The sequence below is a fragment of the Oncorhynchus kisutch genome, linkage group LG8 (assembly GCF_002021735.2).
Source record: "Oncorhynchus kisutch isolate 150728-3 linkage group LG8, Okis_V2, whole genome shotgun sequence".
Classification (NCBI taxonomy): domain Eukaryota; kingdom Metazoa; phylum Chordata; class Actinopteri; order Salmoniformes; family Salmonidae; genus Oncorhynchus; species Oncorhynchus kisutch.
Window position 1 is genome coordinate 63,905,704 of NC_034181.2, and position 72,089 is coordinate 63,977,792.

General features: G+C 41.3%; 2 protein-coding genes, 1 long non-coding RNA gene and 1 pseudogene across 3 annotated transcripts; 3 read left to right on the plus strand and 1 right to left on the minus strand.

Moving 5' to 3' along the window:
• Window positions 1-9,181: 9,181 nt before the first annotated feature.
• LOC109895068 (uncharacterized) lies at window positions 9,182-11,596 on the plus strand. Its single transcript, XR_002255936.2, has 3 exons — window positions 9,182-10,177; window positions 10,979-11,020; window positions 11,110-11,596. It is a non-coding gene; the product is annotated as an uncharacterized LOC109895068 (long non-coding RNA).
• Window positions 11,597-25,985: 14,389 nt separating this feature from the next.
• Window positions 25,986-31,129, plus strand: LOC109895431 (uncharacterized). The gene is made up of 13 exons (XM_020489099.2): window positions 25,986-26,072; window positions 26,179-26,229; window positions 26,443-26,754; window positions 26,972-27,091; window positions 27,598-27,622; window positions 27,720-27,769; window positions 27,900-27,915; window positions 28,213-28,256; window positions 28,373-28,397; window positions 28,541-28,578; window positions 28,671-28,692; window positions 28,817-28,869; window positions 29,305-31,129. The coding sequence occupies exons 1-13, from the start codon at window positions 26,039-26,041 to the stop codon at window positions 29,427-29,429; spliced, it is 915 nt and encodes a 304-aa protein (XP_020344688.1). The 5' UTR covers window positions 25,986-26,038; the 3' UTR covers window positions 29,430-31,129.
• A 56-nt stretch (window positions 31,130-31,185) lies between these two features.
• On the plus strand, window positions 31,186-43,848 carry LOC109895430 (neuronal acetylcholine receptor subunit alpha-5-like). Its single transcript, XM_020489097.2, has 7 exons — window positions 31,186-31,481; window positions 34,864-35,015; window positions 35,788-35,832; window positions 39,426-39,535; window positions 41,557-41,734; window positions 41,901-42,641; window positions 42,936-43,848. The coding sequence occupies exons 1-7, from the start codon at window positions 31,403-31,405 to the stop codon at window positions 43,092-43,094; spliced, it is 1,464 nt and encodes a 487-aa protein (XP_020344686.1). The 5' UTR covers window positions 31,186-31,402; the 3' UTR covers window positions 43,095-43,848.
• Window positions 43,849-59,287: 15,439 nt separating this feature from the next.
• On the minus strand, window positions 59,288-62,340 carry LOC109895429 (UDP-glucuronosyltransferase 2C1 pseudogene; annotated as a pseudogene).
• Window positions 62,341-72,089: the final 9,749 nt, after the last annotated feature.

Genomic DNA, 72,089 nt, shown 5'->3' on the forward strand with positions numbered 1-72,089 from the left:
CAGCAAAAGGTGGCGCTACAAAGTATTAATTTAAGGGGGCTGAATAATTTTGCACGCCCAATTTTAAAGTTTTTGATTTGTTAAAAAAGTTTATAATATCCAATAAATGTCGTTCCACTTCATGATTGTGTCCCACTTGTTGTTGATTCTTCACAAAAAAATACAGTTTTATATCTTTATGTTTGAAGCCTGAAATGTGGCAAAAGGTCGCAAAGTTCAAGGGGGCCGAATACTTTCGCAAGGCACTGTATCACTTCTTTAGTGAATAAGAGTTCAAAGTTCATACCAAGATGCCATACTATAAGCTCATGCTATATTCTGACTGGTATAGTTGAAATTCATCCTTCCAGCATGCCAATCGTCACCTCCATGTTGAAATTCGCCCTTCTAAACGTATCGATCAGTCCTCACGTCCCCGGGAACACAATGTTAATTTCGTTAGGTTGTAGTCATTCAACCATTCGCAACCAGAGCTCACGCTGAGGTTGGCTTAGTTCTGTAGTTGATATTAGCCCTTTTAAATGTATGGACAGCAGTCCTCACGTCATTCACAACCAATGTCTGTTCACATGGGCGGGGCCACTGAGTGAGCATAGATCACTTGTGAAAACAATTATTTTATTTAGAAGCTAAAGCTTTTCACAAATAGTTTCATATTTAAACATTTAAATTGCACAACAATTCCATGTGAATCTGTTAACTAGAATGTGTAGACTTTCCAAGATACAGTTTATGTCATCCTATCATTAGTAATAATGTCTCAGACGACAACTGATCCGACATATTCTTTAAATACCAACAGATATTTTCAACTGGTTGGATTACCAAAATATGGTTCCGTTCCCAACCCTTTTGATGTTGCCAGACTGTCAGTCACAAATCCCGCTGAAGATGGTGCCTCTTCCTGTTCGGGCAGCGCTCAGCGGTCGTCGTCGCCGGCCTACTAGCTGCCACTGATCCCCTTTTCTGTTTCATTTAGTGTTGTATGATTAGTTTCACCTGTTTGTTGTTTAGGTTTTGGTAGGCCCGCTGGCTTTTGTGCGGGCTTGTTTTCTGTTATTTGGTGTGTGTGACTTCTGTGGATGTTATTTTTCCCAAACCATTTCGTCCTGTTGTTTTGGACTGAGTCTTTTAGCGCCGTGTGTGTGGCGTTGACCGACACTGTTGCTTTGGGAATAAACTATCCACGTATCTACTACCCTGCTCTCTGCGCCTGACTCCTCCACCCAATACTTCTAGAAGTATTGTCACTCTCGCAATGTTAAGAAAGACCTTTCTAAGAGTCCAATCTGTAGAGTAGAGAGAGAAATGGGGGAAAGGTATTTATGGGTGTCATAAACCTCACCAACAGGGCAACGTCAAGACACAAGGTAGAAAGAGTCAACCAACAAGTGTTTCAACAAGGCTTGAACACAATGATCATTTTCATCCTCATCCTGTGTGAGTATATTTATGAAAATTAACCTGATATTGATTTAGTTTTAATTGAATTCAAATGTATTTCACATTTTGCTATTTAGATGGGTCTATGTTGTATCTTTTGAATGTATTTTCTCTTCTAAGGTGCCTTGTCAAGAGAGACCATGGTCCAAAACACAGGCAGGTTAAAATCCATTAATTATTGAAGATGATTGAATTCTCGTTTAGATAATTACAATATGATACTCTACACATAAATGATTTACATATTGCAGATATTTTATGCCTCAAATACTTTTTATTTTCTGAAATATTAGCCAAGAAGATTTTTCCAGCAAAGATCTATTGGACTTCTACAGGAACGATAGTGGAGGGAAGTGACCTAGTGGTAAAATGTAGTACACATGGGCGCAAGGAAGATATAGTGGCATATGTTTACTTGTGCATTAACGGAGTTGCAGTGGATGAGAAGAAAACTATACAAGAAGACACCCTTTTCACCATGAAAAGTGTTACTGGCCAACAGGCTGGCAATTACAGCTGTGTGGTCAGTCTTTCATGGAAAGAGCAGGTGTCCTTAATGTTTTGTACACTCAGTAAATATGGATATACTATCCTTTTCAATGTTTTTGATACAAGTATATTTCAAGGTGACTGCAAACATATTTTACACCTTACATGATTCCTTTCTCTTCCTGCTCATACAGACCGTATACTCCCTGCAGACATATCACTTGCAGGCTCAAGAACTGTGAGAAAGGGAGAAGGTGTGGAGTTTAAGTGTACTATTTCAGACCCCAGTTTTCAAACAAAAAAGACCAGTGACTTAGTTCACTCTTACCTCTGCAAGTATGGCTCTGTTGTTCAGATCCAGGTGTTTGACGTAAAGAGCATGGAGGCAAAGTTTACGATTAAAAGTTTTTTAAAGAATGACACAGGCAACTACAGTTGTGTGCTTGACCTGCAATCAAAACCCCTCACAGATAAAGACAAAAGATTATATGGAAATAATGCAGTATTTCTACAGGTTGATGGTAAGAATGTATGGTGTTTCTCTAAATACTTACATATTTAAATAATATAATCACTACATACATATCTAGTTTTGTAATTAGAAAATCATTGTTGATGGTTCATGGTTGCAGTACGTTGTTACTATAGAAATGAGATTTATAACAACAAGTTACATGCCTGTTTTGCTTTCCAGTGTCCTGGAGTCACTTAATCCCACTCGTGTACTGCGTCTGTTTTCTTCTGATCTTATAACTGATAGTGGGCATATGGTGGCTGTTCATTAAACAAGGTCAGGCCATTTAACATGGACATTACTCTGGATATACGGCTCTGATTCATATAGAATCATGTTTATCAAACTAATACATTTCATATCTGGATCGAATGAACTATCTGGAGCTTTTCTAATGTCATTGTTATGATAGTTAACTTGAGTTTAACCAATAATGTTACATTTCTTTTTTGCACCAATGACCGGGGAGGGTGATGGTGATGGTAAATGTGTTTTTTAAGCTCTTGCCGATAAAACTATTGTTCTATTAATGAACATTTTTTTCCCCATTCTGGGATATTTCTTTGTCTTAGACGGAACGTCAAATGTGGAGGAAGAATCCAGGTAGAAAAATCATGTATATTTGACATTTTATTTTATGAAATAAAATTTGTGTCTATTTGTATAATTTTCTTTGACTACATTCTGTAGTTATACTGTAATGAAGCAATGGAGAAACAACAAAAAACAACACACAAGCAATGATGCAGTGTGCTGCTTCTATATAAAGGTGTATATGAATAAGATTCATATTTAACAGACTATGACTATCTAATAACCACAACCAATGTATAATATACTGTATCTTGTTTATTTGTCAGTGATGAATTTGCCTTTGACAGTGTGGCCGGTAAGATAATATTTATTTCGTTTGGATAATGGTTAGCTGCATTAACTATGCTTTAAATTAAATGTAAGTGTGTTTTAAAATACTAACCATGCTGATAGTAAGTAAGTGGTCATGAAATTAGACTCAGTGCCTTGTGTTAAAACAGGAGTCTATATTTCTGATTTGAAAATATAATTGTGGTCTTCTTATCCCCATAAAACAGGTGAGGAGGAGTCCCAGGATGTTGGTGAGAAATGTTTAGATAATATGATGCTGCACAAACATTTATACAATGTTGCTGATACAACATACCAACATTTGGGTGAGAAATGCTAGATAATGAAGTTTTTAAAAATGATGATAATAATGATAATTTAAATTTTGAATAGGTATGTTTTTCTGATACTGGGTAAATGGTCATGACTGAAATAATATGCCACATCTTGAGTGAAAATAATTAACATCTTAACATCTTCTAATCAGGTGATGAGATTGATACAAACCATGACATGGGTGAGAAATGCTTAGATATTATGAAGCTCCATAGAAATGCAATGATTATATTGTGACATTTACAGTACTGGGTAAATGGTGATTTAACAGACTTCAGGGCCTTGGGCATTTTTTTTGCTAAATAACATGTTTTAATGATATATATTTAACTTCCATCTTTTTATCTCTGAAACAGTGGATGCCACGTACCAATAAATTCTGGTGAGTTGTGAGTTCCAAATGAGCTTTGACTAATGATAACTAATGATTATGTTGACTCTTAGTTATATAGGCTTACAGGTCTAGACCAGGTCTAGAACAGAGATGCTTGTTCTAGGTCCCAAGAAACAAAGAGATCTTCTGTTGAATCTGACAATTAATCTTAATGGTTGTACAGTCGTCTCAAATAAAACTGTGAAGGACCTCGGCATTACTCTGGACCCTGATCTCTCTTTTGAAGAACATATCAAGACCATTTCAAGGACAGCTTTTTTCCATCTACGTAACATTGCAAAAATCAGAAACTTTCTGTCCAAAAATTATGCAGAAAAATTAATCCATGCTTTTGTCACTTCTAGGTTAGACTACTGCAATGCTCTACTTTCCGGCTACCCGGATAAAGCACTAAATAAACTTCAGTTGGTGCTAAATATGGCTGCTAGAATCCTGACTAGAACCCAAAAATTTGATCATATTACTCCAGTGCTAGTCTCTCTACACTGGCTTCCTGTCAAAGCAAGGGCTGATTTCAAGGTTTTACTGCTAACCTACAAAGCATTACATGGGCTTGCTCCTACCTATCTCTCTGATTTGGTCCTGCCATACATACCTACACGTACGCTACGGTCACAAGACGCAGGCCTCCTAATTGTCCCTAGAATTTCTAAGCAAACAGCTGGAGGCAGGGCTTTCTCCTATAGAGCTAAATTTTTATGTAACAGGTGTGCCTACCCATGTCAGAGACGCAAACTCGGTCTCAACCTTTAAGTCTTTACTGAAGACTCATCTCTTCAGTGGGTCATATGATTGAGTGTAGTCTGGCCCAGGAGTGGGAAGGTGAACGGAAAGGCTCTGGAGCAACGAACCGCCCTTGCTGTCTCTGCCTGGCCGGTTCCCCTCTTTCCACTGGGATTCTCTGCCTCTAACCCTATTACAGGGGCTGAGTCACTGGCTTACTGGGGCTCTCTCATGCCGTCCCTGGAAGGGGTGTGCGTCACCTGAGTGGGTTGATTCACTGATGTGGTCATCCTGTGTGGGTTGGCGCCACCCCCCTTGGGTTGTGCCATGGCGGAGATCTTTGTGGGCTATACTCGGCCCTGTCTCAGGATGGTAAGTTTGTGGTTGAAGATATCCCTCTAGTGGTGTGGGGGCTGTGCTTTGGCAAAGTGGGTGGGGTTATATCCTTCCGGTTTGGCCCTGTCCGGGGGTGTCCTCGGATGGGTCCACAGTGTCTCCTGACCCCTCCTGTCTCAGCCTCCAGTATTTATGCTGCAGTAGTTTATGTGTCGGGGGGCTAGGGTCAGTTTGTTATATCTGGAGTACTTCTCCTGTCCTATTCGGTGTCCTGTGTGAATCTAAGTGTGCGTTCTCTAATTCTCTCCTTCTCTCTCTCGGAGGAGGACCTGAGCCCTAGGACCATGCCCCAGGATTACCTGACATGATGACTCCTTGCTGTCGCCAGTCCACCTGGCCGTGCTGCTGCTCCAGTTTCAACTGTTCTGCCTTATTATTATACGACCATGCTGGTCATTTATGAACATTTGAACATCTTGGCCATGTTCTGTTATAATCTCCACCCGGCACAGCCAGAAGAGGACTGGCCACCCCGCATAGCCTGGTTCCTCTCTAGGTTTCTTCCTAGGTTTTGGCCTTTCTAGGGAGTTTTTCCTAGCCACCGTGCTTCTACACCTGCATTGCTTGCTGTTTGGTGTTTTAGGCTGGGTTTCTGTACAGCACTTTGAGATATCAGCTGATGTACGAAGGGCTATATAAATAAATTTGATTTGATTTGATTTGATTTAGACTCAATTTCTTCCTCTTGTACTTTCCCGCGCCTATTGTAATTTTATATTTCACGTTGAAACACGGAAAATTAAAAACGTTATAGCACGTATTCGAGGTGAGTTCAATAGTTTGAAATAGTAATAATAGTAAGTTAGGTGTATTTATGGGGATTTCCATACGTCAGGCAGAACGAGTCAGGTATTGTTTCACGGTATCTAGCGGACCATGCAAAATATCTTGTCTCACTTTCTATGTCAATGGTGTAATTTCTGACACGTAAGTAGGTAGCATAGGAAACCACAGATGCATTCAGTCACATTCTTGCTATTCGTTGTACTTCACATAAAGCAACCCAAGATGATAATGGTTTACATCATGATCTGGGTATATATCCTCTGTGCAGAGAATACAGGCTTGAGACCTTCTCCTCAGAGCTGCAGTGTATCATGTGGTGTACACTCTTCAATTTAGCATTGCGTCTGTGATAAACCTATTTAGTCATTCTCTTAATGTCATTGTCCTACCTCATCTTGGATCCTACAATATCCTGAAAACTGAAACATTTCTGCTATAAGACTGAACACACAGCTGTCATCTAACGTGACGAAGGATTTGTTGGACCGGATATTATATGTTGGGGGACTTTTCATCCACAGATACAGCAAATCAAGGCCCATACACAGAAGTTGTGTATGCCAAGTCATGCAAGAAGAAAAGACGCCATCAATACATGCCTTAATCGTCATTAGATCATCATTAGTTCAAAGCAGTAGTGCATGTGTACTTCATGGTTTACAGTATCTATAATATATACAGTATACAGTATCTTCTGTATTTTATGTATTGTGTATTCAATGTGTTGGACTACTCCCTGCATGTTCAAGTTGACGATGATGCCAAATTGTTTTGTGACCTGACATTTGCGTTACATTGTATTACATCTTCAGTGGGAGTAATAAACATTTTTTGGAATCATTTTGAAGTACCACATGAAGTATTATTGCTGGATATACTATTGCATTCTCCCTCATGAAAAAAACATGTTTCAATGTTCTCAAACTGGGAATGTGGTATCACATTAGATGACAGCTGTGTGTTCGTCTTATAGGCAGAGTTTCAGTTGGCACAGCAGTTTAGAATATCACCCTTGATAACAAGGAAGACTGTGGGCTCACTTGGTCTAACCAATAATGTAAGGCTGTCCCATTCTACAGTCCCCCTCTAAAACATGCAAGGATACATTGTAGTTTAAAATAAGCCATTCTTAAATATGTGAATCTTACAGACAGTTTTTTGTTTTTTACTTTTATGCAACTAGAAAGCCCAGTGATAAATAATACATATATTAACATATGGATTTATATTTGCATATCCACTGATGTACCACATAGACATAGTCCAACCGCAACCTACGGACAATTATATAAGGAAATTAGACTGGCACTGCAAGGGTAATCATTAATTACACTGTATCAGACACATTTCAATGTTGCTGATGTGAACACCATAAACAATGAAGATGAGGTCAGAGGACTGATGTGTTTCTTCAAAATGAGCTGCCGAGGACCAAGCCAAAGCTCTGTGAAGAAACTTTGCATGAAGGTTAGACGCTTCTAATTTGGTCCTATACAGGTTACCATAATTCACATAGCTACATGGTTATAGACACAGTATGTTATGTGTGAAAACATCACAACAGGCTGAAGATCACACCATGAGTCCTATCTTATTCATAATATGTGAGTATTTTCACAGTATTGATCAAGGTAAAGCATACATTTGGTCTAATTTTAATTTTCAATATTCAACCTGGTTATACCAACTGTTATCTCTATTTGTTTCCAAATTCAGCTTTACTGGTTAACTTGGCAGAGACAGGTACACTTTACATAATTTAATTATAAAAGACAAATAGTCAAATCTGTAATTTTATTAGCTAATGTCTGAGAAGATTCATTGTAAACATTGGAACTTGTGAGACTTACATTTTTGTTCATAAATTGTATTTTTCACTCTTTAATGATGAAGCTAATATCTACCCAGCAAAGCTCTTTGGAGCTAGTACCCACATGAGAGAAGGGAAGACTGTTGATGTGAAGTGCAGCACTACAGGCAGCAGAAAACCATTGAGCAAGGTCTATGTTTACCTTTGCAAGAATGGAATTGGAATGAGAGTAAGAGAGCTGGAGAAAGGTGAAGATGACACCATTTTCACCATCAAGGATGTTGAACGAGAGGACTCAGGCATCTACAGCTGTGTGTACACCATAGAAAAACTAAAACTCAGTCAAGTGAACGCAACAGGTGTCAATCTAGTCATCATTCAGGTCTACAGGGATGGAGAAGGTAGGACCTACTTTGTATTGTATGTGGATGGATATTCAATTGTTAATATTGACTATCTGGCAAGCTCTGTGTAAATATGTACATGTCTATCTGTTCTGCACTTCAGAAGAGGTTCATCAAGAGGTCCGTGAAGAGGCTGCACGTGATGTGAGAATGGTCAATGTAATCCGACTGATAAGTTCAGCTGTTGTGGTTATACTTCTTTTGACTGTAATGTATGCTAGTTACTATTGTCCAAACATATAATGATATGTTTCCTGGATGATGCACTGACAGAATAACAATCCTATTTTCTTGGTAATTCTTACATGTAATCTACAATAGGCCTAAATCTCCCTGTGCTCCTCCCTCATGACACAATTATAATAGAATTTTAAAGAATGTTCATTGAACCTACCAGACTAGGTTGTTGTCGATATCAATCAGGCCTTTGGTTTTGTGGTTGGGGTGGTGGGTAAAATGTTTAATAAATTGTACATCATTTAATTTATTTTGTTAAATGAATGTATGGTGGCAGGCAAGTAATAAACATTGTATATTTAATTATAAATCTTCCTGCTGTCTTGAGTTATGTTTTGAGTTATGCAGACCAGAAAGTCACACAATTTAAGATACTTTTAGGGTAGAGAGAGTTTAAACAAAATTTTAACACCATGATCATGTTCGTCTTTATCCTGTGTGAGTATTTATCAAATAAAGAACCTATTTTATCATATTTTTGTAACAATATTAACTTTACATTTGTTTCACGTTTTACAATGTATTCCTTGTCAAGAGGCCATAGCCCAAGCAAAAGGTATGTCAACGTTGTTTCATCAACGTTGTTATCGTTAACCAAAAACGTTCTAGTATGTTTTTGACATTTTTGAAGATTGAATTCTAATTTAAAGGTGCTACACAGGTTTTTTGTTGTTGTTGAATTTTGTATTTTAATTTCAGAAAATATTCATAATATATCTGTAGTAATAGTGGAATGATAGTGTTTCACAGTATTTCTTACCCACCAGTGTTGTGATTGACTGTGATATTCGCCAATTGATTTTGTTCTGCCATCGGCTTCAACGCCCCAGCCGGCTTGTCCAGCGCCCATGCCTCGGCCGGCCCGTCAGGGTCGCCCAGGTGGGACGCCGGGTGGTGCCCCTAGAAGGACTCACCTGGACTCCATTACCTTGTTGATTTCACCTCCTTTATCTGTCTGTTTCTTTGGTTAGATCCCTGTTTCAGCATTAATGTTGTTGTGTGTTCCTGTCCAGACGCTGTCCTGTCCTGTTCCATGTCTGTGGTTAATTAAATGTTCACTCCCCTGTACCTGCTTGTCATCTCCAGCATCGTTCCTGACAGTGACTCCCCATCACTTACAAAGCCCTAGCTAAAACAGACTCAAAGATCTAATGTTGCTGAAAAATATAAAATCCACATCAGTAGATACCAACCTACACCATTAGTCACTACATATGGATCCCACAGCCTCGAGTCTCTAACTGTAATGATACAGGTATCAAGGTGACGGAGGACTAGAAAGTCAAAGAAGATGATAAAGTAGTAACCCATAGTAACTGATTGAACAAATGCATTACATGTTTGGGTTGCATTGTAATCAGAACATCATATCATAGATATTGTCCAAGTCTCTGCTTCTTAAATGCTGCTGCATTAGCAAGCATTTACCATACATTTAGCTGTAGTTAAATTCATCACAATATACGCATGCACACAGGTTCTCTGGCCGATTATATACTTTATACTTCCATTGAAGTAAGATTTGTCCTTATTGATGTTATAGGGGAAGTTTTAGGGTGTGAAAGATTGAGGGGGGTTTATTCCATGTCATTGACCACATGGATACACTTAGATAGATCTTATTCTGTCTAAATGATGATGCATCTGTCTACATTTGGTCTCTATTTCAGAGGCTGCACATGGTGTGATACTGGTCAATGTAATCCGACTGATAAGTTCAACAGTTGTGGTCATTCTTCTATTGACTGTGGTGGCTGTTAGTTCCTGCTGTTCAAAAAGAGGTAATTATGATGATTAATATGTCTTTCTGGATGACATACAGTAGTGATCTACTGACAGATAACAACTGTTGGTAACCCTTCGTGTTAATACTATCTTCATAATGCATTACAAATAAGTACACTGAGTGTACAAAACATTAAGAACACCTTTCCATGACATCGACTGACCAGGTGAAAGCTATGATCCCTTATTGATGTCACTTGTTAAATCCACTTCAATCAGTGTAGATGGGGCTCCCGAGTGGAGCAGTGGTCTAAAACACTGCATCTCAATGCAAGAGGTGTTACTGCAGTACCTTGTTCTAATCCAGCTGTCATTGGGAGTCCCATAGGGAGGCACACAATTGGCCCAGCGTAGTATGGGTTTGGATGGGTTAGGCCATCATTGTAAATAAGAATATGTTCTTAACTGGCCTGCCTAGTTAAATGAAGGGAAGGAGACTGGTTAAAAAAGTGTTTTAAGCCTTGAGACATGGATTGTGTATGTATGCCATTCAGAGGGTGAATGGGCAAGACAAAATATTTAAGAGCCTTTGAATGCAGTATGGTAGTAGGTGCCAGGCGTAGTAGGTGTAACACATTATAATTGCAGCAGCTAATAACTGCTCTTAAATATAACTACATTCATGAAGCATTAAATACTAGTTTTACTGTACTCCTCACACATGCCATAATTGTAATTGAACCTACAACAAGGGATTATGCTGTTACATTTTAGTGGGATATAAATTAGCAATAGGCTTTTATTTGTCTTTTGGCAAAAGTTATTAACATGCTAAGATATGTGTTAATATATTGTAGAGAAAAGAGCCAAGCAGCGAGTGCCCAAGGAAGATACTTGAGGTAAGCCTAATAATAGTCTATTATCGTCTCCATACTAATGTTACACAACAAGAGATATTGAAACAATGGACTTTGTTTCATTTTCACAGGCACTGAAGCTAAAAAGGACTACGGCAGTATGTACTATAATCTGCCAACCTGGTCCAATGGTACAATATGACGGTGAACGCAGGGGGCAAGTTAGCTTTACAGGGCCAGCCTTTTGTCAAGAAAATGTGGGAAATGAATGAGCAACCTACAATCAATAACCAATGTTACTTTGCTGAATGGTTATTTATAGTACTGTTTTTAGCATTCTTTGCTATAAGTTTGTTGTAACATTACCTGATGCTATGGGGTAGTGATATTCACTATGAAGGAATTCATTCAGAATATATTGACAGAATGCTTAAGAATGTATAGATTGTTTATTGGTATAATTAAGAAATAAGGCATGAGGGGGTGTGGTTTATGTCCAATATACCACGGCTAACGGCTGTTCTTATGGATACCATATACATATACAAACCCCAGAGGTGACTTATTTCTATTATAAACTGGTTACCAATGTAATTAGAGCAGTAAAAATAAATGTTTTGTCATACCTGTGGTATAGGTCTGATGTATATCACTTCCTCTCAGCCAATGAGCATTCAGGGCTGGAACCACCCAGTTTATAATGCATCTTAAGAGTCAAGAGTATAATGCGGGGGGTTTTTTATATTGAAGGAAAACTCTACCCAAAAACTATATTTTGGTATTTGTTTAATTAGTCCATTGTTGATATTGTCCCAAAATGTTTTGCATGTCATCAATCAAGTTTTGAAGATAAGGGCCAGATATCTGTATTTAAAAGTTATTTCTGATACAAAATGCATCATACAGGCCAGATTTCTGTATTTTGAAAGTGACATATCTTTAAAACGTCATTGCTGACATACAAAACATTTTTGGACTCTATCAACAACGGACTAATGAATATATTTTTTGAGTGGAGTTTTTCTTTAATAGCCATTTATTTCACACAGTTTTTGTCTATGCAAAGATACATGCACAGTTCTTCTCTTATTTGTCTTTTTTCATTTTCAGTATAGCTACATGTGAAACTGTATAGTTAGCCATATAGCACAATGAATATTACAGAACCTCTTCATTTCTCTAATGACATGCCTACTCTTGAAACTGAACGTATAATAAGGGATTGAACACTTTGTTACAAAAGTATGGCTGAATCCATTCTCAGTATATGGAATGTTATCAGCTATAGTCCGTTTTTTTATTCATACAATGTGAGGTTACTGTTGTGAGTCTACATTGTGAGGCACATCAACATTGGATTTCTCTGAGACCAAACCTCTACCCAATGTTTCAGCCAATGTCACGATTGTCCTAATGAGGAGACCAAGTCGCAGCGTGATAAGATTACATAACTCTTTTAATGAGAAGAACGAACACTGAACAAAACAATAAAATGAACCATGAAGCTATATGACTAGTGCAAACAGGCAACTAAACGTAGAATAACAACCCACAAACTATCCAAGGAATATGGCCACCTAAATATGGTCCCCAATCAGAGACAACGATAAACAGCTGCCTCTGAGAACTAATCTAGGCAACCATAGACATAGAAACACCTAGATGAGAAAACCCATAAACACACAACACCCCCTAGACAATACAAAACTACACAAACCACCCTTGTCACACCCTGACCTAACCAAATAATAAAGAAAACAAAGATAACTAAGGTCAGGGCGTGACAGCCAATACATCATGGCAGCATTAGGACTCACATGGCTTGTGACCTGTGAATATGTTCTACTTTTCGAGTGATAGAAAGGATCAAGAGCAACATTTCTTTTAATTATCTATGTTTATAGTATCTTACAAAGCTCATCTGCATCATAGAGAAACAGGACTTGATCAAGTATTCTAGTTCCAAGTAGTCACTGCATCCAAACTTGCCAAATCTGAATACACAGGTAAAGTATATATGTTTAAAAAAAAAAAATATATATATATATATATATATATATATATATATATTATATACAGTACTCAGAAAACAAAAACATTTTATTCAAACAAAAAGTTGTTTATCATCCACTTATTCTTGGAAGTTATCCACTTATTGAGTATTCTGATCTATGCAGATACCTACCCTTTGAGGCTCTTTGTCTCAACATTCATGGTGAGAGAAGGGGGTAACATAGATTTTAAATGTAGCACTGTCGGCCTGGAACAACACTGGGTCAAGGTTCAGATTTACCTTTGTAAGAATGGAGATGGGATAAGAATGACTGTTCTTGTAAGAAGCTGAAGATGACACCAGTTTCACCATGAAGGATGTTACAAAAGACGCCTCCGGCATCTACAGCTGTGTGTTCACCAGAGATAACCTTCTACCAGATCAAATGAAATAAACAGGCGAGAATTTACTAGTCATCCAGGTCTATGGGGAAGAAAGCAAGCTTTTGTTAATGTGTGTGTATGTTTGTAATGATTAGAAACAATGGTGAGTGGATTGCTGGGCATATTCAGAATTGATCAATTGATCAAGTATTTTTTCTTCAGACACAAAAATACACCATATACTGTTAAACCACAAATTACATTCTTGATACTAAATCAACTTACACTTATGGGCAAATTTTTACTTACACTTGTCACTTTGGCATGAATGATTCGGGAGACTGAGTAATAGGGGTTTTATTCAGCCCAAATTACGGCGTGCAGTTTAAAGGCACGGGGACAAGACCAAACACGTAACAAAACACAGTGTTGAAACCCACACAAAAAAGCGAGTAGTACCTCGAATAAATGACACAAATGATTATAAATGATTATCACACGGGACGAGACCAGTAATCATCTGCGCAATCCACAAGGGCATGAAAGCCCAGAACTCACTGCACAGGTACTCACACGACTAACGGACATAGTAACAATAATCAACACCACTATGGTGAACAAAGGGCACATATATAAAAATACAATCAGTGGGAATAGGGGCCAGGTGTGCGCAATGAAGGTTCCAGGGGATCCGTGACACCACTTAAATGAAATATTCTGCTTTTTCTTTTTTAAGTAGAAGTTACGGTTAACCCCTTATTTTGTATTTTGTTTCATGCAGAGATCTACCCCACAAAGCTCTATGGACCATCTAATGTGAGTGAAGGGGGGACTGTAGATTTTAAATGTAGCACTACTGGCGTCAGAGGACCTGAGGACAAGGTTCATGTTGACCTTTGCAAGAATGGAGTTGGGATAAGAATTGCAGCGCTGGAGAAAGGAAGAATGATGCTATTTTCACCCATATTGATGTTACAAGAGAAGACTCAGGCAACCACAACTGTGTGTACACGAGAAATAAACTCATACCCAGTCAGGTGAACACAACTGGGGAAAATTATCTTGTCTTTCAGGTCTATGCAGATGTGGAAGGTAAGATTCTGACAATGTTTGCGTATATTGTATAATGTACACTACCGTTCAAAAGTTTGGGGTCACTTAGAAATGTCCTTGTTTTTGAAAGAAAAGCACATTTTTTGTCCTTTACAATAACATCAAACTGATCAGAAATACAGTGTAAAGGCAATTCCGTGATGCAGGCCTTCTAGGCAGTTCCTCTGTGTTCTTTTGCCCATCTTAATATTTGATTTTTATTGGCCAGTCTGAGATAAGGCTTTTTCTTTGCAACTGTTGACATTGAGACTGGTGTATTATTTAATGAAGCTGCCAGTTGAGGACTTGTGAGGCATCTGTTTCTCAAACTAGGCACTCTAATGTACTTGTCCTCTTTCTCAGGCCTCCCACTCCTCTTTCTATTCTGGTTAGAGCCAGTTTGCGTTTGTTCTGTGAAGGGAGTAGTACACAGTGTTGTATGAGATCTTCAGGTTCTTGGCAATTTCTCGCATGGAATAGCCTTAATTTCTCAGAACAAGAATAGACTGATGAGTTTCAGAAGAAAGTTCTTTGTTTCTAGCCATTTTAGGCTGTAATCGAACCCACAAATGCTGTTGCTCCAGATACTCAACTAGTCTAAAGAAGTCTAGTTTCATTGCTTCTTTAATCAAGACAACAGTTTTCAGCTTTGGTAACATAATTGCAAAAGAGTTTTCTCATGATCAATTAGCCTTTTAAAATGATAAACTTGGATTAGCTAACACAACGTGCCATTGGAACACAGGAGTGATGGTTGCTGATAATGGGCCTCTGTACACCTATGTAGATATTCCAATAAAAATTAGCCATTTCCAACTACAATAGTTGTTTACAACATTAACAATGTCTACACTGTATTTCTGATCAATTTGGTGTATTTTAATGGACAAAAATGTGCATTTCTTTCAAAAAGAAGGACATTTCTAAGTGACCCCAAACTTTTGAACGGTAGTGTATGTTTGTGTTGATTAAATGCATAGATTGCTATACTATTATATTTGTCAATTCAGATTTTATTTTTGACAAAATATTGCTTTGTAAAAAAAGGCTACATGTACTCTGATACCATTGTTTTACATTAGACAGAGCATCAATTCTGCCTGCACTGATCTGTCTTCTATGTCACTAAGAGTAATGGATTGATCAAAAGTACTGGCGTTCAGCTGCAATGTGCTGTCTAAAATTCAAAAATATTATCTAGGTGATATTATCGTCTGCTGAATCCCATTTCTGCCTCATGACAGTCTGATTTAAAGATAAAACAATAATTCCGTCATTTTGTAGTTTTTTGGGTGAGGAAGTCTTAGTCGCCCCATTTTCCATCTAGCTAAGGATGTGTGCTTCAAAAAACAGTATTTCTCAAGTTTGACAATAAAGCTAACATAAACAGGCCAGCAGCATACTACAACGCATCCCACTGCTGGTTTACTTCTGAAGCTAAGCAGAGTTGGTCCTGGTCAACCTCTGGATGTCATTCCAGACAGACACAAGCAAATACTTATGATATAAAGGTTGCAGCAGCTTAGGCTACACCTAAACATTAGAAATCTGACATGCGCAGTGGTCTAAGGCACTGCATCGTAGTACTAGATGTGCCACCAGAGAAAGTGTGTTCGAGTCCAGGCTCTGTCGCAGCCAACAGCAACTGGGAGACCCATGGGGCGGCGCACAATTGGCCCAGCTTCGTCCAGGTTAGGGGAGGGTTTGGCCGGCTGGGATGTCCTTGTTCCATCGTGCACTAGTGACTCCTGTGGCGGGCCGGGCACAGTGCATGCTGACACGGTCGCCAGGTGTACTGTGTTTCCTCTGACATATTGGTGCGGCTGGCTTCCGGGTTAAGTGGGCATCGTGTCAAGAAGCAGTGCGGTTTGGTTGGGTTGTGTTTTCGGGGGGGCGTTAAGCTCTCGACCTTCCCCTCTCCCGAGTCCGTACTGGAGTTGCAGCGATGAGACAACACTGTAACTACGAATTGGATACCACGAAAAAGGGGTGAAATATTTGTTTTAATAATTCAAATTCTGACATGCTGTATGGGATGAAAACGAAACAATTTTTCAGTCTGATCAACTGTAGGTTACTAATAAGAGCAGCTTTATACAGCCTATGTGCCCTGTCCATCTGGTCAGGGTAAACTAATTGGTAACTTTATGTATTTTTAGTCCATTTGTGTGTCAGGGGAAAATGTAAATGTGATCAAATTTAGTTTATTTTCAAAATTGGGCTGGCTAGGCTGCCTATACGTTTTTAATCCTACATTACTAACTGGAATTAATGAATCCACATAATAGTGATGGCAGTAAAAAAAATTGTAAGGCCTACAGTTGCATAGGCCTGCATAATGCAAACATGCATATCTTTCAGTTGTTGTCACGACTTCTGCCGAAGTCAATGCCTCTTCTTGTTTGGGCGGTGCTCGGCGGTCGACGTCACCGGTCTTCTAGCCATCATCGATCCATTTTTCATTTTCTATTGTTTTTTCTTGTCTTCCTATACACCTGCTTTCAATCCCATTCATTACCTGTAATGTATTTAACCCTCTGTTTCCCTTCATGTCTTTGTCAGAGATTGTTTGTTGTTCAGATTTAATGTTGTTTGTATTGGTGAGCGACAGGTCCTCGTACCCACTTTGTTCTATATTATTCATAGTTTTGGAGTTATGTTTTGTTTAAAGTCATTAAACAACTCCATTCCACTAAGTTTGATTCTCCTGCACCTGACTTCCCTGCCACCTATACACACGACTCTGACAGTTGTTGTCTATGTGTCTGAGTAGAGGATCTCACCCTCCTAATCTCGTCTAAATCTAATTTCTTTGAACAAATATACGGTAGCTGCAGTTTGACAGGGTTTTCTTACCCCCCAGGGCCAGGATTTTTTTTCAGGATTTTTTTTTAAAGCCATGTGACCTGTTTTGGATAAACTGGTCCCATCCTACCCTATATGAAACCTTTTTACAACTGATTAATCACTGTCATACCTTATAGGGTCCAGAGTTTTCCTAGTTAGGTTAACAAATAAGGAAAAGCCCCAGGGGAGTAAAAATTGCCCCACTGCTCTGGTACCTATGGTGCAAGTTGTCAGTTATCTTCAGATATGCAGATGATCAGGACTTTATTCAGTAACATTTTTTGGGATACTTTGATGTGTCAAGTTAGCGAGATGCACAGTCTGTGTTTGACTTCATGAAGTTTGAGGTGTCTGAGTTTAAGTTCATAGAGAAACTTGTTGTCCAAACCTACGAATGCGCAGCTGTAATGGAATGTATCTGCTATTTGTATTTACAGCTAAGTCCACTCCTGTTCCCTGATTAAGCGTTGATGACGACTCCACTACCATTGTCAACTTTCTCCTGACATGAACTGAAGCCACGTCTCATGTGCCAGCTCATCCACTGGCACATTGAATGTTTCCCCTCCACGCACTGTGTGTACCCCTATCAATTTTCTCTAATTATTGAAAGTAAGCTTTTGTTAATGTTTGTGTATGTTTAATAGTTAGAATGAATGGTGAGTGGACTGCTGTGCACATTCAGTATTTGTCCGTTTGTTGTGTGGTTGAGTATTTTTTCTTCAGACGCTAAAATCAACTTACACTTAAGTGGAAGTAAAATGTTTCCCTCAGTCAAATTTAGGGCCCCTTTTGTTTTATGCAGAGATCTACCCCACAAAGCTCTAGGGACCATCTAATGTATCTGAAAGGAGGAATGTAGAATTGAAATGTAGCACTACTGGCATCACAAGAAGATCGGACAAGGATGGAGTTGGATGTGCTGTAACTGACAATTAACCTGTAAGTCTATGTTGTTGTTTTTTTGTTTGAATTGTTTACGTGCTCGCTATGCGGGGGAAATGATAAGACAAGCGGAACTATGTGGCTAAGAACTGTTGTAACAGGGATTATTATCGTAGCAACACACCTTTGGTGTGAAGGCAATCCCGTGCTGTATTAGTTAAATTTTCACGCCTTCGGGTGTAGTTCGTAAAGGTTGAAGTGTGTATGTTAGGATGGGAACATTATAATAATTAAGGATGAAGCATGAATTCATGTCAGTAATAATAAGTGTGAAGATTTGATTTCCTCCCTTCTGTAATAAGCATTCAATGAGGTATTTTTCCTTCATTCATGTGTTTAATCTGATACTGTTATAGCTCCGGCTAAACTGTTTATGCATGTAAGCACTTCAGAGTTATATCAAGCTAATAAAGCACTCGTAAGACAAGAAGGTTGTACGAGTGTGCTTAACTGAATTTTAATTTGCTTTATAGTTCTCACGGAAGGTGATAATTCTGACTGAAACTACAGAATAAATCGGCCAGTTCAAATCAAGGAACAGTTGTGCTCGTGGTTACTGGAGGAAGCCAAGTGTGCAAATGGTCAATGTAATCCGATTATTTTTGCAAAACTACTGATAATTTACCAAGGTTACAGGAATCTTCAGTAATTAACAGAAAATATATGGCAATCTATCATAACTTTGACAATAAAATAATTTATAATATAAATGTATTATATCTGTGTTCATATTTTCCATGAGTTTGTAGTACATAGACCATACGTTTCAAGAGAAAATAGCTTAATTAAAGAAAAAAAACGATGGTATTCAGTAAATTGATGGTTTATATTTAAGATTGTGTTTTACAGCTTTGTCATGAATTTCTTTACATATTATTATTTATTTTTTTCAAATGATAAGGCAACACGGAGGTCCAGAGATTATTACAGACATTTGTAAGTACCCAAAAGGGCCACTTGATGTCTTGTGATAGATTACATAAAATCCTTAAAGGATACCAACATTCTGGTAGTTTAATGGTCAAATTTGAAACTTTTCAGCAATCTACCCTCCCTTTGCAACCCTAAATCTGATTGATGTTCAGTTATTGTGGTCATACTTCTACTGACTGTAGTGACTGTTAGTTACTGAAAAGTAGGCTAATCATAATGTCTCTTTCTCTTTCTGGAAGACAAACAGTAGTAATGCACTGACAGATAAAACTTAATTATTGAGAACTACCCTATATATACAAAAGTATGTGGACACACCTTCAAATCAGTGGATTCAGCTATTTCAGCCACACTTGTTGCTGAAATGTGTATAAAATCGAGTACACAGCCATGTAATCTCCATGGACATACATTGGCAGTAGAATGGCCTTACTGAAGAGCTCAGTGACTTTCAATGTGGCACTGTTATAGGATGCCACATTTCCAACAAGTCAGTTCATCAAATTCCTGCCCTGCTAGAGCTTCCCTGGTAAACTGTAAGTGCTTTAAGTGCAAGAAGTGGTAGGCCACACAAATTCACAAAACGGGACCACCGAGTGCTGAAGCGTGTAGTGCGTAAAACTCATCTGGTCGCAACACTCATTACGAGTTCCAAACTGCCTCTGGAGGCAATGTCAGCACAATAACTGTTAGTCGGGAGCTTCATGGAATGGGTTTCCATGGCCAACCAGCCGCACACAAGGCTAAGATCACCATGCGCAATGCCAAGGGTTGGCTGGAGTGGTGTAAAACTAGCCGCCATTGGACTCTGGAGCAGTGGAAACGTGTTCTCTGGAGTGATGAATCAAGCTCACCATCTGTCAGACTTACCCCCATCGCGACATCCCCCAAAGACTAACTTTCTAGCCTAGTGTTTAGAGCGTTGGACTAGTAACCGAAAGGTTGCAAGTTCAAATCCCTGAGCTGACAAGGTACAAATCTGTCGTTCTGCCCCTGAACAGGCAGTTAACCCACTGTTCCTAGGCCGTCATTGAAAATAAGAATTTGTTCTTAACTCAAATCAAATCAAATTTATTTATATAGCCCTTCGTACATCAGCTGATATCTCAAAGTGCTGTACAGAAACCCAGCCTAAAACCCCAAACAGCAAGCAATGCAGGTGTAGAAGCACGGTGGCTAGGAAAAACTCCCTAGAAAGGCCAATACCTAGGAAGAAACCTAGAGAGGAACCAGGCTATGTGGGGTGGCCAGTCCTCTTCTGGCTGTGCCGGGTGGAGATTATAACAGAACATGGCCAAGATGTTCAAATGTTCATAAATGACCAGCATGGTCGAATAATAATAAGGCAGAACAGTTGAAACTGGAGCAGCAGCACAGTCAGGTGGAAGTTGAAACTGGAGCAGCAGCATGGCCAGGTGGACTGGGGACAGCAAGGAGTCATCATGTCAGGTAGTCCTGGGGCATGGTCCTAGGGCTCAGGTCAGTTGAAACTGGAACAGCAGCATGGCCGGGTGGACTGGGGACAGCAAGGAGTCATCATGTCAGGTAGTCCTGGGGCATGGTCCTAGGGCTCAGGTCCTCCGAGAGAGAGAAAGAAAGAGAGAAGGAGAGAATTAGAGAACGCACACTTAGATTCACACAGGACACCGAATAGGACAGGAGAAGTACTCCAGATATTAACTGACTTGCCTAGTAAAATAAAGGTAAAAAAATAAATGTAAAACCCGGTCTGCTAACTGCTAGCTTGCCTGCCCGGTCTGCTAACTGCTAGCCCCTGCTAACTGCTTGCTAACCCGGCCTGCTAACTGCTAGCTTGCCCCGGTCTACTAGCTGCTAGCTTGTTTAGCCCCGGTCTACTAACTGTTAGCTTGTTAGCATCGGCCTGCTAACTGTCTGAATTGCTGTGTCCCCAGCCAGCCCAACTACTCACTGGACCCATATGTTCACTTGGCTACGCATGCCTCTCTCTAATATAATATGCCTTGTCCATTACTGTCATGGTTAGTGTTTACTGTCTTATTTCACTGTAGAGCCTCTAGCCCTGCACAATATGCCTTAACCAACCATGTTGTTCCACCTCCTACATATGCGATGACATCACCTGGTTTAAACATCTCTAGAGACTATATCTCTCTCTTCATTACTCAATGCCTAGGTTTACCTCCAATGTACTCACATCCTACCTTACCTTTGTCTGTACACTATGCCTTGAATCTATGCAATCGTGCCCAGAAACCTGCTCCTTTTACTCTCTGTTCTGAACGTGCTAGACGGCCAGTTCGTATAGTCTTTAGCCGTACCCTTATCCTACTTCTCCTCTGTTCCTCTGGTGATGTGGAGGTTAATCCAGGTCCTGCAGTGCCTAGCTCCACTCCCACCCCACAGGTGCTCTCATTTGTTGACTTCTGTAAACGTAAAAGCCTTGGTTTCATGCATGTTAACATTAGAAGCCTACTCCCTAAGTTTGTTTTACTCACTGCTTTAGCACACTCTGCCAACCCAGATGTCTTAGCCGTGTCTGAATCCTGGCTTAGGAAAACCAACAAAAACCTTGCAATTTCCATTCCTAACTATAACGTTTTCCACCAAGATAGAACTGCCAAAGGGGGCGGTGTTGCAATCTACTGCAGAGATAGCCTGCAGAGTTCTGTATTACTATCTAAGTCTGTACCCAAACAATTTGAGCTTCTACTTCAAAAAATTCACCTTTCCAGAAACAAGTCTCTTACTGTTGCCGCTTGCTATAGACTTCCCTCTGCCCCCAGCTGTGCCCTTGATGCCATATGTGAATTGATTGCCCCCCCATCTATCTTCTGAGCTCGTGCTACTAGGTGACCTAAACTGGGACATGCTCAACACCCCGGCCATCCTACAAACTAAGCTTGATGCCCTCAATCTCACACAAATTATCAATGAACCCACCAGGTTCAACCCCAAATCAGTAAACATGGGCACCCTCATAGATGTCATCCTAACTGACTCGCCCTCCAAATACACCTCTGCTGTTTACAATCAAGATCTCAGCGATCACTGCCTCATTGCCTGCATCCGTAATGGGTCTGCGGTCAAACGACCACCCCTCATCACTGTCAAACACTCCCTAAAATACTTCTGCGAGCAGGCCTTTCTAATCGACCTGGCCGGGGTATCCTGGAATGACATTGACCTCATCCCGTCAGTAGATGATGCCTGGCTATTCTTTAAAAGTGCCTTCCTCACAATCTTAAATAAGCATGCCCTCTCAAAAAAAATGGAACTAGGAATAGATATAGTCCTTGGTTCACTCCAGACCTGTCTGCCCTTGACCAGCACAAAAACATCCTGTGGCGTTCTGCATTATCATCGAATAGCCCCCGTGATATGCAACTTTTCAGGGAAGTTAGGAACAAATATGCACAGACAGTTAGAAAAGCTAAGGCATGCATTTTCAAACAGAAATTTGCATCCTGTAGCACAAATTCAAAAAAGTTCTGGGACACTGTAAAGTCCATGGAGAATAAGAGCACCTCATCCCAGCTGCCCACTGCTCTGAGGCTAGGAAACACTGTCACCATCGATAAATCCACTATAATTGAGAATTTCAATAAGCATTTCTCTACGGCTGGCCATTTTTTCCACTTGGCTACCCCTACCCCGGTCAACTGCCCGGCACCCTCCACGGCAACCCGCCAAAGCCCCCACCATTTCTCCTTTACCCAAATCCAGATAGCTGATGTTCTGAAAGAGCTGCAAAATCTGGACCCCTACAAATCAGCCGGGCTAGACAATCTGGACCCTCTCTTTCTAAAAATATCTGCCGAAATTGTTGCAACCCCTATTACTAGCCTGTTCAACCTCTCTTTCGTATCGTCTGAGATTCCCAGAGAATGGAAAGCTGCCGAGGTCATCCCCCTCTTCAAAGGGGGTGACACTCTAGACCCAAACTGCTACAGACCTATATCTATCCTACCCTGTCTTTCTAAGGTCTTCGAAAGCCAAGTTAACAAACAGATTACTGACCCTTTCGAATCCCACCATACCTTCTCCGCTATGCAATCTGGTTTCAGAGCTGGTCATGGGTGCACCTCAGCCACGCTCAAGGTTCTAAATGACATCATAACCGCCATCGATAAGAGACATTACTGTGCAGCCGTATTCATCGACCTGGCCAAGGCTTTCGACTATGTCAATCACAACATTCTTATTGGCAGACTCGACAGCCTTGGTTTCTCAAATGATTACCTCGCCTGGTTTCCCAACTGCTTCTCTGATAGAGTTCAGTGTGTCAAATCGGAGGGATTGTTGTCCGGTCCTCTGACAGTCTCTATGGGTGTGCCACAGTGTTCAATTCTCGGGCCGACTCTCTTTTCTGTATACATCAATGATGTTGCTCTTGCTGCTGGTGATTCTCTGATCCACCTCTACGCAGAAGACACCATTCTGTATACTTCTGGACCCTCCTTGGACACTGTGTTAACTAACCTCCAGACGAGCTTCAATGCCATACAACTCTCCTTCCGAGGCCTCCAACTGCTCTTAAACGCAAAAAAAAACTAAATGCATGCTATTCAATCGATCACTGCCCGCACCTGCCCACCCGTCCAGCATCACTACTCTGGACGGCTCTGACTTAGAATACGTGGACAACTACAAATACCTGGGTGTCTGGTTAGACTGTAAACTCTCCTTCCAGACTCACATTAAGCATCTCCAATCCAAAATTAAATCTAGAATCGGCTTCCTATATTGCAACAAAGCATCCTTCACTCATGCTGCCAAACATACCCTCGTAAAACTGACCATCCTACCGATCCTCGACTTCGGTGATGTCATCTATAAAATAGCCTCCAACAATCTACTCAACAAACTGGATGCAGTCTATCACAGTGCCATCCGTTTTGTCACCAAAGCCCCATACACTACCCACCATTGCGACCTGTACGCTCTCGTTGGTTGGCCCTCGCTTCATACTCGTCGCCAAATCCACTGGCTACAGGTTATCTACAAGTCTCTGCTAGGTAAAGCCCTGCCTTATCTCAGCTCACTGGTCACCATAGCAGCACCCACTCGTGGCACGCGCTCCAGCGGATATATCTCACTGGTCACCCCCAAAGCCAATTCCTCCTTTGGTCGTCTTTCCTTCCAGTTCTCTGCTGCCCATGACTGGAACGAATTGCAAAAATCTCTGAAGCTGGAGACTCACATCTCCCTCACTAGCTTTAAGCACCAGCTGTCAGAGCAGCTTACAGATCACTGCACCTGTACATAGCCCATCTATAAACAGTCCAAATATCTACCTACCTCATCCCCATACTGGTATTTATTTATTTATTTTGCTCCTTTGCACCCCAGTATCTCTACCTGCACATTCATCTTCTGCCAATCTACCATTCCAGTGTTGAATTGCTATATTGTAATTACTTCGCCACCATGGCCTATTTATTTCCTTAACTTACCTCATTTGCACTCACTGTATATAGACCTTTTGTTTTATTTTATTCTACTGTATTATTGACTGTATGTTTTGTTTATTCCATGTCTAACTCTGTGTTGTTGTATGTGTCGAATGTATGTGTCGAACTACGCTTTATCTTGGCCAGGTCGCAGTTGCAAATGAGAACTTGTTCTCAACTAGCCTACCTGGTTAAATAAAGGTGAAATAATTTATTTTTTTTACAAAAAGTCCGGCGGATGAATCTGGGTTTGGCGGATGCCCGAATGCATAGTGCCAATTGTAAAGTTTGGTGGATAAATAATAATAGTCTGGGGCTGTTTTTCATTGGATAGGCTAGGCCCCTTCGTTCCAGTGAAGGGAAATCCGAGCACTACAGCATACAATGACATTCTAGATGATTCTGTGCTTGCAACTTTGTGGCAACAGTTTGGGGAAGGTCCTTTCCTGTTTCAGCATGCCACTGCCCCCGTGCTCAAAGCGAGGTCCATACAGATTTTTTTTTTTTCGAAATCGGTGTGGAAGCATATGACTGGTTTGCACAGAGCCCTGACCTCAACCGCATCAAACACCTTTGGGATGAATTGGAACACCGACTGCGAGCCAGGCCTAATCGACCAAAATCAGTGCCCGACCTCACTAATGCTCTTCTGGCTGAATGGAAGCAAGTCCCCTCAGCAATGTTCAAAAATCTAGTGGATAGCCTTCCCAGAAGAATGGAGGCTGTTATAGCAGCAAAGAGGGGAACAACTCCATGTTAATGCCAATGATTTTGGAATGACATGTTCGACGAGCAGATGTTGTAGGTTCACATTTTAGTGTGAACCTATGAAGGATTGTATTTAAAACTGTTACTTCTACAGTGGGATACATAAAGTACAAAATGGTTGCAGTCACAATCAATTGGACCTCTGGTAGGATGGGTGATAGATAGAATGTTCAATAAAGTATATAAACTGAGAATTGAATCATATCAACTGTATTGAACCCCTTAATTTGTCAAATTGGTATACTGTTTGGAATGTAGAATTTGGAATGATTATAAACCAATCTGTAAACAGTCAAGTTTAGCAAGATATTTGTTTCTATATTGTAACTGTAGATTAGTCCACTAGCAGATCTATAAGGAAAGCCTGTAAATGATACTAAAAATGTGATATTTAATAAATAAACACATCTGATATAAAGTTGCTGATGATTTCAATGGTAGCTTATGTACCAGGCCACAACATAAGGGTGTGACACTGTAATAATGAAATGGCTTTGTTATGAAAGTATGCCTAAATATGTCTAAAGTATTTGAGAAAACGCACCGAACATACCTATGTTCCGGGTTTTGACTTGTACAATGTGTGGTTACCATCATTAGTCTGAATAGGTAAGGTACGTTAACAGTGCATTTCACTGAAACCACCACTGAAGTCTCAGCCAACATCATGGCAGCATTAGGACTCCTATGGCTTGTGAGCTGTGAGTATTTTCTACTTTTCAAGTAATACAAACATTTTCCAATAAATATTTATGTTTATTTCCTGAACAAAATACTTTCCCTGAGTGTATTCATTTGTCCATGCAGCCATAGCATCCATCCTTGTCAAATGTGAAGATGCAACATCTGAACACAAAAGTAAAGTATTTCTGTTTATTGTTTTGTAGTGATTAGTGTTTTGGAAATATTTAATACATCAGTGTATACAATACAGTATATATTTTTAAAACAGAAATTACATTCTTAATAATACACACACTTACACTTAAGGAAAATCCTAACTTCCACTTAAGTCACACTTTCAAAAAGAAAATGAAGGGTTCACCCCTTATTGGTATTTTTTTAATGCAGAGATCTACCCAGCAAAGATATTTGGACCATCTAGCGTGACTGAAGGGGTAAACATCCATTTTAAATGTAGCACTACTGGCATCAGAGGACCTGAGGACAAGTTAAATTTTTACCTTTGCAAGAATGGAGTTGGGATAAGAATTGTGCTGCTGGAGAAAGGTGAAGATGACGCTATTTTCGACATGAAGAATGTCACAAGAGAAGACTCAGGCAACTACAGCTGTGTGTACACCAGAGATAAACTTGTACCCAGTCACTTGAGGTCAACAGGGGATAATTTAGTAGTATTTCAGGTTGATGGAGAACAGAAAGGTAAGATTCTGTCAATATTATGTTTGTAATGATAAGATTGCTATCCATACAGTATATTTGTCAATTTGTTGCAGTGCAGTTTGAATATTTGTAATTCAGTCACATTTTCAGCCAATATATTGCTTTGCAATGAAAGGCTACATACTCTGACTCGGCAGCAAGTTTAACACCAGCGTTTACTGTACACCAGAATCTATCATATCAATGTTCTACACAGAGGGACTAGAGAATATGGGAGGACAAGGGAGAGCGGGACTGGCAGCAGCCTTGGTCCTCCTGTTTCTGACGCTGTCTGTACTGCTGTTAGTGTGGAGGTACTGGGGAATCCTGAAACAAAGTAAGTGAAGTTGACAGTCTGTTCAGTTTAGGCCAGGAATCAATTCTTAACACAGTGCGCTGGACAGCCGACAATTCAGCTTTAAAAGGCACTTTCACCGCCGTTTGCGGAGATCTCATTCACAAAACACTGCAGATGACGCCTCAATCGGAAATTCCCTTTAAATGTCAACCAAGCAATGTGGAATTTGGAATTTTGCTAAACTAATCTGTAAAGAGTCAAGTTTAGCAAGATATTTGTTTATGTACTTTAACTGTAGATTAGTCCACTAGCAGTTCGCATTCACAAAACACTGCAGATGACGGCTCAATCGGAAATCCCCTTTAAATATCAAGCAAGCTATAACGCAGATTAAACGCAGATATTTGAATCCCGGCCTTACAATCACCATGTCTAGCTATGTGACATGGTGGGGGAAAGTAAACAAACGCTTGATGTTAAACTAAGTATCTATGTATTTTAACACAATGCTTTAAGTCATTCCTTACTGTTTCTTTCTGTTACAGTGATAAGTATTGACCATCAACCAAGGTATAGAAAACCTACCAAATTAAAACAAAATACTACTTGATTTATCAATGTCTATATTGTTGAGACAGGGCAAAAAATATTTGTAATCTTCCCTTAGTGAGAATCAGGATACGGATCAAACATACAGTCTAATCTCAGTTGTACCAGGTATTGTATATCAGTTCATATTTTTACATTGCATATTTTGCATCACATATTGTTCCTTTCCTTAAGTTCTTTAAGAACTAAGTTATAATGTATGTTTTCTGTCTTTGATTTCCATATCCTGGATGTTTAGTCACAACTGGTGTAATGTAAGTTTCTCTTCAGCACCATTTTTTTTTTTATGGGCAATTTTGCTATTTCACCATACTATTGAGATGACACGATTTTCATAAAAGTGTCATAAGCCTGGGTTAGTTTTCCCTATTTTGGTAAAGAAAATATCTGATATGCAGTATCTTTGATGAAACAATGAAGTTACCATATAGGTTTAGTATGCATTTTTAAAGAGTACTTTTCATACAATAACCCTTTTCATAGTCTAAGATGATATCCTTTTCCATGGCTTCTGTAAGTTGTTTACAATGGTGTCAATGTCTTGTCTGTAGTGAGGTCCCCTTTGATGGTGATGAAGGACACTATTCTATGATAGGTGAGTGGAGAGGTACAGTTTGTCTAATCATGACATTATTAATAATAACCTAGCCGAGAAAACACTTTGTTTATGATATACTGTATCTGACTATTAAGAAAGACATTCTAATACAGGGCTGGAATCGTCAGGGAGACTACGGTAAGACATTTTAGTAACTACCACATTATTTCTAAAGATATGACACAAATAATAATAATAATAATATTTCATTTGTAAAGTGCATTTCCCATACTCAAGATGCACAAATGATCAATGATATATGTAATATTTCCCTTACACAGAAAGAATCCTGAGCCCTTGGGTTCACAAGGTGTGTCAGGTATGTATGCAATCTCATAGTTGTTCCTCTCTTTTCTGGAGTCCCTTAGACTTTACAGTACATTGAACTGATCTCAGTTTTATTCCCAGCAGGCATGGGATCGGTGGTTCATCAGTAAGTCTGAATCCTGCTCTTACATTTCCTTCAGTATCAGGGACATTAACGAGGTGTATTGTTGATATTTCTCGAATTACATATTTACATGTCTGAGTTTGAAGTTCATTTTCTATTTCTGTAGCTCTCCAACTGATCCTACAGGAGATGAGGCTCTGTGCAGCGTAATAACAAGAGGTAGGTACTAAAAAAGAAACCAGTAGAATAGTATACGTACATGTATAGTATACGTATATGTACTGTCTGATGGGTTACAAAGGTAGGTTCACATCATACCTATTTTTGTCTGTTGTCTGTTATACTGACGTAGAGGCAGCCCTGAGCATCCCACGTAACCAGATACTACACAGGTTGATGAATGTTTAGCCACATACACACAGAGACCAACAGGCCTGCAGACAGAGGAAGGCAATGTGAGCAAAGACTCATAACACAACTCAAGTCCCTCACCACTCAAAGCACAGTGCACTGACACAGCTATATTTACATAAAGATACACTAACTGTAGCGATTTGGTTTCCCACAGACACTTCATTCTCAGAACACTCAGTTAACTTTCTCTACATACAGTGTCCAGCATGTTTGACTAATTCTAGCAACCTCTCCCCTCAGTGAAAAGACCAGAACAGCAGGGTGAAACTGCCATCTATGCCAAAGTGAAAACAAAGAAGGAGAAAGAAAAACAGGACCCTGTTTACAGTCTGTGTCATTACAAATACAGTAGTTCTATACAGTAGTGCTATACAGTAGTTCTATACAGTAGTGCTATACAGTAGTGCTATACAGTAGTGCTATACAGTAGTGCTATACAGTAGTATATGACATGCGAAATGACACAACAGAACATGTGGTTTATCTGCCTTTTTGGTCATAGAAGTATGGGGATAGTAATACTGTACACCTAGGTGTATGCTAAGATGTGTTTTTTTAAATACTGCTTTGGTTTTGAACATATTACTCTTTGATGCCGTCTGCAGTCTGGGTGCTATCTTTGAGCCTAGCAAAGATGTAGATGACATTATTCCACCTTTTATTCAATAAAAACACACCAAGCTTGAAATGAAAGCAATATAAATTCAAACAAAGTGTTAGCCAATGTTTTCCACGTGTTTGTTATGCCAACATGGAAGTATGAATTAAGACACACAAATGATTGATAAGACAAGCCCGAGACATGCATAGAGAAAGAGATGTGGACAAAGGAGAATATGTGGCAGGCTAATGTGGGTACAGTGTTTCTATAGAAAGCTCAGTCTAATGGGAGAGGGAGACAGAGCTTAGTAATAGACAAGCCACTATCATCATGCCTCCCAGCAGAGGGGAAGAGGGGAGGAGAAGTGAAGAGGAGGGAAAGAGTGGGAGACTGTCTGCAACATATTACCATTTCTCCACACACACCATGACCCAGGGGCTAGGCAGAAGAGATTGATTTTTTTCCTCCCAGCATTTTCCATTTGCTGTCACTCTCACAAGGCATCGTCATCATAGACCCATGTCACACACCAGATGGTTTCACTCCTACGTGACGCTCATCCCTCAACTCAACAGTGCAGACGGCCGTCCCGCTATCTGACGTGAGACAATGCATAATAGACATGATGGAGTTATGTGGCTCACAGACATGCATACACACACAGACACACACACAAACACAAAAACACAAACAAACACACATACACACAAAATAACATCTCAAAATCAAAATCTTCTCATCCCACAGGTACTCCAGCTACTGTAGTATCAGGGGAATGGATGCTGTATATTAGACAATCTCTCAATACACACATACAGATGCACACTCCTCCACCCCTATTAACCCTGACATTAAACCTGAAGCAACAGTCTGAAGCTACCTTAGTTAGACGTATGGCTGAGGCAGCCTCGCTGCTAGCCACTGTCTGTGGGGAGAGAACGAGACAGAACAACAGCAGTGTGCTGGATCTATGTAGGTAGAGCTGCTGGGGCAGGGCTTGCAGTGTAGACACTTGGCTGTGGATGGGCTACAGGCTGCAGGGAGTGTGCTGCTGGGGAAGATAACTGGGAGTGATTAGTGATTAGACTCTTCTGGGGGAGAGGGGGGGGCTGGTTTTTCCTGGAGGAGGTTGAGGAGGAGGAAAAGGAGGAGAGAGAGGAGAGAGAGTGCACTACCGTTCATTTAGAGGCAGCAGCAAGGGACTGAAGCATCGTCTGTCTGAGCTGAGGCAGGGCTGCATTGAATGGGGGAATACTAGAGAGCAGCGCTGCCTGTCTGTCTGTCGATACTGCCTGGACTCTCACGTTGCATCCCGGATAGATTGTGTGTTGAGTGGATGATAGGAATAGAGGATGCAGGTCTGATATGCACAGTATGTCTGTTTGTGAGCATATGTGTATTGGTTTGTGTGTGTTCACTACATCCAAGCAGGTGAGTGTAATGTGTTCGCATGTACACTGTTGTGCATGTGTGTGTATGTGAAATGTGTAAGATGAAATGTGTGTGTATGCAAATGTAAAAATGTGTTATTGTGTGAATGCAGTATGTGTCTGTATTCATGTTTGTGTGTACATGTTCGGTATCTATACGGATGTATACATGTCCCATAACTTCTTCTGTTTGTGAACTGTGCCGTGATTTTAATGCTGTGTTTTCCTAGGCTCCAGCTGTGTTGTAGTCATGGCTGCCTGAGGGACTGCTCCCTGGCTGTGTGGATCTGGAGCCCCCTCTGATATCATGCTGAGAGTTGGGCCAGCGGCCACCACTCTACTCCTGCTGCTGTCATACTGCTGCTGCCACCTGTGTCACTCTCTGGGTAAGTTCTCCCTACAGTACCACCGTGGAGGACATGGAAGACACTCTCAGAGTGATGGGCCATCAGAGATGTTATCAGACTGAGAGATACCCACTCTGCACAACTAGGATCAACTACTGGGAACAGGATGATAAGGTGATGAGCGGTAGGGCAGATGGAAAGTCTGGGGATGGGAGATAGTGAAGAGGCAACGCCAGCTGAGACTAATACTAAATTAAAAGAGGAACTGATTAACAGATGGGCTGAGTAATGTCAATATGACCACTCAGTATATCCAGACCTAATGTCCCTTTTAAGTAGATTTCTAATCAAGGTGTATGGTCTCAGAGACTTTGCCAACATGTATTATGAAGGTCAGTGGTTTGGGATCCTGCTCTCAGTTAATTCAGTATATATGATACACAGCACTGTCTGGTTTAGTGCAGTAATTTCCGGTGGTTGGTGACCTTCTGTACAGCTGGGAGAGGTGATGAGCTGAATAAGGGAAGAAATATCTCTATTAACGACTTGGGGAAAGAACCTCAGAGTTCAAATAACTCTGTCCAGTCAATATCAGAAATATAAGCTGGCCAGCCCAGATAGCTCCACACGGTTGCCTCCTCCACGCCAGCCAGCCTGTGCAGAAACAAGATTGATTCTCGCACTGACTGTGAGACGCTGATTGTAATTTGTTTTGGATAAGAGCGTGAGCGTCCGCTGAATAACTAAAATGGAAAAATGTAATGGAGCTCCTCTTCTGGAATTCTGTCCTTCATTAGCGGGCTGGGTTTAATAACATGGGCTGTGTGGACAGCAGAAGAGGGTTAGGTGATGTGTAAGGTCACAGATTTTAATCTGCCATCTCTTAGGGCGTTTTTGTAAACCCCACATCTTCGAGGTGACTCATAAAATATGAACATCTTTCATCAGTACAGTACACAGCCAGGGATCCTCTGGAGAGATAGACTGGCCTAATGCCTCACTGGCCACACACTCAGGTCACGCTAATTGTAGATACAACCAGTGATTGAACATAATGAAGATACAACTGAGCATTTATAACACAATCTAGACACTGGATTAGAGATATTGTAAAGGGTTGGGAAGTGGTCTTAAGATTGTGTTTATCATTCAATCATGACAATTCATGCTGAATTGTTGCTCCATTACAAAAATCAGAGGAAGCACCTATAGTGTAGTCCATGTATGTAATGCCCTTGCTCTGTGAGGATTTTCCAGTTGTGCAGAATCTTCCCCTCTGCTTTGGAATAGATGTTTTTGCTCAGTTTAAATGAATAGTGTCCCGTGGTTCTTAGCGTACTTGCTGGTGTTAGTCTAATGAAAGACGTCGGAGCTAGCTGCAGAAGAGATTTGGCACGAGTTGTCTTTACTCACTTAAATGATTTTTATTTCATATATACCTTATTTAAAAAGTATTACTTAAAGGTATTTCATTGCTAAGTTACTACTTGTAATGACATACAATAAATGATGGTTGTACTATAGGTGTTATATGACACATTGTTGGATCATATTTATAGTGGTTTTCACAAAGGGTAGTGTTCAGAATCTCCCAGAGAAGCCAGACATGAAGCAGGATTTTCTGCAGGAAGCTGTGCTGAGAGTGACAGAGACAAAGTCTAAGGATGATGAATCTGCTAATCCCAGTGATATTGACTGAGGTCTAAGAATGTTGCTATTGATCCTGAGCCTGAGGATGACACAGGGGTGTTATTAACTGTCATCCTCAGGTAAATTTGCAGCCAAATTGAATGTACAGAAAATAAGCCCATAAGCATGTGGGGAATGATTTAAGAGCATTTCTGTCCGTTAAGAATTGAATCAATACTTCTTCATTTTTCTCCTTGCGCTGGAGAGTTGTTTCCAGCGATAATACAGCAACGTTACATCCTTCGTTTGAACTAAAGTGCTGAATATAATAATTGAATCCTGAGAATTGCTTGTGCTTAAAACTGCATTTACAGAGGCTAACTCTAGATTTTCCTCCCAGTCTGCAGTTGTATGTGGACTAGAGTGACGGCTGACATCATTAATATGAAAGGTGCACCTCCGTTCTCTCTCTGTCTAAAACCCAGCGAGCCCTTAGGGGGCACAAAGACCTCACTGTGTCCTTCACACGTAAAAAGTCTCCTCTGTCTATAGATCCATCCTCCAGCCCTTCTCTCCATGAACAACCCCCCTAGGGCCTACACCACCAGGCTGTCATGGATACCAGCACGTCACCGAGGCCAGCTGATGCACTAATACAATGAGGTATCCATCAACCACAGTCACACGATCAGACCCATCTGTAATGAAGTTATGGAGAGTAAAACTCATTGGAGCTTCCTTCCTCATGATCCAGATAGAAAAAACACTGAGACAAATGAAATTAGAAGAGCGAGGGATGACTGACTGAGGATTTACAGAGAGAGAGATGCCACATAAAACAGAGCTGATAGGAAGAAACACATTTGTTTTTGGATGATGGAGGGAGGCTGACTAGACTGGCAGCCCACACTATATTGAACCCTTCCCACTTGACACTGGTGGTGGCATCACACACATGGAACAATGGAGTCATATTTAATCTCTCCATGTCTATGCAGCCCGCTAACAGTCAGTCATCAATTACGGAGGAAATAGGTGCACAAATGCTACCCTGGCTGCTATCTTTAGTTTATACTGTGCCAAACCTTCATCAGCTTTTAAAGGTTTGGGCAGCCTTTTGTTGCCTGAACCCCAGCCAAGTGACTCTTACCTTTAATCACTGTTAGATTGTTTATAGGCCTACTTCCATGGCGAAGAGCTGGAGATGAAGCACCACTGTATTGGTAGCAGAGGAGTCTCGTCCATGGAAGAAGAGGATTCATTTGAGGGAAAATACAATCAAATATATTATTCAAACATGCTCCTTGTAAATAAAATTACACCTCTGTAAATATTCACCAACATATTTGATCAAATGTACTAGTTTGCAGAGAATTCTAACAGGAAGGACACATTTGACCTTTGTCTCCTTCCACGAGGAGTGGAAAACACCAAATCATGAATAAAAGGTATTGACTATGTTGCCATGACAAAGTGACAGTTAGATTTCTTCCTCTCTAGAAAGTGAATGTCTGGTCCTGATCTGGGGATAACAGAGACCAGAGATGTGATTACCGTGATGCTGAGAGTGCTGGGGTGATTTCCTGCATGTTAAACTGATTGAACTGATTAAACTGATTGATGGGGTTATTGACAACGTGTCAGGTGCCAGGGACTATGAAATATTGTCAATGTGCTTTAGCTGGGCTGAACATGGGCCATGAGCTGTTACCAGGATAATGCCCCCTGTTAACACGTCGCTGACATGATGCAGCTTAAGGAAGGCTAATGTGGTGTTTCCCTGCCTCTATAGGAATCCCTAAACTGTCCTCCTATGCCAAGACAGAGGACAAACTGTTCAAGAACCTCTTCAGAAACTACCAGAAATGGGTGAGGCCTGTGGAATACCTCAACGGCACAGTACGGGTCAGATTTGGACTGGCCATCTCCCAGCTAGTGGACGTGGTGAGAAAAATATGATTATTATGGGATATTGTGGTTTGTGTTTTCCTGATGATTATTTTGATGTTTGTCAATGCAAGCTGGACTTTCAAGGCAAAGAATCAGTGGTGGAAAAAGTACCCAATTGTCATATTTGAGTAAAAGTAAAGATACCTTAATAGAAAATGACTCAAGTAAAAGTGAAAGTAGCCCAGTAAAATATTACTTGAGTAAAAGTATAAAAGTATTTGGTTTAAAATATACCTAAGTATCAAAAGTGAAAGTATAAACTATTTCAAATTCCTTATATTAAGCAAACCAGACGGCACCATTTTCTTGTTATTTATTTATTTATTTATGGGTAGCCAGGGCCACACTCCAACACTCAGACATCCTATACAAATGAACAATGTGTGTTTAGTGAGGCCGCCAGAGGCAGGGGATGACCAGCGATGTTCTCTAAGAGTGTGAATTGGACCATTTGCCTGTCCTGCTAAGCATTCAAAATATAATGATTACTTTTGGGTGTCAGGGAAAATGTATGGAGTATGTAGTGAAGTAAAAGTTAAAGTAATCAAAAATAGAAACAGTAAAGTACAGATACCCCAAAAACTACTTGAGTAGTTGAAAGTATTTTTTACTTAAGTACATTACATCACTGGAAAGAATATATCACTATAAATATATTTAGGCTAATTTACATTGTTGATTTTTTTACCACATTTACACACATATGGACAGTATAACAACACAAAGGTACAGAAAAAACCTTTACAGTATGCTCTCTCCATTACAGGACGAGAAGAACCAGTTGATGACAACCAATGTGTGGATGAAACAGGCAAGATCTTAAACATATTTTGGGGGGGCATAGTATATTTAAGTGATCATTCCCGAGAAGCCAGTGTTAGGAGGATATATTGGCACCGGTGTTGTTAAGCAAACCATTCCAATATGTCCTCCAATCACTGGCTTTGAGGGCATTATCACTTTTATACAACGAGTTACCAACATATTTCTATAATGATTTGCATATTTTAATTAAAAAGTTATTTTGAGGAATGTATTCATACTATTTCATCGTTCCACAAGATATAGTCCCGACACAAATCTAGGTGTTGCTACAAGCCGGCTGGTCGTTCGTTCTATCGGTTCGGTTCCCAGAGACGTGACCCAGTTGTTAAGTATTTTTGTTCTGTATTTATGGACGAGACCCAGTCGTTCGTTCTAAATGTTCTATTGCCATACTGGCTGGCACCGTTCTTGCTTGCTAGTTAGCCAACTATGGCTAACTTATAGTCACGTCAAACAGTGCAGACAGAATAACAACAAAGGAACTGAATATGCATTTGTTTAAGCTGTTTTCTAGCGACATTTATTTGGATACATCCATAACAATGACAATGACGCGCAATTTCACCTGGCATAGAAAATGTGCTCTCTTGTCAGGACACTGTTGTTCAGAGGAGCTAGCCCACAACACAGCCAACACAAACACTTCAAACTGAAGCTGGACAGACTGCAAACTAGATGCACTTCATCTCATTTTACCTGTTTTCAATTGACATTTCTTTGTATATATCCATAAAAATGTTGACTGGCTGAGAAAAGCTGCCTGCCTATCTGTCTTGTCCCGACTCCCAACCCCTACACATTCATTACTATGGAACAGCTGGAGATCAAGTTTCTAAATTAACAATGTTACAAATGTCAGACAGACAGACAGCAAGGTTTATACAAATCTCCACTATTGAAAACCAATTGCTAGTCTAAAAGAAATGGGAGATAATGTCTAGACGCTTTTTACATTCAAGGTCAAGGTTATAAGTTGCCTGTTTGGGCTGATCAGACAGTGGATTGTGCAGTGAGATTGAACAGTGCAAATAGGCATTTCAACGTCATAGCTTTAGATGGTGGTAACTTGTGGAATAGACAACAGCTAGAATACGGTTTTAACCAATCAGCGTCCAGGATTAGACCCACCCATTGTTTAATTCATAACACTCTACAACGTGGTTCCCAACCAGGGGTACTAGGACCCCCGGGGGTACTTGGCCTATCCAGAGGGGGTAATTAAAAAGACTCATAAGTCTATAGGGTTACATGCACGTAAGCGGAATCTTCAGGCGTACTGAAGGCAGAGCAAAATTCAATTGGGAGGAAAGTAAACAAAAAAGGTTGGGAACCACTGCTCTACAGCAGCGTCAGCTTTACAATCAAAGGCGATATGGAATTTAGAGTAACAATCAATCTCCCTTCCTCCTGCATGTCCCCTTGTTCTGGTGGCATTTCACGATGAACTCACATCTTCATTTCTCACGAGCAACCCAGTTTGCAACTCCCGCCCCCCGGCAGCCTGCCTTGCCCCCAGCCCCCTGGCAGCTTAATTCATATCCTCCGACTGCATCTGCTCTCTGCAGCCAGGGTCTGCAGGTCAGCCTCTCACCAGTATGTCACAATGACAAACAACTCCATGCAAATCAGAGAACAGAGGGCAATAGCTAACGTGATGGCCACATCTATTCATCAGCAGTGAATGAGGAGATAAGATTGAAAATATGTCTCTGTCCACATCAGTGCTTCTCTCCCATCTACTTTATTTGGCCATACATTTTTATATCCACCATGTGACAATGCAAAAACTCTGAGATATTACATCTGCTTATCACAGATATGAAGTTGCATTGTTACACATACACCGAGTGTACAAAATATTAAGAACAGAACTGTTGAGTGTGAAAAACCCAGCTGTGTTGCAGTTGTTGACACAAACCGGTGCGCCTGGCACCTACTATCATACCCCGTTCAAAGGCACTTAAATACTCTGTCTTGCCCATTCGCCCTCTGAATGGCACACATACACAATCCATGTCTCAATTGTCTCAAGGCTTAAAAATCCTTCTTTATCCTGTCTCCTCCCCTACATCTACACTGATTGAAGTGGATTTAACAGGAGACATCAACAAGGGATCATAGCTTTCACCTGGTCAGTCCCATGTCATGGAATGAGCAGGTGTTCATAATGTTTTGTACACTCAGTGTATACTGTAGTGGAATCAATTTTCTCTCAGGGGGAGAAAAGTAATTTATGGTGATTTCCAGTAGCAGTCTGGTCAAAAGAATCCGCTTGTAAAAAGAGATGGCCATTCATGAATGATGATAAGGTTGTATAATCTGTGATCTACATCTGTTTATATGAGTTACTATGCTGTTACTAAGTAGTAATGCATTACAGCAAAGAACTTTTCAAAGATGGCTACAGGGAAATACAAGACATCACAGCAAAAGTCAGAGTGCAGAAGGAACCAAGCCAATCTTTCACAAGCCACGTCCAGTTCCCTATGCAGGAGTAAGGCACATCCTGTCACCACCTTACCATCCGGCATCAAACGGAGCAGTGGAGAGAGCTGTGCAAAACTTTAAGAAGGACTAGACTCGAGGTTCAGTCTGTGCCTACCCACCAAAGGCTTCCTCGGTTCCTGTTTACTTACCACGTACCCGCCTGACATTGTTGAAACCAGACTTGTCAAGCACTGTGGCAAAGCACCAGCTACAGCAGAAGAAAGCTCATGTCAGACACTCAAATATGTCAGAGAATTCAAAGAGGGGGAGAGGGTGATGGTACGTGATTTCAGACACCCCAATCGCCTGTGGAACTCGGGTGTGATCTTGCAACGCAGAGGACCTTTGACTTAAGTCCAAATTGGTCATCGCCATGTCAACGTTCATGTGGATCATCTGCTATGGTCCAATGCCCCAGCAGAGACCCCCAGGACTATTCTCCTGACGGTGGACAAACAAGAGAGACAGAGCCTGACCTTCCACCCGAACCTGGCCCACCACCGGAAGCCTAGGAGGAGCGGAGATATCCTATTTGACAGCGAAGGGCACCTCAAAAGCTTGACCTGTGAGTTGAGCTGTTTCAGGAGGTAACAGACAGTAAAACAAACAAACTCTTTAATATGTCCTAGATTAAAGGAAAGATAAAAGGACATTACCTGGGTTAGTTATTAGGACACAAATTCCATCTTCAGGGCAGAATAATCCCCTGGAATTGTGCTGGGCTTTGAAAAGTCTGCTTCAACCCAGTAGTTGAAAAATGTTTAAGAAGGCATTGTTCAGATATTGCATTAGTAGTTCCATAACATATTTACCTTGTTCTCTGGGAGTTAAACACTATGGGGGAGGAGTGTAGAATCCGTGATCTACAGCTGTTTATATTAGTTACTATGCTGTTACTAAGCAGTAATGTATTATGGCAATGTTATGTTACTACACCTAATAGGAAATGCACATGCGCACTATTGTGCCGGGGGCGGTTGAGCATGAGAGGTTTTGACTAAACGAAACTAACTGTGTCTCCTGCCTGGTCATTTCTCCACCACACAAATATTAAAAAGGTGACTCATCCATCTCTCTCTCGCTCCTGTTTAGGAATGGTTGGACATGAAGCTACGCTGGAACACTGATGACTACCTGGGCATCACTACCATCAGAGTCCCATCGGACTCCATCTGGATCCCAGACATTGTGCTCTATGACAAGTAAGTATCATGCCTATGACTTCCACACAAGGGTTGCAAAGGGAGGATATATTACCTGTGGTTGACTTGGGGAATAGCTGTCTGGTGTTGTGTCAAACCTCCCCCCTCCTAATTTCCTTAATTTTGTGGCTAGAGTCAAATACTTTCTGTGGCACATATCAGAGTCAAATAGTTTCTATAGAACAAACTTCTATAGAACAAACTTCACGTCAGGATAGGCAACTGAAAATAATAATTCATGTATGTGTGTTATAGTAAACATAGAGGGAGTAAAATGTTGGCAAGCAATAAACATTTCAGAACAACTAAATTATTATCCTTACACTTTCAAAAATACTAGTCGAATAAGACATGAGAGATGACAAATACAGCGACATGGGCAGCCCTGGGGCGGCATGGGGCAGCCTTGGGGCGGCATGGGCAGCCCTGGGGCGGCATGGGGCAGCCCTGGGGCGGCATGGGCAGCCCTGGGGCGGCATGGGGCAGCCCTGGGGCGACATGGGCAGCCCTGGGGCGGCATGGGCAGCCCTGGGGCGGCATGGGGCAGCCCTGGGGAGGCATGGGCAGCCCTGGGGCGGCATGGGGCAGCCCTGGGGCGACATGGGCAGCCCTGGGGCGGCATGGGGCAGCCCTGGGGCGGCATGGGGCAGCCCTGGGGCGGCATGGGGCAGCCCTGGGGCGGCATGGGGCAGCCCTGGGGCGGCATGGGGCAGCCCTGGTGCGGCATGGGCAGCCCTGGGGCGGCATGGGGCAGCCCTGGGGCGGCATATATCCTGCTTTCCCCATGCAAGATTAAAGGTCATGGAGAAGTCTGAGTTCAAATCAAATCCAAATCAAATTTTATTTGTCACATACACATGGTTAGCAGATGTTAATGCGAGTGTAGCGAAATGCTTGTGCTTCTAGTTCCGACCATGCAGTAATATCTAACAAGTAATCTAACAATTTCACAACAACTACCTTATACACAAGTGTAAAGGAATGAATAAGACTATGTACATAAAAATATATGGATGAGCGATGGTCGAACGGCATAGGCAAGATGCAGTAGATGGTATAGAGTACAGTATATACATATGAGATGAGTAATGTAGGGTATGTAAACAAAGTGGCATGTTTAAACTATTAACAGCGAATAATCAGAAGTCTCTATAACATAATCTCTAATGGACTGACTTGAAAAATACAGCTCCTGCACTACTTCCATCCCAAGTCAAGCACTGTATAATACTGGAAACTTTCTAAGGATTTTCAGGGATTTTATGTAATCTATTACAAGATTTGTGGGTACTTCACAGGTGTCTGTAATCATCTCTGGCCCTCTGTGGCTGCTTTTACACAGGCATCCCAATTCTGGGATTCTTTTTTCTACCTATTGGTCTTTTGACCAATCACATCAAATCTTTTAACGTCAGATATTTTTCAGAGTTGATCTGATTGTTCAAAAGATCAATTACTAGCCTCCCGAGTGGTGCAGTGGTCTAAGGTACTACGCAGTGCTAGCTGTGCCACTAGAGATTCTGGGTTCGCCACCGGGAGACCCATGGGGCGGTGCACAATTTGCGCAACGTCGTCTGGGTTAGGGGAGGGTTTGGCCGGCAGGGATGATTTTGCCCCATCGCGCACTAGCGACTCCTGTGGCGGGCCGGGCGCAGTGCACGCTAACACAGTCACCAGGTGTACGTTGTTTCCTCCGACACATTGGTGCGGCTGGCTTTCGGGTTAAGTGGGCAGTGTGGCTTGGTTGGGTTGTGTTAATACATATGTATTCTTTTTTAAAAATATATATACATTTTTAAAGTATAAATTACGAAAATTACGATAGGTTGCCATAGATTTTCTGTTATTTACCAAAATGACTGAAGATTCCAGTAACTTTGGGAAATTACCATTAGCTTTGCAGCCCTACACAGCATAGACTATATTTTAAACAGCTCAAAATTCAATTAATCCAACACATCAAGAAAAGCCTGATTCGACCCTGTAGAAGAATAACAGATGTTAATCCATTCCTCTAACAGTGCCGATGGACGTTTTGAGGGCTCTGTCACCAAGGCTGTTGTCAAGTATGATGGCACCATCACCTGGACACAGCCCGCTAACTACAAGTCAGCCTGCATCATCGATGTCACCTTCTTCCCCTTTGACCTGCAGAACTGCTCCATGAAGTTTGGCTCCTGGACCTATGATGGCTCACAGGTTGTAGCCTACACAGCATTGTGAAACAGTCTACAGTATATTAATGACCATACAGTCATTAATTGATGTCAGAAATGTGTTAATCTCTTGTTTATACTTTGGGGAGTTGAAGGGAAGATACGTCTGTTGATGTTTAATCTTTTCTAACCTTGTATTCATTCAACAGGTTGACATCCTCCTGGAGGACTTTCATGTGGATAAGAGGGACTACTTTGACAGTGGCGAATGGGATATAGTGAAAGCAACAGGCAGCCGTGGTCTGAGGATGGACGGATCCTGCCACTTCCCCTTCATCACCTACTCCTTCATCATCCGTAGACTGCCACTCTTCTACACCCTCTTCCTTATTATCCCTTGTATCGGCCTTTCCTTCCTCACCATCCTGGTCTTCTACCTGCCCTCCAACGGCGGGGAGAAGATCTCCCTGTGCACCTCTGTGCTGGTGTCCCTCACCGTCTTCCTCCTCGTGATCGAGGAGATAATTCCGTCCTCCTCCAAGGTCATCCCTCTGATTGGGGAGTACCTGGTGTTCACCATGATCTTTGTCACGCTCTCCATTGTCATCACCGTCTTTGCCATCAACATCCACCACCGCTCCACGTCCATGCACCAAGGCATGGCGCCCTGGGTGCGTCGTATCTTCCTGCACAGGCTGCCTAAGCTGCTGTGTATGCGCAGCCACGTGGACCGCTATGCTACCCCCGGTGGGGCCTGGGCAGGACTGGCAGGGAGAGAGGGGGAAGGACTGGCAGGGAGAGAGGGGGCAGGACTGGCAGGGAGAGAGGGGACAGTAGGGGGCATTATGAAGTCCACCCCTCATCTCTCCCCCATGAATAACCTGCAGGCTGCTTTGGACTCTATCCGTTACATCACCATGCATGTGGTCAGGGAGAACGAGGTCAGAGAGGTATGATCCCATAGAGTTACAGAGAATCAGTCTGCCCCTGCAGTATCAATGACACGGTTGGCATGAGAGAATATTGTGTTTGTTCTGATACAAAATCAATCATACAGTACTGAATTTAGGTTTTTGAAGTCTTACTGTAATTCTCTCTCTATATTAATCTTCTCCATATTGTGTATTTGTCTCCATCCTCTGATTGTCACATGCAACTGCACCTCTGACTGCAAAGCCCTCGCAGCCTGTGTCAATGAGTTGGAGTCTGAAGGGCATGTTTGGTCTCTCTCTCTCTCTCTCCAGGTGGTGCAGGATTGGAAGTTTGTGGCTCAGGTTCTGGATCGTGTGTTCCTGTGGACCTTCCTCCTGGTCTCAGTACTGGGCTCTGCTCTGCTCTTCATCCCTGTCATCTACAAATGGGCAAACATCATTGTCCCCAACCATGCAGGCGGCAGCGGATAAGACTAAACTGAGTCTATGTACACTGAGCACAACGAATTCAGAGACACTACAGTCAGTGCAGAGATGGAGACACTTACTCACATGTGGGTGTGGGAGAGCAATGGATTCTAGTTCCATCATAATTTTTGATTTGTGTATATGAATGAGGGATTATTGTCTCTATGTTGCTGTATCTGTTTCTAGATTAAATTAACATACAATTGTTTCATATGAAATAATCCCTCTATATTCTGGAAGGAGGATACCTCCCTATAGACATATCTCACAAAGTATAACAATGAATACAATTATCCAGGTTATGTAAGGACCGACGCTGAAGAAGAGAAGCAGGTACAGGGAGTCGAACATTTAATATGGAACAGACATCAAACGGAGACAGCGTCAGAACCGGGTCTGCAAAGGCAAACAAACATTAATCCTGAAGCAGGGAACAGAGCTTGGTAACAAACAGATATAGGGGAAGTAATAACACAGGTGATTGAGTCCAGGTGAGTCCAATAATTGCTGAAGCGCGTGATGAGGGAAGGCAGGTGTGCGTAATGATGGTGGCAGGAGTGTGTAATGCTTCGGAAGCCTGGCGCATTCGAGCGCGAGGAGGGGGAGCGGGTGCAGGTGTGACAAGTTATTGTTTTTCTTGCCTCTGAAAAACAGGCTTCTCACGGTTAACGAGACAGGATTATGGAAGGCTGGCCACATGAGACTAGCTAATAATTAACAGGGGTGAATAAATCACTTTTAATCCCCCCTTTATAAATAAGTGTACAGTATATAAGTGTATGTATATGACCCCTTTACCTTTTATATTTAATATATTTATATTTAATTATATTTTATATTTAAGTTGACATTCCTCTTTTATTCACATTACCCTTTTATATTACATTTTAAAATATATTACCTTTTTATATACACTACCCTTTTACAGTATATTACCCTTACATTACTCTTTTATAATTTATTAAAATAATGGCCAAAACGTAATTAACTGGGCCCTAGGTTGGTAAAATACAAAATAAATGGCCTGTTTTTTTTGACAGTGGCTACATTCTCAGAAAAACAATATTACATAACAAGATCAAGCAAGAGTTTAATTATAATCCTCTTTGAGTAAGCTTCACTGAAGAATTCAGCTGTGAATGCTCTTGTATGATCAAAAGCTACAACTGTTTGGCTTGTGGGATACAGTTAATTTAGCAGACAAATCATTGTTACAGTGAATTAATTTTCCTACTTTCCAGCTTCTAAGACCATCTCTTTGTATTAGAAAAGTGTCTTGAGATTAGCTTTTAAGTCTGTGAGTCTGTTAGACACTGGGAGACTTAGTTGGGGACTTAAAACTTCTTCAGGATTGGTGGGTCCCCTGCGGGACGGTTGCGCTAACGTAGGCTCATGCGATTAGCATGAGGTTGTAAGGAACAAGAACATTTCCCAGGACATAGACATATCTGATATTGTCAGAAAGCTTACATTTTTGTTACTCTAACTGCATTGTCCAATTGACAGTAGCTATTACAGTGAAATAATACCATGCTATTGTTTGAGGAGAGTGCACAGTTTTGAACATGAAAAGTTATTAATAAACAAATTAGGCACATTTGGGCAGTCTTGATACAACACTTTGAACAGAAATGCAATGGTTCAATGGATCAGTCTGAAACGTTGCACATTTCAGACTGCTCGGGCGGCAGGGTAGCCTAGTGGTTAGAGAGTTGGACTAGTAACCGAAAGGTTGCAAGTTCAAATCCCCGAGCTGACAAGGTACAAATCTGTCGTTCTGCCCCTGAACAGGCAGTTAACCCACAGTTCCTAGGCTGTCATTGAAAATAAGAATTTGTTCTTAACTGACCTGCCTAGTTAAATAAAGTTTTTTTTTTTTTAAATACACTGCTGCCATCTAGTGGCCAACATCTAAATTGCACCTCGGCTGGACTTACATTATGGCCTTTCTCTTGCATTTCAAAGATTATACAAAAAAATATATAAAAACGGTTGTTGTTTTTTTCTTTGTATTATCTTTTACCAGATGTGTTACAATATGTTATATTCTCCTACATTCCTTTCACATTTCCACAAACGTCAAAGTGTTTCCTTTCAAATGGTACCAAAAAATGCATATCCTTGCTTCAGAGCCTGAGCTACATACAGGCAGTTAGATTTGGGTATGTCATTTTAGGCGAAAATAGAAAAAAAGGGTCCAATCCTTTTTAAGTCGGTCAGAGTCCACCTGATACAACAACAAGACTTGTTGTTTTGCATTCTGTTCAACCTGCCGTCTGATTTCTCCTATCATTCAGATGAAAGATGGCAAGCTACAATGGAAGCATAAGCTCATAACTTCTCATATCTTTACTGGTTGCTTCTTGGAGAATCTACGATGGTGGGAAAATTTCCCTTAGAAGGTAGCCACTGGGTGAACATGGACATTCTGATCAAGGCTCTTCACTCTCAGGGACACACCATCACAGTAGTACGGACAACTCAAAGTTGGTATATTAAAGAAGAGTCTCTACATTACAGTTCTATTACAATACCTGTCATTGATGGTGTGGAATTTGAGGAATTTGTAAAGCCAATCGTAAAGAAAGTAATTGATATAGAGAGAGGAACAAGCTCTGTATTAAACTTTATACATTTGCAAATCGAGATGTTCTCTGCAATGTCTAAGGTTCATGGACTGGAATGTGACATGGCAACTGCTGTATTGGAAGACAAGGATTTAATGAAGACCCTGGAGGAGAACCAGTATGACCTCGTGCTTACTGACCCAGCATGGGGGACTGGTATTTTGGTGGTTCATTATCTTCAGCTACCTCTAGTCTAAAATGTATGGTAGATAACAAATGGAGAGGGACATTTCACCCTTGCACCATCCCCCATGTCTTATATTCCAATGACTGGATCATGGCTCTCACACAAAATGACCTTCACAGATAGAAAAGCATATTCTTTACTCTTTATTCTATTTTCATTGGGAAGCTCAGGGTAGATTTTTAATTCAGACACATTACCAAGATGTTTGTAATGGGTTTGTCCAAACAGGTGTGGACTTCAATGAGTGATTACAGGGGGCTGGTCTTTGACTCATGAGTTGACTTTGTGTTTAAGCTCCCTCCCACCATGCCTAGTTGTATCTATAGAGGGTTCCAATTTTTTGGTAGGGTTCCAATTCTCCCTATCGTGTGGGGTAGAAAAAGCATGAGGTAGTTCTATACAGGCAATTCCGAGAGGGTTTCATTGACATGTTTGGACCAGAAGATCTTGTTGTTTGACTTTGTGAAATGTGTCTATGTTAAACAATATATTAATATCATACAACCATATTATATGATACATCCATCGTAATAATATACATCCATATTATAATCATGTTCACTCACTGAGTTTTGAGTAACCATCACTGTGACTTTAACAAATGGAAAGGAAATGATAAAAGCAGTACTTTGACCTTTACTTAACCCCCTATAAACCAACATGCCACACAAAAGCCAAAGTGAGCTACACATTTGACATGTAAGTAACATTTCACTACATCTTACCTCCAGACTGACTAAAGTAATAATAATTACATTAAGTTAATAGGCAAGGATGTAATGTATTGTGTTTACATACTGTATCAAACGTGAATCTAAAAGTTTGACCTTTATTTAACTAGGCAAGTCTTAACAATGACGGCCTAGGATTAACTGCCTTGTTCAGGGGCAGAACAACAGATTTGTACATTATCAGCTCAGGGATTTGATCTTGCAACCTTCCAGATACTAGTCCAATGCTCTAACCACTAAGTTACCAGCCTAGTGGTTAGAAAAGAATCAAGTGTAATCTTCATTGTCTGAAACTCTCAAAACCCTATAGAGAATAAATTATGCACTATTGAGATCAGCTTTCATGGTCTTTCATGATTTGTATCACATCAATGGTCGCATACGCATATTTAGCAGATATTATCGCGGGTTTAGCAAAATGCTAGTACATAAATGAGAATAGATAGTCAGCTAACTGACTATATGTCAAAATCTGTTCAATGTGTCTTACAAACTGATTATGATTTCCTAGCTGTTTGTTTTATATTTCAGATAATTGATAACATATATTGGAAGCATGACTTGTGCCTATTTATAATTATGTTGATTGTGTGTGGTTCAGTTTGCCATGGTGGGAAGTTGCTGGTCTTTCCCGGGGAGGGAAGTCAATGGGTTAACATGGACATTCTGAGATCAAGGCTCTTCACTCTCAGGGACACACAGTCAGAGTGGTACCGAACGACAAAAAGTTGGTACATCAAACAAGAGTCGTCCTACTACAGTTCTATTACAATACCTGTCACTGATGATATGGATGAGGAATTTGTAAAGCCAATCATAAAGAAAGTAATTGATATAGAGGGAGGAACGATCTCTGTATTAAACGTTATACATTTGCAAATGGTGCATTCAATATGGTGCATTAAAACTTAAAGAAGATTTACCTAGCTTTGGAAACCCTAGGAACCTCAACAGTTAACCAATCCTTGTAACGGCGTTCTTCGTTTGTTGAAGGAGAGTCGGACCGAAATGCAGCGTGGTGGTTAATCATGATTGGTTAAGCTGATTGAGAACCGCCTCAGGCAGCCAAGCCTATACAACACCCCAAATCAGCCGCGATCCCAAATACTACAAACCCCAATACGAAACACAACACACAAACCCATGTCACACCCTGGCCTGAACAAATAATTAAAGAAAACACAAAATACTAAGACCAAGGCGTGACAGAACCCCCCCCCCCCCAAGGTGCGGACTCCCGGGCGCACCTCAAAACCATAGGGAGGGTCCGGGTGGGCGTCTGTCCATGGTGGCGGCTCCGGCTTGGGACGTGGACCCCACTCCATAAATGTCATAGTTCCTCCCCTTCGCGTCCTGGGATAATCCACCCTCGCCGCCGACCATGGCCTAATAGTCCTCACCCAGAACCCCACAGAACTGAGGAGCAGCTCGTGACTGAGGGGCATCTCGGGACTGAGGGACAGCTCGGGACTGAGGGACAGCTCGGGACTGAGGGGCAGCTCGGGACTGCGGGGCAGCCCGGAACTGAGGGGCAGCTCGGGACTGCGGGGCAGCTCGGGACTGCGGGGCAGCTCGGGACTGAGGGGCAGCTCGGGACTGAGGGGCAGCCCGGAACTGAGGGGCAGCCCGGAACTGAGGGGCAGCCCGGAACTGAGGGGAAGCCCAGTACTGAGAGGAAGCCCAGTACTGAGATGAAGCTCAGGTAGGTAGTAGGCTCCGGTAGATCCTGGCTGGCTGGCGGATCTGGAAGATTCAGGTTGACTAGCAGATCTGGAAGATTCTGGTTGACTAGCAGATCTGGAAGATTCTGGTTGACTAGCAGATCTGGAAGATTCTGGTTGACTAGCAGATCTGGAAGATTCTGGTTGACAGGCTGATCTGGAAGAATCTGGTTGACTGGCGGATCTAGCTGCTCTATGCAGACTGGCAGCTCTGACTGCTCCATGCAAGCTGACAGCTCCTTGCAGACTGACAGCTCTGGCTGCTTCATGCAGACTGACAGCTCTGACTGCTCCATGCAGGCTGACCGCACCCTGCAGACTGGCAGCTCCTTGCAGACTGGCAGCTCTTTGCAGACTGACATCTCTGGCTGCTTCATGCAGACTGACATCTCTGGCTGCTCCATGCAGGCTGACAGCACCCTGCAGACTGGCAGCTCCTTGCAGACTGGCAGCTCCTTGCAGACTGGCAGCTCCTTGCAGACTGGCATCTCTGGCTGCTTCATGCAGACTGACAGCTCTGACTGCTCCATGCAGGCTGACAGCACCCTGCAGACTGGCAGCTCCATGCAGACTGGCAGCTCTTTGCAGACTGACATCTCTGGCTGCTTCATGCAGACTGACAGCTCTGACTGCTCCATGCAGGCTGACAGCTCCTTGCAGACTGACAGCTCTGGCTGCTTCATGCAGACTGACAGCACCCTGCAGACTGGCAGCTCAGGCTGCTTCAAACAGGCAGGAGGCTCCGGCAGCGCAGGAGAGGAGGAAAACGCTGGCTGCGCTGAACAGGCGGGAGACTCCGACAGCGCAGGAGAGGAGGAAAACGCTGGCTGCGCTGAACAGGCGGGAGACTCCGACAGCGCAGGAGGGAAGGAAGGCTCTGGCTGTGCTGAACAGGCGGGAGACTCCGACAGAGCAGGAGAGGCGAGGCGCACTGTAGGCCTGATGCGTGGTGCGGGCACTGGTGATACTGGAGCGAGGACACGCACAGGAAGCATGGTACGGGGAGCTGCTACCGGAGGACTGGTGTGTGGAGGTGGTTCTGGATAGACCGGACCGTGCAGGCGCACTGGAGCTCTTGAGCACCGAGCCTGCCCAAGCTTACCTGGCTCGATGCCCGCTCTAGCACGGCCAATACGAAGGGCTGGTATGAACCGTACCGGGCTATGCACCCGCACTGGAGACACCGTGCGCTCACTAGCATAACACGGTGCCTGCCCGGTCTCTTTAGCCCACCGGAAAGCACAGGGAGTTTGCGCAGGTCTCCTACCTGGCATAGCCATACTCCCTGTAAGCCCCCCCCAATAATTTTTTGGGGTTGCTTCTCGGGCTTCCTTGCCAACCGTGTTCCCTCGTATCGTCGGCTCCTATCTCCTGCTGCCTCTGCTTCCTCCTTGGGGTGGCGATATTCACCAGGCTGAGCCCAGGATCCTCTTCCGTCTAATATCATCTCCCAAGACCAGAAGTCCTTATATCGCTGCTCCTCACGATTAACAGGGAGAGTTGGCTCAGGTCTGACTCCTGACTCTGCCACTTTCTCCCTGAGCCCCCCCCCAATACATTTTTGGGTCTGCTTTTCGGGTTTCCTTGCCAACCGTGTTCCCTCGTATCGTCGGCTCTTATCTCCGGCTGCCTCTGCTCTCCTCAGTGCCTCCACCTGTTCCCATGGGAGGCGATCTCTTCCAGCCAGTATCTCCTCCCAAGTGTAACAACCTTTGCCATCCAATACGTCTTCCCATGTCCATTCCTCCTTTCGCTTTTCCTTCGGTCGCTGCCTGTAACCACGCCGCTCGGTCCGTGTGTGGTGGGTGATTCTGTAACGGCGTTCTTTGTTTGTTGAAGGAGAGTCGGACCGAAATGCAGCGTGGTGGTTAATCATGATAGTTTAATGAGAAAAATGACGATACATGAAATAACTATACAAATACGAAAACAACAAACGGAACGTGAAACCTAACTACAGCCTATCTGGTGAAACTACACAGAGACAGGAACAATCACCCACGAAAGACAAAGCGAACTCAGGCTACCTAAATACGGTTCCCAATCAGAGGCATCGAGAAGCACCTGACTGCTGATTGAGAACCGCCTCAGGCAGCCAAGCCTATACAACACCCCAAATCAGCCGCGATCCCAAATACTACAAACCCCAATACGAAACACAACACACAAACCCATGTCACACCCTGGCCTGAACAAATCATTAAAGAAAACACAAAATACTAAGACCAAGGCGTGACAATCCTGTGAATGGGTTAGGCAACTCAGGTGTGTATACTTCAACAGCAAAGTTAGATAAGATGGAAGTTTATGAAGTAGGGCCTTGTAAATATAAAGGGAGTAATGTAGAGATCTACAGGTCTTTAGTGACGTTCAGCCAAACTTGTGATACAGGATACAGGGATGAGTATCAAAACTGTCACCTGTAACAAAACGCAGTGCACTATGGTATATGGCATCTGAAGGTTTAAGAGTAGTAGCAGCTGCACTTTGATAAATAATATCACCACAATCAAGAACAGATAAAAGGTTGACTGAATAACCTGCTTCCTACTGCTTCGAGAAAGACAACATCTGTTTCTGTAGAAAAAGCCAACTTAAAACTTCTTAACCAGCTCATCTACTTATTTTTTTTATGTCAAATCCATACATATCCAAATGCCTAAGTATTTATATCCATGAACACATTAGATTGGCGATTGAGGGAACATGTAATTCATCTGTAACATTCTTATGAGAGTCTAAAAACAACATGAAGGTGAAAGTCCAAACACAGGAACATTGATTCACTCAGATGAGTTTATTGAACTCTCTCTCTTATTGAGAGATTTTCTGTTCATAGTTACAAGGTCTGTCAAACAATTGAGTCTACAATGTAATGTGGGTAACCAGTGGAGAGGGACATTTAACTTTTGCTCCATCACCAATGTCGTACATTTCAATAACTTTATCAGGGCACTCAGACAAAATGACTCTCACAGAGAGAGAGTAAAGGATATGCTTTTCTATTTGCTATTTACTGTTTACGACAGGTTGACTCTCCAGCCACATTACCAGGCTGTTTGTGATGAGTTTTTCCAACCAGGTTTGGACTTCTATGAATTATTACAGGGGGCTGATCTATGGCTCATGAGAGATGACTTTGTGTTTAAGCTCCCTCCCACCATGCATAATGTTATCTATATGACAAGGTTCCAATTTATCCAATTCTCCCTATCATGTGGGGTAGAATTAAACACGAGTTAGTTCTATATTGGCAATCATTGATGCAGTTTAAGATTAGGGAGCTAAAATGTTTTGTTGACTTTATTTCTATTACAGCATATTGGATGACTTATTCACATTCTATTCACCCAGTTCAACGTAACATACTTAAGACATGCTGACCTCCACTGTTATTGGTTAGCATGTCTTGAGGGTATGATCTTTGACCCTGTGTAACTTTCTTACTCATCATTATTCACAATTCATTCAGGATCATTTTAGTCATCCTAGGCAGACGTGTTGATTTCCACATTAACAATGTTCCAATGATGTTGCACCAGTTCTGGGATTTCCCAGGCTGCAACCTGGTCTCAGAGCATGTTGTATTATTCTGTACATAAATCCAAGACAGTCCATTTATTACCTTTATTTAACTAGGCAAGTCAGTTAAGAACAAATTCTTATTTTCAATGACGGCATAGGAACAGTGGGTTAACTGCCTGTTCAGGGGCAGAACGACAGATTTGTACCTTGTCAGCTCGGGGATTTGAACTTGCAACCTTCCGGTTACTAGTCCAACGCTCTAACCACTAGGCTAGTTAGTATGATATGTTACGTTTTGTATGGCATGCATTCATTTGTGGATGTCCATCACCCATTTCGTATGATATGTTACGAATTACAATTCGGATGATATGTTACGAATTTATGTATGATATGTTATGACTTCCAATTTGTTGTATCTCCCATCTCCACAGAGGAACTCTAGAGCTCTGTCAGAGCAACCATCGGGTTCTTGGTCACCTCCCTGATTGCTCAGTTTTGCTGGGCGGCCAGCTCTAGGAAGTGTCTTAGTGGTTCTAAACTTCTTCCATTTAAGAATGATGGAGGCCACTGTGTTCTTGGGGACCTTCAATGCTGCAAAAAAAAATGTGGTACCCTTCCCCAGATCTGTGCCGTGACACAATCTTGTCTCGAAGATTTACAGATAATTCCTTCGACCTCATGACTTGGTTGTTGCTCTGACGTGCACTGTCAACTGTGGGACTTTATACAGACACGAGTGTGCCTTCCAAATCATGTCCAATCAATTGAATTTACCACAGGTGGACTCAAAGTTGTAGAAACACCTCAAGGATGATTAATGGAAATAAGATGCACATGAGCTCAATTTTGAGTCTCACAGCAAAGGGTATGAATACCTATGTGAATAAGGTATTTCTGTTGTTTATTGTTAATAAGTTAGCAAACATTTCTAAAAACCTGTTTTCACTTTGTCATTATGGGGTATTTTGTGTAGCTTGCTGAGGATTTATTTGATTTAATCCATTTTAGAATAAGGCTTTAAAGCAGGGGTGGGCAACTCCAGTCCTTGAGGGCCTGATTGTTGTCACACTTCTTCTCCATCCCTGGCAAACACAGCTGATTAATGAAATTGCATTCTAAACTGAACATCATGATTAGGTGATTATTAGAGTCAGGCGTGTTGGCTGGAGCTGGGGCAAAACTGTGACACCAATCAGTAACCAAAAAAGTAACAAGATTTGGAAAAAGTCAAGGGGTGTGAATACTTTCCAAAGTCACGGTATACAGCGCCTTGCAAAAAAAAGTATTCCTACCCCTTGGTTTTCTTCTCCTTTTATTGTGTTACAAAGTGGGATTTAAATTAATTTAATTGCTATTTTTTGTCAACAATCTACACAAAATACTCTGTAATAACACAGTGGAAGAAGAATTCTTAAACTTTTTCAAGATGAATCAAATGTAATAACTAAAATATAGTCTTTGAATAAGTATTCAGCGCCTGGGTTTATACATGTTAGAAACACCTTTGGCATCGATTACAGCTCTGAGGCTTCTTGGGGAAGTCTCTAAGACCTTTGCACACGTGGATTGTGCAATATTTGCCCACTATTATTTTCAAAATTCTTCAAGCTCTTACAAGATGTTGGGCATTTTCAAACTTGCCATAGATTTTCAAGCAGATTTAAGCACTGTAACTTGGCCATTCAGGAACATTCACTGTCTTCTTGGAAAGCAACACCAGTGTAGATTTGACCTTGTGTTTTAGGTTATTGTCCTGCTGAAAGGTGACTTCCTCGCCCAGTTGCTGGTGTAAAGCAGACTGAAGCAGGTTTTCCTCTAGGATTTTGTGTTTCTTTTTATACTGAAATACTCCATATTTGCCGATGTCTAGTATACCTATACTATGATACAGCCACCACCATGTTTGAAAACAAGGAGGCAGTTACTGTGTTGTGTTGGATTTGCCCCAAACATTCTGCTTTGCATTTAGGCCAAAACGTCTATTCCTTTGCTGTGTTTTTTTTTGCAGTATTACTTTAGTGCCTTACTGTATTATCCTCCTTTTTAAAAATATATTTTTTTATCCCAGCCCTCCTCCACGCAGGAGGCCTTTTGCCGTCTAAGAAGAATTTGTTCTTAACTGACTTGCCTAGTTAAATAAAAAATGCTAAGACATGGCAGATGCACACATGTATGATAACTGGTATCGCGCACAACGCAATATTTTGTGTGGTAACTCCTCGATCGCACAGACAGAGTTATTGCAAAGTACATTCTTTCCAATGGAACGCTACGTTTGCCTTGAAGCATTGCGTTGGAGAGGCAGTTTCAGTGTGTTCTGTGTTGTGCATTAGTTATGTTGAACTTTTGTTGCACACATATACAGATGATGCGGCGTATCATTTGGCGCATTAAAGGTGTAATCACGGCATAGTGTAGAAGGCTCAGATCAACATGGCAGAGTTGCCAGTTTAATCGTTTTCCTTTATAATGTCGAAATAAAATGTCCCCAACCCGCAAACCACACACTCACAAACTGAAATCACATGTGTACGTTGTAGGTATACAATAAATTTAGAGAGTGCAAGGGAGCCTCAAATATCATTATTTCGTTTGCGTGGATCAAACAAAAACACCCTATTGATTGGTTGACAATAGAGCCTCCCACAATAGAGGCGATGGCTGCAGGATGAAGTTGGTGAAGAGCCACTGCAGAAACTTGCAGTAAAAAATGCATCCACTAGGAACAGTGCAGAACGACAGATGTGACAAGGTACAGAACGACAGATCTGACAAGGTGCAGAACGACAGATCTGACAAGGTGCAGAACGACAGATCTGACAAGGTACAGAACGACAGATCTGACAAGGTACAGAACGACAGATCTGACAAGGTACAGAACGACAGATCTGACAAGGTACAGAACGACAGATCTGACAAGGTACAGAACGACAGATCTGACAAGGTACAGAACGACAGATCTGACAAGGTACAGAACGACAGATCTGTACCTTGTCAGCTCGGGGAAAATCAATGAGGAGATGGCAGGAATTACTTATATTTTATCTCTTGGCAACACAGACGCTCGTTGACGCGAGAGAGCAGTGTGGGTGCAATAATTTAACAATAAGGATTTCTACAATTATTTTGCAGATCTGTCGTTCTGCCCCTGAACAGGCAGTTAATCCACTGTTCCTAGGCCGTCATTGAAAATAAGAATTTGTTCTTAACTGACTTGCCTAGTTAAATAAAAGTCAAATAAAAATAAATAAAATACCCACGTGGGTGACTGAAAGACGACCGAGGTCAGTGGCGGTAATGCACCTAATTGATGCAAGTTGCCAATCGCAATATAAAGTCAAGAGAAGAAAAACTAGAAATGATTTGGTTGAGCGTTTTATGCATGCATTAATTGGCGAAGTAGAGGACCTTGTGCATTTCAGGTAAAATAACAACTCAATGCTTATATCCCAGGACAAATTAGCTGGCAACATCAAGCTAGCTAAATAGGACAAATTAGCTAGCAAGTGCAAGCTATCTAGCTAAATTGCCCAAAATCTTTAATGCTTTTCGACCTTTCCCCAAATTAACATAATTGGTTCAGAGTTTGTTTTGATATTTTAACCTGCGTGTTGTGATCGTTTGGTGTGGGGGGACAAAATAAATTCATGGACGATGGCGCAGGCGCGCAGCCGGATTGGGTTCCGTTTAAGGCATCAATCACCGAGTTAAGAATTGTTATAGAACGCTTGATATAATCTGGATACGTTTTATGTATTTATTTCAAAATATAAAGCAAACAATAGATATCATTTTCATTAACAAAGGGTATGTGATACCCTCCCTCAACTCGAGCCCAAGTTTTAGTCAAACACACCAAGCCCTTCCCAGACACGGAGGTATTTAATCCGTGCATGCGACAGTATTTTAGTTTTTGGCTATACCGACATCTATGGATTTGATAAGTGTGTCTGTCAAACAGGTAGACTTACCACTTATTTATTGGAAGATGAACAAATAAGCTCCAATTATATTTAACCCCATGCATCGGAGAGTTACAATGTTGCTATCACTATGCTACCTACTACCTATTGTAGAAAACGAGTTTCTTATTCATAATATCCCACCGGTTGTCACACATGGCACGACACCATAATTGTTACAATTACAATAAAAATAACACTTTTATATAACGTGTTTGACATATATTGTAATATTTCTGTAGAACTGTAAAACAGAGTAAGATCATTTGAGCTTTGGAAACAACTGCTGTCATAAATGCATGGCGGGCCTCGTTTCGCTGGAGCAGTGTAAAATAAGCTTCATGTCAATGACCCAGCCGGAACGAATTTCGTTTAGTTACATGTTGAATTTGATTGTCCAACATCAGTTTCAAACATGTATTTATTTAATCTCCAGCTAGAGTGGCATCTTTCACTGCTGTGGTGCTGCATTGCAGTCAGCGATGTTTTCTCTCCGTCTCTGTCCATGGTCCTGGAATCAAATCATTTGAGTTTGCTTGGACACCAGCCTGATCTCCAGCTCATTCCACCTCTGGAAACTATCAATGTGTTCATGCGACTTCTCATGCAAGCTGAGTAGGTGGCACAGATTGTTCCAGTCCCTGCTTCCATCCCTGACCAGCGCAGATGTGCACTCGTGTGATTAAAGTTTACAGCAAAAACAGAAGGCTGCATCGTTTTGCTTGGAATTGATACGCCTTGGTCTCTCCACTCTCTCCCCGTTCGCCATTCTCCTATTGTAGTGGGCCACCGAAAGCTTTCGTTGCCCCTCATCTCTTGGGAAATTCCCCTCCTTATCCTGATGTGGCCCAGCCTGCACTAACATATCCCGTAAAGATCCATTCCTATATTTTGGCCACTCAGCGGGATCTTTTATGTTTTTTTGTCTGGGAGTCGGATTTAGCAGCAGCACCACCACTGTCATCCGAGACGGGGAGCAACGAATCTGAGTCTGGGTCCAAGATAGTAGGGTCTTCGCCGGCATTGTTTGAGAGCTTTCATCATCGGTGGAAGTGCATGGCTCGGACTCCTCCGGTTTGCCAGAAGCAGCGAACTGGGGCTCGTTCTCGGTAAATGAAAGGCTAGGCTTGTCATTTTCCTCACCCGCTGATGGACATTGCTGCACGCGGATAAATTTCACCAGCAAATTTCTTTGGTTTAGAGATTGTGCCTCTCTTCTCATTGTTTAAAAAAAATAGCTTCCTGATAGTTTGTGTCTCTTAGACATGGTAGCAAATTGTTTCAAATCTCTATAGATTACTTTTAACTAAAATTATATCCACTAGTAGTAGCTAGCTAACATTAATCGTCTTCTTCACACACAAACATGACAAAAAATACAATCATTTAATTGGCAGATTAATTTGTATTAATGTTTCACAATTGGGGTGGCTATGATCTTGTGGCTAGGGTGCCGCAGGCGGTGTAGTAACCGATCAGGGGCGCAGGAGGACCGCAGCCAATTGTCAAAATGCCGCCCCAAAGTGCTTTTGTCTGCCCACATGATAGGGAGAATTGGATCAATTGGAACCTTGTCATATAGATAACATTAGGCATGGTGGGAGGGAGCTTAAACACAAAGTCATCTCTCATGAGCCATAGATCAGCCCCCTGTAATAACTCATAGAAGTCCAAACCTGGTTGGAAAAACTCATCACAAACAGCCTGGTAATGTGGCTGGAGAGTCAACCTGTCGTAAACAGTAAATAGCAAATAGAAAAGCATATCCTTTACTCTCTCTCTCTGTGAGAGTCATTTTGTCTGAGTGCCCTGATAAAGTTATTGAAATGTACGACATTGGTGATGGAGCAAAAGTTAAATGTCCCTCTCCACTGGTTACCCACCATACATTGTAGACTAGAGGTAGCTGAAGATAGTGAGCCACCAAAAAACCAGTCCCCCATGCTGGGTCAGTAAGCACCAGGTCATACTGGCTCTCCTGTAGGGACAGGATGCCTTAAAGACAAAACTTTAGAGTGGCTTTGTTAACATTGACCTTGTTTTTGTTTAAACACATAAATGGACCTATCCTACTCAATTATTTGACAGACCTTGTAACTATAAACAGAAAATCCCACAATCAGAGTGAGAGTTCACTGAGCTCATCTGAGTGAATCAATGTTCCTGTGTTTGGACTTTCACCTTCATGTTGTTTTTAAACTCTCATAAGAATGTTACATATGAACTACCTGTTTCACAAGTTTGGCTGAACGTCGCTAAAGACCTGTAGATCTCTACATTACTCCCTTTATATTTACAAGGCCCTACTTCATAAACTTCCATCTTATCTAACTTTGCTGTTGAAGTATTACACACCTGAGTTGCCTAACCCGTTCACATGATTGGTTAACTGTTGAGGTTCCTAGGGTTTCCAAAGCTAGGTAAATCTTCTTTAAGTTTTAATGCACCATATTGAATGCACCATTTGCAAATGTATAACGTTTAATACAGAGATTGTTCCTCCCTCTATATCAATTACTTTCTTTATGATTGGTTTTACAAATTCCTCATCCATATCATCAGTGACAGGTATTGTAATAGAACTGTAGTAGGACGACTCTTGTTTGATGTACCAACTTTTTGTCGTTCGGTACCACTCTGACTGTGTGTCCCTGAGAGTGAAGTGCCTTGATCAGAATGTCCATGTTAACCCATTGACTTCCCTCCCCGGGAAAGACCAGCAACTTCCCACCATGGCAAACTGAACCACACACAATCAACATAATTATAAATAGGCACAAGTCATGCTTCCAATATATGTTATCAATTATCTGAAATATAAAACAAACAGAGCTAGGAAATCATATTCAGTTTGTATGACACGTTGAACGGATATTTACATATAGTCAGTTAGCTGACTATATATTCTCATTTATGTACAAGCATTTCGCTACACCCGCGAAAATATCTGCTAAATATGCGTATGCGACCATTGATGTGATACAAATCATGAAAGACCATGAAAGCTGTTCTCAATAGGGCGTAATTAATTCTCTATAGGGTTTTGAGAGATTGAGACAATGAAGATGAATCTTCATTTAGATTCACATTTGATACAGTATGTAAACAATATCTCACAATACATTACATCCTTGCCTATGAACATTAACTTAACGTAATTATTATTAGCTTATTCAGTCTGGAGGTAAGATATAGTGAAATGTTACTTACATGTCAAATGTGTAGCTCACTTTGGCTTTTGTGTGGAATGTTGGTTTATAAGCGTTAAGTAAATGTCAAAGTACTGCTTTTATGAGAACCTTTCCATTTGTTAAATTTACCAATGATTTAAGGCTGTTCTGAGGGTAAAAGGAGGGAAATATACTCTCTGTATTTCTAAGTGAACTAAATCTAAGTGAGGCTTCCAAGCAGAGTCCTTTAGAGAAAAGTCAGACAATAGAAACACTTCTTCTGCTCTATGCAGACCACCTTGGTTGGCTTATTTATTGCAGATCAATTCTGTCATTTTATAAGCATCAGTATGAAAATCCCTATATTACCTCTGAATTATCAACCCTTCCAGAATGAATGAAGAATGATGTTGTCGTTAAAGTCTGTATAACGACAAACTGAAAGTTCTTTGTTCTTTTGAAATGACCTCCACAAAAGAAAAAAATTACAAACCAATGAGGGTCAAAGTGTTTTTGTCAAACATCTAAGCTGCATGATATCTTTATTAAAAAACAGAGCTCCTTGACGGTCTTCTGGAGAATCAACATTTACATCAGTTTAACTGTTACACACAAAGAAAGCAGCCACACACAACTATAACAGCATTCATATTTAAAGTGCACATTTGGACTTTCCTATTCAAACCTTTGATTAAATGGGCTGAACAGTTAAAGTACAGTTGTAAGTTTAGCAAAATCTTCAAAAGCAAATAGATAAAACATCTGTCAACAATTCTGTATGTCTACATCAATGCCACATATATTTGTCATGTGAACAAAAAGTATAATGAGTGAGACAAGTAAAAACATATTGTTGTACCACACTGTGTACAGATGAGAGCCATAATCATTCCTCTTTCATTTTCATTTTCAAACATGACCTGCAACAGAAACATCTGATAATGCCAATGAAAGCCAGCAGAGTAAATAACACAACAGTCAGTAAAAAGACCATTACATCTACAGAGTGGTACGAGTACCAGGGCATTCTGTAGGACTCTGTACGCAGGTGAGCAGCACCTTTGTGTCTCATGACAAACTCAATCCAGAAGAGGGCAGTGTCCAGGGGCTCCATTGGCACGTCCTTGTGTAGCCTGGAGAGTCTCTGCATGTTCGTCCTGTAGGATGGCTCATCCAGAACTTCCTGTAAGGCCTGGGAGAATATGTTTCTATCTAGTGTTGCTAAATCCACAACCTTTGCTACACCCTTCGCTTTCATTCTAGAAAGATTGTCCGTTTGGTCGAACACCAGAGGAAGGCCTACTATTGGAACACTGTGGTAGATAGCCTCGAAAATCCCATTTGTTCCTCCGTGAGCTACAAACAGCCTTATCATAGGGTGTCCTAAAAGATCATTCTGAGGCATCCAGTCAACTAGTAAGGTATTGTTACCCAGAGTAGCTGGCCTGTCTCCTTTGTACCTCCAGATTACCTTCTGAGGCAGTTGGGCAAAAGCAACAGCTATCTCATCAGCTATATCATGTGGAAGCTGCCCAATAAAAGTTCCCAAAGACATGATAATGACTCCATGCACCCCAGAACTCTGAACAAACTCCTCTAGTTCTTGGGGAAGAGGCTTGGCAGGTTTACATTGGAACCCTCCCATATATATAACATTAGGCATGGTGGGACGAGGGAACTCAAACACAAAGTCAACTCTCATGAGCCATAAATCAGCAGCTTGAAACAATGAGAAATAGTCGACCTCAGGACCAAAGTAACGACTAACTAAAGCAGAATAATGAGGTCTAATTGCCTGTCTGTACAGATACTGCCTGATGACATAAACAAGGAAGTTAAGGACCCTCTGAAAAAAACTCATCTTGTCTGTTAACTCTGCAACAGGAAATGGAACATAAGATAGCGGTGAGGGAGCAATAACAAAATGACCCTCACCACCTATAGTCCATCTAACATTGAAAACAAGTGGCACATTTAAATAGTGCGCCAGCACAATGCCTCCCCCATTTATTGGGTCTGTCAGAACCAAGTCATACTTGGTTTCTCTAATAGACTGCATCAACTGTTTATTCTCTAACATGTGGATTATCATCTCACACACTTTGCGGTGAACTTCAAATAACCCGTCCTTCAACTCCATGTCCAAACTAAAACGAGTCCAAGCAGAGTTTCCCTCCCTCTTTATCTGTATTAGTCTTGACACAAATGAGCGAAAGAATTCCTCATCAGCTCCACCTGGAATATCAATTGTGATTGAACTGTAGTGAGAGGATGTTTCTTTGATGTACCAGCTGTCTGATGGCCGTACTACTGACACACTGTGACCTCTTGAATGCAGCGCTTCAATAATGACCTTCATGTTGACCCAGTGGCTGCCGTCTTGAGGAAACACCAGGACTTTCCCACCATGGACAGCAGGAATAGAGAGGGTCAACAGGGTAACAATGAAGATACCAGGGAGACACATCTTCACTAGCTGCTTCACATAAGCATGCATCAATTTGACCTGAAATATACAAAAATAAGGTCAAAGAAATCTAATGAAATTATGTTTTGACATGAGAATAATTAAAACAGGCCTACGTTTTTTTTCTTTAGGCTACAAATAAGTACAAACAGTGTCCACAATATGATTGGCCTACTTTAAAGTTTAGACAAGTTATGTCAAAAGGTTGATTACGTAATACAGTATAATCTTTGACTCTAAGAGAGAAATACTTTTGTTTTACATGAGAAAAATTAAAACAGGCTTGATTGTGACGCCTGACTATATTGTTCGCTACAGATAAGTCTCTACACTATCCACAATACTGATACTTTCAAGTTTAAACAACTTTTCATAACAAAAGGTTGATTACGTAATTCAGTATAATATTTCATTCTGAGAGAGAAATACTTTTTTCACCGATATAAATGTCTCTTGAACGTTAGGAAATTGTCAAATTCTGTAGATTTTGCCGAGGTGAAACCTATTTCCCATCCTAATGTTAGGCTACACGTTAACATTGTATTATTGTAGCTCCGAATCAACAATCTATCGTGAGTGTGAACAAACAACGTCACGACAGAATCCATGCATGCGGGGCTAATTTAATTGAAGGCTTACGTTCCGGTTTTCATCCAAAGAACAAAGAATTTGAAATGAAGGCTATTTCAGAGCCAGTCTGTCTGTAAATCAGTTCGAAGGTATTTGTAATAATCTCGGAAATCAGAGAGGAAGATGCGAAATCAGTATAGTCTCTAGACATCCGCGTTGGCTCCCACAATTTTCAAATGCTCCTTCTATTTCTGTTTTTCAAGACCGTAGACTTGTCAGCACATTGAATTGGTGCGTTCGAGCAGATCGCTTTTATCAAGTCGCTCACCGCCTTTCAAAGCTTATTGCATAATGAACGGCAGTGTCGGTCCTGGACAAATCTGCAGCTCCCCCTTTTTTTAAAATCAGCTAATAGTTGGAGGAACAGAACATAACAGCAGCCCAATTAATAAGCCTATGCTACAAATTAAACACAGTTTAACACATCTGGTTAGTAGGTTGTATAATCATTACAATGTCAATAACATAGCCACATATTTTCAATCTGATTACATTGATAAAATCACCAAGGCACCGAGGCAAAAAATAATTACAACTTAGACATTCTTCTGAAACTAAGCATGGCACTTTCAAAAGTTACCTTTCCTACCCAGACAGAGGCTCTACTGGTGCAGAAAACGGTAAGCTTCAACTGCTGGTTACTAGGCCATTGTACCGTGGCTTGCGAAAGTTTTCAAACCCCTTTGAATTTTTCCTATTTTGTTGCCTTACAACCTGGAATTAATTTTTGAAACAAACTAGAAATAGTTTGTAGAGCCATCTTTTGCAGCAATTACAGCTGCAAGTCTCTTGGGGATTGTCTCTATCAGCTTGGCACATCTAGCCACTGTGATATTTTTCCAATTCTTCAAGGCAAAACTGCTCCAACTCCTTCAAGTTGGATGGGTTCTGCTGGTGTACAGCAATCTTTAAGTCATACCACAGATTCTCAATCGAATTGAGGTCTGGGCAATGACTAGGCCATTCCAATACATTTAAATGTTTCCCCTTAAATAATTTGTGTGTTGCTTTAGCAGTATGCTTAGGCATTGTCAGGCTGGAAGGTGAACCTCTGTCAGTCCCAGTCTCAAATCTCTGGAAGACTGAAACAGATTTCCCTCAAGAACTTCCCTGTATTTAGCGCCATCCATCATTCCTTCAATTCTGACCGAGGACAGTGGTGCAGGAGGCTAACACATACTGTAGCAAGAGGGGCACAGATAAGGTGCTTCGCAGGACAGTGGTGCAGGAGGCTAACACACTGTAGCAAGAGGGGTACAGATAAGGTGCATCGCAGGACAGTGGTGCAGGAGGCTAACACATACTGTAGCAAGCGGGGCACAGATAAGGTGCATCGCAGGACAGTGGTGCAGGAGGCTAACACATACTGTAGCAAGCGGGGCACAGATAAGGTGCATCGCAGGACAGTGGTGCAGGAGGCTAACACATACTGTAGCAAGAGGGGCACAGATAAGGTGCATCACAGGACAGTGGTGCAGTAGGCTAATACACTGTAGCAAGAGGGGCACAGATAAGGTGCATCGCAGGACAGTGGTGCAGGAGGCTAACACACTGTAGCAAGAGGGGCACAGATAAGGTGCATCGCAGGACAGTGGTGCAGGAGGCTAACACACTGTAGCAAGAGGGGCACAGATAAGGTGCATCGCAGGACAGTGGTGCAGGAGGCTAACACACTGTAGCAAGAGGGGCACAGATAAGGTGCATCGCAGGACAGTGGTGCAGGAGGCTAACACACTGTAGCAAGAGGGGCACAGATAAGGTGCATCGCAGGACAGTGGTGCAGGAGGCTAACACACTGTAGCAAGAGGGGCACAGATAAGGTGCATCGCAGGACAGTGGTGCAGGAGGCTAACACACTGTAGCAAGAGGGGCACAGATAAGGTGCATCGCAGGACAGTGGTGCAGGAGGCTAACACACTGTAGCAAGAGGGGCACAGATAAGGTGCATTGCAGGACAGTGGTGCAGGAGGCTAACACACTGTAGCAAGAGGGGCACAGATAAGGTGCATCGCAGGACAGTGGTGCAGGAGGCTAACACACTGTAGCAAGAGGGGCACAGATAAGGTGCATCGCAGGACAGTGGTGCAGGAGGCTAACACACTGTAGCAAGAGGGGCACAGATAAGGTGCATCGCAGGACAGTGGTGCAGGAGGCTAACACACTGTAGCAAGAGGGGCACAGATAAGGTGCATCGCAGGACAGTGGTGCAGGAGGCTAACACACTGTAGCAAGAGGGGCACAGATAAGGTGCATCGCAGGACAGTGGTGCAGGAGGCTAACACACTGTAGCAAGAGGGGCACAGATAAGGTGCATCGCAGGACAGTGGTGCAGGAGGCTAACACACTGTAGCAAGAGACCTGAAGTTTTAACATAGTTATAGTACTGGAAATAAAGTTGTTACACAAAGTGTTGTAACATAGTTAACCTGAAGTCATACATTGGTAAAGCTGAGTATAATTGATTGTTACCCTGCCAAAGAAGTCAGTTTGCTGCTCCAAAATCCACATAAATGCCAGATGGGACATTCCTGGGGCTGACACTTTCAGCTCCTCAAAAGAGCTGAACAGATCTACCTGGTATATGGTGTCACAGTTGAAAGTGGCAGGCCAGTACCCATTCTTTATCAGATCAGACACAGGCACTGTGACATTGCAGCGAGCTTGAGGAAAAAAATGTAGTCTGAATGAAGTTTGCTTTACATTGCATTGCTACATCACTGTTTGGTTCGTGAAGGTATTGCACATACCATTTATTACTACGAGGACTATATGTTTCCAGGGGCCAACATGGATGGTGCTTGTCAGGCAACCACATATCACCTCTGGTACATCCAATGGTAAGAAACAATCTAGGGACAATATTTATATACAACAATATACAAGAATACATTTGAACTTTGATATAATACATTCAGCCGCAAAAACAATGAAAACACACCCTGTTCATGAAGTGCATATTTGCCATCACTGTGGAGAGATATGGCTGTAGTTGGAGGAAGGGGCGTGTAGAACCCCTCGATGATGGACTGTCTGTTGTGCAGGGGGAACTTTGCATGTGTAGAGACATCGCAGTCTTCGCAGTAAAGCTGTTTCGGCAGACAGTCTCTACATCACAGAGAATCTACCATCTCAGGCCTGGACTCCCTCCACCTATCCTGTGAGAGTTCCTTCCTCACACTCCAACTGTGCGATGCACCAGGCACAGCAGGATTTCAACACTCAGGGCCTTCTAAGTCAGCTAGGAGGATGTTCATTTCTCTATGAAGTATTGCTTTTTTGAAAACACAAAAAATGGGAAAAGGATTCAATTAAGAATATTATATAATTAATCTATTAAAACGCACACAGGGCTGTAAGTAGGTGACAGCAAATATATCTCTGCACAATCTATGGTGTGACAAGCCAAAAACCTCAGCTTTGATTCTACAGTAAATTCACTTAGAGGACAGACCAAAATATTGAGTAAAGTCTAAATTGGAATATCAAACAATAGAACTTGATCCCATCTTCGAATAGAAATTCTGAATGTTTTTAAAACAGCAACAACACACTGAGTACAAAACATTCTCTTTCCCTGACAGACTGACCAGGTGAAAGCTATAATCCCTTATTGATGTCACCTGTTTAATCCACTTCAGTGTAGATAAAAGGGAGGAGACAGATTAAAGGAGGATGTTTAAGCCATGAGACAATTGAGACATGGATTGTGTATGTGTGCCATTCAGAGGGTGACTGGGCAAGACAAAATATTTAAGTGCCTTTGAAAGGGGTATGGTAGTAGGTGCCAGGTCCAACGGTTTGTGTCAAGAACTGCAACGCAGCTGGGTTTTTCATGATCTACATTTACCCGTGTGTATCAAGAATGGTCCACCACCCAAAGGACATCCAGCCAACTTGACACAACTGTGGGAAGCATTCAACATGGGTCAGTCAACATGGGCCAGCATCCCTGTGGAATGCTTTCGACACCCTGTAGAGTCCATGCCCTGACGAATTGAGGTTGTTCTGAGGGCAAAAGGGAGTGCAACTCAATATTAGGAATATTTTGTACACTCAGTGTATTTTGACTACACAGTAAACTCTCCTCAAAGGCAAATGCTTCCAGCTTTCACAATTACAGACAGTGGTTACAAAAGGAACGACTCTGTGTAAACATTCCAATAGTGGATTTGAATGAATTCAACTAAGACTAATTCCATAATGTGGAATGGCAGATTGCTTCATATTAAAGGAAATGTGGAGGAAAAATCTCTGCCAGGATGTTGTTATTGCCCTACAGAAGTATATAGATGTTGTTATTGCACTCCCCTACAGAAGTATATGGATGTTGTTATTGCACTCCCCTACATAAGTATATGGATGTTGTTATTACACTCCCCTACAGAAGTATATGGATGTTGTTATTGCACTCCCCTACAGAAGTATATGGATGTTGTTATTACACTCCCCTACAGAAGTATATGGATGTTGTTATTGCACTCCTCTACAGAAGTATATGGATGTTGTTATTACACTCCCCTACAGAAGTATTTGGATGTTGTTATTACACTCCCCTACAGAAGTATATGGATGTTGTTATTACACTCCCCTACAGAAGTATATGGATGTTGTTATTACACTCCCCTACAGAAGTATATGGATGTTGTTATTACACTCCCCTACAGAAGTATATGGATGTTGTTATTGCACTCCTCTACAGAAGTATTTGGATGTTGTTATTGCCCTACAGAAGTATTTGGATGTTGTTATTGCACTCCCCTACAGAAGTATTTGGATGTTGTTATTGCACTCCCCTACAGAAGTATTTGGATGTTGTTATTATACTCCCCTACAGAAGTATTTGGATGTTGTTATTATACTCCCCTACAGAAGTATTTGGATGTTGTTATTATACTCCCCTACAGAAGTATTTGGATGTTGTTATTGCACTCCCCTACAGAAGTATATGGATGTTGTTATTGCACTCCTCTACAGAAGTATTTGGATGTTGTTATTGCCCTACAGAAGTATTTGGATGTTGTTATTGCACTCCCCTACAGAAGTATTTGGATGTTGTTATTGCACTCCCCTACAGAAGTATTTGGATGTTGTTATTATACTCCCCTACAGAAGTATTTGGATGTTGTTATTATACTCCCCTACAGAAGTATTTGGATGTTGTTATTATACTCCCCTACAGAAGTATTTGGATGTTGTTATTGCACTCCCCTACAGAAGTATTTGGATGTTGTTATTGCACTCCCCTACAGAAGTATTTGGATGTTGTTATTGCACTCCCCTACATAACTATTTGGATGTTGTTATTGCACTCCCCTACAGAAGTATTTGGACAGTGATGCTAAAATGTTGAATTAGTCTCTATACTCTATGCATTTTCAATTGCTTTGTCGAGAAGCAACCTGTCACGCCCTGACCTGAGTATTATTTGTTTTCTTTATTGTTTTGGTTAGGTCAGGGTGTGACATGGGTGATGTATGTGTTTTTGTACTGTCTAGGGGTTTTGTAGGTTAATGGGGTTGTTTATCATGCAGGTGTTTATATATGTCTATGGTTGCCTAGATTGGTTCTCAATTAGAGGCAGGTGTTTATCGTTGTCTCTGATTGGGAACCATATTTAGGCAGCCATCTTCTTTGGGTATTTCGTGGGTTATTGTCTATGTCTAGTTGCCTGTGTATGCACATTTATAGTATAGCTTCACGTTTGTTTTGTAGTTTGTTTAGTGTCCGTCTTTATTAAAATATATAATATGTATTCTAATCAGGCTGCGCTTTGGTCTCCTCTTTATGATGAACGTGACACAACCTGCAAGTAAGCATTTCGTTGGATCGTGTTACCATCAGTATCCTGTACATACGACTAATAAAACTTGACAAGTGCTTTCATTTCGAAACGGTAAATCAGAAATGTCTGAAAATACCCTGACATAAAAGGTGACATTCTGCACTGTAACCTCATATCAAACATTTGATCTCAAATCTGAAATTCTGGAGACTTGAGACACATTTAAAAATGTTGCATCGCTGTCAAAATAAAGATGTAGTGCAGTATAATTCAGTAACACCAAGATGACCCCAATTTTGAAAGTAAAACAATTGAAACATACCTATTTCTTCATCAATGTTTAAAAATGGAGTGGATTCCAATCCACGGGTCCTCGTCTCTAAAATAAGATATGCAAAAAAGGAAAGGATTAGACTTAAAGGGACATTCAGAAGTTGATAAAGCCATTTTTGGATTTATATTAATGATATATGGTTAAACCTATTATTTTAATAACATTGATGGTAAGTTATTGCAATAATAGCTCTGTCAATAAATTGAAAGTGGTTACATTTCGCCAACCCCATCACTCAGCTTTTAACCAAAACAGGGGAGGGGAGTGTACTTTGTTATTGTTTCAACTACAAATGACAGATTTAATAAAAATACAATAAATTAATTACAAGGCCACTGAATAACAAGGAATTGTATAGATTAATATATTCAATATCTCATCAATACCTGATTCTTCCTCCTCTGTGACTGACCCAAAATGTTGCACTAGTCTGGCTCTTGATGTACTGGCCCTTGGAGCTGAAAAAATTGGTAGGTTTCTGTACCAAATACTAAGGTCTGCCTTTCTGATGTATCAAATACTTATGTCATGCAATAAAATGCAAATTAATTACTTAAAACCTTTTATGGCTGCTGTCCCTGTACAGGGATCAACATCAGCGGAAATTTCAGAGTGACAACTAATAGTACTCGATACAACTCAAACTTTCATTAAAACACACATGCAGGGTACTCAATTAAAGCTACACTCGTTGTGAATCTAGCCAACATGTCAGATTTTTAAAATGCTTTTCGGCGAAAGCATGAGAAGCTATTATCTGATAGCATGCAACCCCCGAAATACCTAAAGGGGACGCAAACAAAAGAATTAGCGTAGCCGGCGCTACACAAAACGCAGAAATAAAATGTAAAACATTCATTACCTTTGACGAGCTTCTTTGTTGGCACTCCTATATGTCCCATAAACATCACAATTGGGTCTTTTTTTCTATTAAATCTGTCCATGTATACCCAAAATGTCCATTTATGAAGCCAGTCTGATCCAGGAAAAAGCACCATTCCAAAACGCAACGTAATTTTTTTAAATTAAAAAAGTTGCCTATAAACTTTGACAAAACACTTCAAACGACTTTTGTAATCCAACTTTAGGTATTAGTAAACGTTAATAATCGATCAAATTGATCACGGGGTGATCTGTATTCAATAGCAGCAAGTCTTGAAATCATGGTCCATATTCTCCCTTTCATAACTTCCTCCGGTGTACTCGATGAAGTGCCTATTTCTCATTTCACCAAGGATAAACTTCAACCCAATTGCCAAGACTGGCGACATCGTGTGGAAGCTGTAGGCATTGTAAACTGGACGCTATCTATTTCCCCTTGCCATAGACAATACAGAGACTGGCGGAGGGATATTTTTTTGGTGTTTTTTGTGAACAGTTTTCCTTTGGATTTTGCCTCCTACACAAGTTCTGTTATAGTCACAGACATGATTTAACCAGTTTCAGAAACTTCAGAGTGTTTTCTATCCACACATACTAATCATATGCATATACTATATTCCTGGCATATACTATATTCCTGGCATGAGTAGCAGGACGTTGAACTTTTGCGCGATTTTTCACAAAAAGCTGCAAAAATTCACAGTCTCTTTAAGAGGTTTTAACCTCTTTAACCTCTTAAAATCATACAATGTGATTTTCTGGATTTTTGTTTTAGATTCCGTCTCTCACCGTTGAAGTGTACCTATGATAAAAATGACAGACCTCTACATGCTTTGTAAGTAGGAAAACCTGCAAAACCGGCAGTGTATCAAATACTTGTTCTCCCCACTGTATGTGCTGTGGGTAGATGGTACTAGACCGGCCTATGGCACGGCAACAAACGTTTGATATGCTATGATACAGTATGTTTGAAAGGAAAAAGTCAGATCAGGGACCAATAAAATTAAACACCTAGACGGGATGAAATTTACCAACAGAAATGGACGTAGTTGCCTTCCTGGTTTGAGGAATAATCTGCTTGGAAGCCTCACTTAGTTTTTTGTTCACTTAGAAATACAGAGAGTATATTTCCCTCCTTTTACCCTCAGAACAGCCTTAAATCATTGGTAAATTTAACAAATGGAAAGGTTCTCATAAAAGCAGTACTTTGACATTTACTTAACACTTATAAACCAACATTCCACACAAAAGCCAAAGTGAGCTACACATTTTATATGTAACATTTCACTACATCTTACCTCCAGACTGAATAAGCTAATAATAATTACGTTAAGTTAATGTTCATAGGCAAGGATGTAATGTATTGTGAGATATTGTTTACATACTGTATCAAATGTGAATCTAAATGAAGAATAAAGTTTCATCTTCATTGTCTCAATCTCTCAAAACCCTATAGAGAATTAATTACGCCCTATTGAGAAGAGCTTTCATGGTCTTTCATGATTTGTATCACATCAAATTGTATTTATTGGTCGCATATGCACATTTAGCAGATATTATCACGGGTGTAGCGAAATGCTTGTACATAAATGATAATATATAGTCAGCTAACTGACTATATGTCAAAATCCGTTCAACGTGTCATACAAACTGAATATGATTTCCTAGCTCTGTTTGTTTTATACAGTGCCTTGCGAAAGTATTCGGCCCCCTTGAACTTTGCAACCTTTTGCCACATTTCAGGCTTCAAACATAAAGATATAAAACTGTATTTTTTTGTGAAGAATCAACAACAAGTGGGACACAATCATGAAGTGGAACGACATTTATTGGATATTTCAAACTTTTTTAACAAATCAAAAACTGAAAAATTGGGCGTGCAAAATGATTCAGCCCCCTTAAGTTAATACTTTGTAGCGCCACCTTTTGCTGCGATTACAGCTGTAAGTCGCTTGGGGTATGTCTCTATCAGTTTTGCACATCGAGAGACTGACATTTTTTCCCATTCCTCCTTGCAAAACAGCTCGAGCTCAGTGAGGTTGGATGGAGAGCATTTGTGAACAGCAGTTTTCAGTTCTTTCCACAGATTCTCGATTGTATTCAGGTCTGGACTTTGACTTGGCCATTCTAACACCTGGATATGTTTATTTTTGAACCATTCCATTGTAGATTTTGCTTTATGTTTTGGATCATTGTCTTGTTGGAAGACAAATCTCCGTCCCAGTCTCAGGTCTTTTGCAGACTCCATCAGGTTTTCTTCCAGAATGGTCCTGTATTTGGCTCCATCCATCTTCCCATCAATTTTAACCATCTTCCCTGTCCCTGCTGAAGAAAAGCAGGCCCAAACCATGATGCTGCCACCACCATGTTTGACAGTGGGGATAGTGTGTTCAGGGTGATGAGCTGTGTTGCTTTTAGGCCAAACATAACGTTTTGCATTGTTGCCAAAAAAGTTCAATTTTGGTTTCATCTGACCAGAGCACCTTCTTCCACATGTTTGGTGTGTCTCCCAGGTGGCTTGTGGCAAACTTTAAACAACACTTTTTATGGATATCTTTAAGAAATGGCTTTCTTCTTGCCACTCTTCCATAAAGGCCAGATTTGTGAAATATACGACTGATTGTTGTCCTATGGACAGAGTCTCCCACATCAGCTGTAGATCTCTGCAGTTCATCCAGAGTGATCATGGGCCTCTTGGCTGCATCTCTGATCAGTCTTCTCCTTGTATGAGCTGAAAGTTTAGAGGGACGGCCAGGTCTTGGTAGATTTGCAGTGGTCTGATACTCCTTCCATTTCAATAGTATCGCTTGCACAGTGCTCCTTGGGATGTTTAAAGCTTGGGAAATCTTTTTGTATCCAAATCCGGCTTTAAACTTCTTCACAACAGTATCTCGGACCTGCCTGGTGTGTTCCTTGTTCTTCATGATGCTCTCTGCGCTTTTAACGGACCTCTGAGACTATCACAGAGCAGGTGCAT

Excerpts from the sequence above, each read along its gene's own strand:
- LOC109895431 (XM_020489099.2), top strand. The coding sequence starts at position 26,039 with ATGGCAGCATTAGGACTCCTATGGCTTGTGAGCT. Across the intron at positions 27,092-27,597 it reads CTGGGGAATCCTGAAACAAA|TGATAAGTATTGACCATCAA; the intron begins GTAAGTGAAGTT and ends TTTCTGTTACAG. Across the intron at positions 28,398-28,540 it reads GAATCGTCAGGGAGACTACG|AAAGAATCCTGAGCCCTTGG; the intron begins GTAAGACATTTT and ends TCCCTTACACAG.
- LOC109895430 (XM_020489097.2), top strand. The coding sequence starts at position 31,403 with ATGCTGAGAGTTGGGCCAGCGGCCACCACTCTACTCCTGCTGCTGTCA. Across the intron at positions 31,482-34,863 it reads CCACCTGTGTCACTCTCTGG|GAATCCCTAAACTGTCCTCC; the intron begins GTAAGTTCTCCC and ends CTGCCTCTATAG. Across the intron at positions 35,016-35,787 it reads TCTCCCAGCTAGTGGACGTG|GACGAGAAGAACCAGTTGAT; the intron begins GTGAGAAAAATA and ends TCTCCATTACAG.